At 37.3% G+C, this 72,089-nt stretch overlaps 1 protein-coding gene and 1 long non-coding RNA gene across 5 annotated transcripts; one reads left to right on the forward strand and one right to left on the reverse strand.

Moving 5' to 3' along the window:
- The first annotated feature begins 30,706 nt into the window (after positions 1–30,706).
- Positions 30,707–60,346, forward strand: VSIG4 (V-set and immunoglobulin domain containing 4). 3 transcript variants are annotated; one of them, XM_019439494.2, is made up of 8 exons: positions 30,707–30,887; positions 36,699–37,055; positions 37,811–38,092; positions 51,906–51,968; positions 52,495–52,572; positions 57,029–57,133; positions 59,269–59,290; positions 59,629–60,346. In XM_019439494.2, the coding sequence occupies exons 1-8, from the start codon at positions 30,833–30,835 to the stop codon at positions 59,864–59,866; spliced, it is 1,200 nt and encodes a 399-aa protein (XP_019295039.1). In that variant the 5' UTR covers positions 30,707–30,832; the 3' UTR covers positions 59,867–60,346. The 3 variants fall into 3 exon arrangements, with proteins under 3 accessions (XP_019295039.1, XP_053747515.1, XP_019295042.1); XM_053891540.1 differs by lacking the exon at positions 59,269–59,290; XM_019439497.2 differs by having other exon boundaries at positions 58,033–59,746.
- A 2,108-nt stretch (positions 60,347–62,454) lies between these two features.
- Positions 62,455–67,217, reverse strand: LOC109260994 (uncharacterized). 2 transcript variants are annotated; one of them, XR_008418253.1, is made up of 3 exons: positions 66,799–67,217; positions 63,885–63,943; positions 62,455–63,705 (listed from the first exon to the last, which is right to left on the reverse strand). It is a non-coding gene; the product is annotated as an uncharacterized LOC109260994 (long non-coding RNA). The 2 variants fall into 2 exon arrangements; XR_008418252.1 differs by lacking the exon at positions 66,799–67,217 and adding an exon at positions 65,328–66,012.
- Positions 67,218–72,089: the final 4,872 nt, after the last annotated feature.

Consider the following 72,089-nt stretch of genomic DNA (forward strand, 5'->3'; position numbering starts at 1 on the left):
TAATAAGTCAATCAGAGAAAGACAAATACCATATGATTTCACTCACATGGAATTTAAGAAAGAAAACAGATTAACATAGGGGAAGGGAAAAAAGAGAGGGAAGCAAACCATAAGAGACTCTTAAATATAAAGAAAAAACTGAGGATTGATGGGTATTAAGGAGGGCACTTGTGATGAGCGCTGTTATATGTAAGTGATGTCGCCTTATATGTTAACTAATTGGAATCTAAATAAAAACTTGATTCAAAAAGAAGAGAGTTTATTGCAAATACTTGTGTTATGCAACAAAGAAAATGATACATGAAAACAGATACTGAGGATAAAAGGCCTGGTATTGAAGAATATTTGAATTCCTACCTTAGTTTTTTCACCACTTTAATGTATATGATATTTATTGTTGGTGTTCTGAACTGGAAAATGAAGAGGTTATTATAGCCTATATTCCTCATAGTAATACCACATTCATTTTTGCTATTATGTGTTTTGTTTTGTTTTGTTTTGTTTTTTCACTTGCTCCAATAATGTACAGTCAATATGAAAGTAGCCATAGAGGAGTGCCTGGGTGGCTCAGTCGGCTTAACTTTTCAGTTAAGTCTCTTGATTTTGGCTCAGGCCATGATTCATGGTTCATGGGTTTGAGCCCCACATCAGGCTCCACACTGACAGTGCAGAGCCTGCTTGGGATTCTCTCTCTCTCTCTCTCTCTCTCTCTCTCTCTCTCTCTCTCTCTGTCTCTCCCTCACTCACGTTCTCTCTCTCTCTCAAAATAAATTAATTAATTAAAAAAAGAAAATAGCCATTTAGTAGAATTGTGATGCTTTAATAATAGTTTTTCATGTATTCAAAGTTCCTTTTCTTGTCACATTATCCTTCATCACTGTGTAAAATCTTTTTATTTCCCTATGATAACTGAAGTCCTAGAATTTAAGTTATTGTATTTAAAGGACTTTATTCATAATTATTTCTTTTTTTTCTTTTTTTTTGTAACTGAGTTTTTATTTGTTGTTCTGAAGATCAGTTACAGACACTTCAATTTGTTCACATTCTTATATACTGAAAATATAAAGAATCATGTAGTTGTGATTCTTTTGTAAAAGTTATCCCAGTGAGTTTCCAGCTTAAAATCTGGAGGCAAATTGTCCCTTAACAGTATATCAAGTACCAGTGTCTTCAAATGTTGATACACTGTTACATTGTTAAGTCCCATTAATTCACAATTTAATATCATATACACTACATACTCAAATTTTTAATCTTGCACGGCACATTAACAAAGTTACTAGAAAAACTGGACTACCACACAATCAATATTTTACAAAGTGCACAAAATTCTGACAGGGAGAGCCAAGATCAAGGAGTTGTTTCTGTTAGGAAATAATTCTACCAAAAACAACATGAGAATAGAAGTAATTTAAAATTTTCATGACATATTAAATGCACGAGGGACTCCAAACTGCCATTTCTTATACTTGGTATTATAGGATATAAAAACTATCCTTTCCATGGAATTTTAAACTAAGAGAATCAAACCCTCCCATATTCAATACCCCCCTATTTTCTGGTTGTACCAAAAGTAAACAACCAGCAAATAATTTCACCTGCTTGAAAAAAGCATTTACATTTTAAAAATGGGATAAGGTGGAATTCCCTCCTTGTAGTTTATTAACTATAAAATAATTAATAAAAACATTCCTCTGGATCATACAAGAAGGGATACAGGGACCACTTATAAGACATGGTATATGATACTAATCAGACTTGGCTTCTTTCTCTCCTGCTTCATCAGAAGATGGACTTTCCTCATTTTATGCAAATTAGTACAGCCATTGGGAAAACAGTATGGAGGTAATTTCATTATTGGTTATTTATTGAAAGAAAATGAAAACACTAATTCAAAAAGATGTATGCATCCCTGTGTTTATTGCAATCTTTTTTTTTTCTTTTTAACAAAACAGTTCTAAACTTCCTACTTTGATAACAAGTAAAACTGAAACTTTACTCAATATGGACATTATGGCAGAAATAAATGTGAGATTTATTTCTCTACTCTTCTATATTGCTGTTATATACTACCCAGCTGTAAGGAGCTGTATTGTACCTACACTAAGGAAGATCACATTATAGTTATTTTAAGCAGGAAAACTTTTCAGTTAAGTGAATAAAGCAGGGGGGCTTAAGGTATGCCATCTATATCCTTCCACTGTCTTGTACATGCTTTTTCTCCTCTGCCTTAATATTGACTAATTATAGAAAATTCCAGTCTAAATTAGTAATTTTTCAATAATGTATTACTTTGGTGTACATATAAGATACTTCAGAGACCAGCTTAGTAAAATACAAGTTATTTTTTCACACATTTGCAAATGGCTAGTGATGAAAATAATTGACAAGCCCTTCTCTTAAGTAAACTGTCACTTTTCCTGGCAGTTTATTTCTTTATAAATTATACAAACAAATTGTATTCTATACTCGTCTATATGACCACAAACTGAAAATATGTCTATTTTTAGTTGGCTTTTACTCTAGTTACCATGTTAAATAACAGAACTTTTTGGAGTACTTCTCATTTGTTGCCAATGAAACTGTGGAGAGTATTTAAGGGGGAACATTTAAAAAAATACTTCGTCAGTCAGAAAAAAAAATAAACATGGGCAGTTTAAACACTAGCATTACCACATTACCCCTCTGATTTATTTTAACATTACTTTATGCCCTAGGATACCCACTTCATTTTTTACACCATAAGTTTGTGTTCATGGGTGACATTTTAATGAGAATATTTGATAAAGAGATAATCTATACATTTTGGACTGTGATGTGGTTAAATGTACTACTGTGAAAATATTAGGTACGTAACAAAATTTAAGTTATAAAAAGAAACCATACATTTTTACTGGACTGATTCAGGTGGTAAAAGGCCACGATTATAACTGGAAATTGTATGAGGACCAAAAAGACCAGAGCATCTGCTTTCTTAAATTGCCTTCATTAAGCTTTTCCTCAACTTTCTGTGAACAGCAAAGAAACGTAATTCCTGGCAGATAATTGTCTTTAATACTGTTCTTACAGGTGTCTTTCTCTTAGTTAATAAAGTCTTATTATTTTCATTGCTATTTTAAAACCAAAAAATTAAAAATAATTTAGTTTTTCTTCTCTTCCATAATAGTTTTCTCCAGCAAGGGAAGATCTATAGGTGGAACTTTTTTTGTTAATTTGTTTTGTCATTGACCAATAAGTAATGAGGGTAAATCCTGACACAAATCAGTTCTGGCTATATTAGTAAGGATAAATTGAAAGAAGTGTTTTTTCCTGTATGCCAGACAGACTAGGTATGTTTTATTAGTGCCATCTTTCAGGTTAAAATAAAACATTTACTATCGTTGTTCTGTCTTGGCAGATAAATATTGGTCAATATTTGTTCAAGCTACATGACAACTGGACCTACATTGTACAGTTGGTTCTCACAGCACCATCTATTGATTTTCTCTTTCCTGTATAAAGAACAGTTAGTAAAGAAAACTACAGTCTTTAGAAAATTAAGTAAATGAAAATATTTTTCTGTCCATTTTGTTAATCTCTCAAGAGATAGGCTTGCTACCCAAAGTATTTAACGAATCTCTAAAAATGATAGGCTGATAAAATACTAGTGCTTTCTAGACTCTAAATTTAATTTAAAAATGAATAAGGAGAGATAAGTCCACTTGAAGCTGATGGGAAAGAAAAAGTATGAAAGCATATTTGCAACAGGATCAGTAAACTTATGTCTTAGTCTTATCCCTACCTCTCTCTTACTACCTAGATGACTGGGAAAGTCACTTAACCTCTTTGAATCTGAGTTTACTTTTATGTAGACTGAGGATAATAACAATTGTTTTTCTTGCTTTATAAGGTATTGTAAATATCAAATGAGACAAATATATATGAAAGAGTCCTGAAAAATATTATGTAAACTTCAGACAATATATTATGATGTCTCTGATTTTAAGAAAAAATTATGGAAAAAAAAACCCAAAAGTGATATACTATAATAAGTTTGGGTTTGCATATAGCATTCAAATAAGTGCTTTCTTGGAAAGGGCTTCTTTGCTGCTTACTGGGCCTAGTCCTCCACAGTCTGCCTTAGATTTTATGGGAAGCAGAGATCTATGTTCTAGTGTTTAGCACTATTCCAAAATCAATGGATATTGATGTGACTACATGAATGATCTTTTTTTTTTAATTTTGTTTTTCACATGAAAGACCTTTCTTCTGCTGTAGAAGCAATAAATTGAAATAGTGTATATACTAAAGAAGCTTTTAAGACTGGAGATTAAAGTACATTATTCATGGTTGAGATACCCTTCCAATAGCCAATTTGGAGAATGTGCTCAGAAGAGTGAGAGAATAACCCAAATCCTGTGCTATGATGCATTTAGAAGTATAAGATGTGAATTATACTTTCTCTTGGACCCCCTCTTCTTCCACATTATGTATAAAAAGCATAGTCTCTTGGATGTCTGGTTGGCTAAGTTGGTTAAGCATCCAACTATTGATTTTGGCTCAGGTTGTGATCTCACAGCTCATGAGTTCCAGACTCACACTGGGCTCTGTGCTGATAGGTTAAATTGTTACTTCCTGATACCTAAGCAAGATTTAATATCTAGGATGCAATTAAAGACCACACAGAACACATCAAAATTCTATTCTTTGATAGGGAATACATCAAAGCTAGAGGGAATTAAAAAGTTTTATTAAAAAAAAACCTCTAAGCATTCTTCTAATACCTTTTTGATATTTTAGAAAAGGAATTTGTGTTAAACAGCACAAAGTTTGGCATTTAGCTAAATAATTTGCAAATCCATGTAGCTTGATTCTACTTACAAAAAATGACTTATATCATTCCAGGTTTTTCTGAAACATATCTGATTTTAAAAATCAGGATTTTCTGTTAATATTGAAAATATGGGACTAAAGTTTTTCCTAGATTTTTCAGGCATATTTATTTTACAATTTTTAATAATTAATCTATAATTAAAGCTAGTTTTATTATTTATACAATTTGTAATTCTTGTGAAATTTAATTTTCAACATAAAATGTTCTTTTTATAGGGGCACCTGATCATCTGAATTTGGCTCAGGTCATGATCTCACAGTTCATGAGTTCAAGTCCCATGTCAGGCTTTTTGCTGACAGTGCGGATCCTGCTTCAGATTCTCTATATCCCTCTCTCTCTGACGCTCCTCCATTCACACACACTCACTCTCTCGCAAAAATAAACATTAAAAATGTCATTTTTATATACCAGTGGCCAGTCAAAGTTTTCTCTTTACTCAATGCCTTAAATCCAACCTAAAGCCTTGTGCAAAATCATCAAGAGTCATAATCTAGGTAAATTCTTCCCTAAAACATTAGGAAATCCCATAACAAGTGGATTATTAGAAAGAGAAATGACACATACACAGTCAATCATTTCTCATATCTCCCTTCTCCAAGATCTTTCTGGTTGCTTCAAGTACACTCTGACATACATGCAATTCTTTTCAAATTAATTATGTTTCAGAAACATTATGATGTTTATCAACCTGAAAAAGTTTTTATATAAACTTTTTTTGCAACAACATTCATATTTGTCCATTAAATGGGCACTACCACTCTTAGAATTTAGATCATCTATTTGGTAAATGGAGCATCTAAAACATTTTACGTTTACAACATGAATATGAAAACTTCAAGCTAAAATTTTAAAAAGATATGTTAGTACCAATTTTTTACTATTTTACTCCCATCATTTATATTCCCCTTCTATAGCTACTTATTTTGTGCTTCTTCAATTTTATAGTTCTATGTGTGCTTTCGTAGCCTCTCAAATGAAGTCAATTAAAAAAAAACAATTTTGTCACTTTTTTTCAGTCAGTATATCTTAGAGCATTTTCATTTAATTTAAATATAATGGTTTGTACAATCTTTAATTTTTTTTAACATTTATTTATTTTTGAGAAAGAGAGAGCAAAGGAGAAAGAGAGCAGGAGAGGACCAGAAAGTGGGGTGGAACAGAAGAGCCAAAGCAGGATCCACATAGTGAGCACAGAGCCCTACATGGGGATTGAACTCATGAACCATTGAGATCATGACCTGAGCCGAAATCAAGAGTCAGACACCTAACCAACTGAGTTACTGACTGACCCCTTCAGGCGCCACTGCACAATCTTTAAAATTTGTAATGGAACTTAGCATGTATTTCCCACTATCCTCTTCTTTAAGGTAGACTGGGCCCTATAATAAGAAGCAATAAAACTTCTAGACATGTGTGCATGTAGATGTAAAATATTGTGTAAAATATGTATATATATGAATTTGTGTTTGAAGCATTTTTTATGATACCAAAAAAATCCAGACTGAGTGCCTTCTCATTATGTGGCTCTATGCAAGGTAAGAACATCACAGAATCATATGTATCACAAAGCAGCATGAACAAAAATAAGTTAGATTTATAGGTACTTCTATGTTTACCAGATAAGTAGACTTCAAGCTACTGTTAAAGATTGCTGAAAACAGTTAAAGACTGTTAAAAAAATAAAAAATGGAGTATTAGAGGTGCAGATGACATAGTTGGAGCAGGGACTACAAATAAGAACAACGAAATGAGTAAGAAAGGCAAAGTAAGGCAGTATTTCCAAGTCCATAGTTCAAGAGTTTATATATATATATATATATATATATATATATATATATATATATTTAAGTTTATTTATTTTGAGAGACACAAAGACAGAGTGGGGAAGGGGCATAGAAGGAGAGAAGGAATCCCAAGCAGTCTCCAGGCTGCCAGCTCAGAGCCTAATGCAGGGCTTGAACTCATGAAACCACTAGATCATGACCTGAGCTGAAACCAAGAGTTAGACACTTAATAGACTGAGCCACCCAGGTTCCCCAAAAGTTTATATTTTAAAGTGATAAGCAATAAGAAGCAACTGAGAATATCTGAGGTGTGTGATGAGATTAAATTGGTGTGCTGTATAAATAATCTGGCTGTAGTTCTGCTAGTTTTAAGAATCAAACATTTATAAGTCTAGCAAATATTTTCCCAAAGTCCACAGATCACCCTAAATAGGTAATAAAATAGTCAATATACTTAGCTATTAGCCTCAAACAAAAGACCAAATGAATCAAGAGGTCTTAATGTTTACCAAGTGAATATTGAACTTGGGCTTTTCTGTTTTGGTAAGATTTTTTTTTTCTAATCCTATCATTGCATTGCTTTGCACAGCCTATAGAAGAAAGGAAATGACTGTGCTGAGTGGTATGACCACCTCAAAGTAATCTGTAAAAAATTTCCTCATATCATATCACTAAGTAAATTCTAAGAATGTGGGATTTGCTTTTCTTCTTCCCTTTCAGGGAAGTCATGGTCTCTTTACCAGGCCAGGCAAGTGTCGAACTGCTTTTATGGACACTCCTTCAAGGGAAAATGCCTGAAAAAGCTTAAAATCCTTTATTATAACAAATGTTTACTATGCAGAGGGTGGCAACTTTCCCTCAAAGTAGAAACATCGTGTATTATGAAATGTATAATGAAATATATTTTGGTATTAACTTGCTTGCTTCATGAAGACTTAGAAGCTACTAACAGTTGACCCAGCAATTTGAAAATATGAAAATCTTCAGGTCATACAATGAAAAGTTTTCAGTAAAATGTCCTAGCTCATTTTATTTTGCCTGTGCTCAGGGCATTATCCTTCAGCAATCAGAACTAGTAGATCTGAGTTTAGAACAATGGAGGAAAATCTCAGTTCCCATTTCTCAAGTGCCTTTTCAAGACACAAGGTCTTTAGGCAAAGATAAATCTTTGCTATTTAACTATTGTGCTTTGACAAAGATAGAGTGGAATAAAAGTAGTGAAACCCATCAATTGAAAAGGTGATAAACAACACCCTGATTTTCTATTGCTATGAGTCCTTTCATTTAACAAATATTTATTGACTGCTTACTCTTTGCCAAGAACTGGAAGTTAGAGGTCAAGAAAGGGTCCCTGCCCTCCCCTTAGTCTATTAGGGGAGTCATATTAATCACAAAACTATGTAATTGTGTTAAATGCAAAGAGTAAAAGTGGAAAAGAGACTTTGTTTATGTATTTTTGTTCATTCCTCCTAACTAGTCTATAAATTTCAAGAGCAGGGATTTTATCTTTTATTTCTCCCTATATTCCCAGAACCTGGAAAATAATAGCCTCTCAGTATGTGTTTGTTGAGTGACTAAATATATAAAGAATTGAACAAGCTCTCTGTTGATTAGAGGGAGTGGTTTCATGGTGCTTGAACAAAACCACAAGATCTTAGGACAATGAACTGTCTCTACACCCAGTGAAATTCCTAAAGAGGATACTCAATCTGGATCATTTCACTTACAGCAGTGAAATATACCTGGGAGAGCACTTGAAATAAAGCTAAAGGATATTCCACCTTTTATGGAGAGCCTGAACCTATCCTGTTTCATTGTGGAACCCATCCATAGACTGGAAAAAAAGTCTACTTTTTTTTTTTTCTGATTGAAATGCTAGTAACTATTTCCTTTTGTCTGCCTCCCAGTATTCATTTATTTCTTTTTAAAAATCTATTTAAATTTTAGTTAGTTAACATACAATGCAATATTGGTTTCAGAGTAGAATTTAGTGATTCATCACTTACATACAACCCCCAATGCTCATCACAAGTGTCCTCCCATCATCCATGTAGCCCATCTCCCATCCACTTCCCTCCATCAGTCCTCAGTTTGTTCTCTATCTTTAAGAGTCTCTTGTGGTTTGTTTCCTTCTCTTCTTGTTTTTTTTCTCCCCCTTCCCATGTGTTCATCTGTCATAGACTCTGGATCTGGAGTTCTCTTTTGTCCATCAAGACAGTGGACACAGGCTTGAAATGCAAGAGAGACTAATGTCCTGGAGGAGAAAAGAGTCCTGAGTAAGGGTTCTTGCTCCATTTTTATTAGGATCAGAGGGCTTGCAAGTGTGATGGACATGCACAAAGAGACAATAGTACCACCGTGAACATTAACTCATGTGTGTCAGGGAAAGGGGGCTTTGAAGATATGCGGTGTTAGGGGTTTGGGTCAATACAAAAACAAAGTCCTGGTGCTGGGCAGATGGTTGTTTATGGCAGGCATGAGGCGACATGCCTGTTTATCTTAGCTAGCCTAGGGGACAAGACAGAGCATGCTACCTCAGGGTCAAGAAGGCACCTTTCTTTTGCTAATTAGCTCAGCTTTGGGCAACTTTGCCCTGCTGCAGTCTATAGCCCTGTTTACTTATTTTGGTCCTTCCTTCCTGTGAAAGCAGCTTTCTGCTATTGTACTAAATTGGGAAGCATTTCTGCCCTGAATACCTAATCTTGTTTACCTAATTTTGGATGCTTCCATCCTGAGATTTCCTATTCCTATACTTTTGTCCTATACTGGGGACCTTTGCCCTGTTTACCTAATCTTGTTTAACTAATCATGGATGCATTCATCCTGTTACTTTATATTTCTTTACTGCTTGTTAACCCATTGGTGCAAGCACAGGGAATTACTAAGCTTATTCCCCACCGTCATCCATTTTGTTTCTTAAATTCCACATACTCATTTATTTCTATATATATATATATATATATATATATATATATATATCCCACACTGTGGTGATGATCTGTAAAAGTGAGAGCTTAATCTGAATACAATAGGAGCCCAAAAGATTCCTATTCTAATTTTATCTTGGCATAATGAGCACAGTTATTGCATATATTATGATATAGATATAGATGATATAGATATAGATATAGACATAGATAGATATAGATACCAACAAAGTTGACTAGGAAATGAATTTCTTAAAATAAAATTTTAAGTAGCATTGGTTTCCATTAAAGAAATAAATCACAGAAGGAAATAATAGAGTAGGAAATTTACCAAAGAATTGATTAATGTGGTTGTGTCCCTTTACATACAGGAGAGTGTTAAATAATAGCAATGCTAGAGCCTCATGGGATGGGAGGGTATTTGGCTTCTGTTATCTAATTCCAAGATCTCCCATTCCCTTTAATCTATTTATGCACTTTCTCAAATCATAAGAATTCTTCCCATACCTGGGAGCCACTGACTATACACTTTAATCACATGCCCATTAAGAGTAGCAGTTAGTTTGATTTCCCAGGATAGTATTTCTTATGTATGTTTATACCAAAAAGGAGAAAGAAAGAAGTTGTAATTCCTGGAAATCTTTCTAATTATATCTGTCGTCACAGTAATTTAAATGACACTTGGGTTTACACAATGATTACTCTAATGCAGTGGTTCTCAAACTTGGCTGCATATTGGAATCCACTGGGGAGTTTACAAAGCACTGATGTCTGGGAATACTTCTAAAGACTCCAATTTAATTTGTTTGAAGTACTATCTGGGCATTGAGACTTTAAACATTCCACTAGATGATTCTAAAATTTAAGCAATACTGAGAAATACTGCTTTACATATTTGATTGATTTTACACCATTCATCAGATGTGATAATAGTGACTTTCTAAATCCATAAAGTTGAGAACTTACCCTGAAGTAATTGGAACAAAACCAACTTTTGAAGCACCTTCTAACCAGCAATATGAATATATGTGGCCCAAAATAATATGAGGAGTATACATTTCTTCTGAGTACCAACTATCAGGCCTTTGGAAAAATAAAGCACTTTTGAAAGTGCTTTTTTTATTTGTTTTTTTTACATTTTCATTAATGTATAACTCTCACTTAGAGACCATAAGAATTAAAGGGAGACAGACAAAAAGAAGTAGCATTCACTACAAGACTCTGAGATACTTCCTTGCAATGGCTTCCAAAGTGGAGATGGGCAACAGCTGTGTTTGAGTTGTTATATGGTCTGTGTATGTTGGAAACAAAGCAGCATTTACTGTTTAACACTTTGTATCCCTTCATATGATACAGCACCAGTGCAGTTCCATTAAGCTACTTTTCCCATAGGTAGCTGGGTCTATAGATCTTTGTCTTCCTGACTTATCTTAAATAGTGCCAGCAAGGAGCAGTTTTACAAAGTAACACAGTAATAAATTTAATATCACCACTCTTCATCTAGGTGAAAGTGATCAAAACAATCAAAGAAGTACAAATGGTAGTGACTTCTGAAACTTTAAGAATTCTGGTGACTCCTTTTAATTCTGTTTTGGTTGTTTCTCTTACCTTCTCTCTCATTCCCAAATTTGCCCTATTGCTACATCATCCTAGTTGCTCCATAGTCTAGGGAAGTGGAGAGATGATTATACTATTAGGTCACCAACAGCATTTTTCCATCTCTGTCAGCACACCCTCTGAGAATCCTTTAATTTCCCAACTTCCCAGTCATGGGGTTGATTATCATGGCTTACTAGAATAGCCACTAGGAAGAAAACTTAATAAAGGCTCTCAGAAACTGCTCAAGGTAATGAGATCATGACCTGTGAATCAGGGTTAATGGAACTGGAATTATATATTATATAAATATATATATATATATTTATATTATATTATATTATATTATATATATTATAGAAATATATATATATATATATATATATATATATATATATATAATATATTATAGAAAAGGCTTGGAGAAGGACTATTAAGAGAAGGAGGCATCCTTGCTAAGTGAAGCTATGCTTCACTTTCCCCACCCTTTCCACGTCTGGATTATTTGGTATGTATAACATGACACTTATTGTATGCATCCTAGAAGTCTAATTAGTTTTGTATCTATGCCTCACTCTGGATTTTGGGTTTTCTGAAAGCAAGAATATTTTGTACTCATTTTTGTACTCTGGCACCAGTTCAGGTTAAGACACATAGTAGGCACTCAACAACTTAATGAATGAGTACATGAAGAAAAGAACAAACTCTAGCAGTAAGTAGCTTAAGTAGCTTTACAAATTGGATTTTTTAGAAACATTGTATTCTTATTTAGGATATATGACTTCTAAGCTTTAAGGGCATGTTTAATTTCCTATTTGATCACTAGAAAGGAAGATGATAAAATATCATATCTTAAAGTGTTCATCTATTAATTAATTCATTCCTTCAACAAATATTTATTTAGCCCTCAATAGTTTTCAAGCATTGAAACATATCAGCAAACATAATACATGAAATCCCTCCCTCATGCAGCTCACATTCTAGCAGATAATAAATTAGAAGGAAGTTATATTTGTTTTATCCACTTCTACTTGTCTTCCATAAGACTATCTGGGATATTTAAGTTCAGAGGAGGAGTTGGTGGAGTTTTGAGAACTAAGAAAAGATGGCCAACATGGAGTGTTCGGTGGAAATTTAAAGCTAAATTTAATATAGCTAGGTCCATGAGGAAAAGCTTGTAACAATCCAGCTGTGAGCCACAAAGAAATTTACGGAGATATTTGACTATAAGGATAAAAAGGAGAGCACACAATGAAACACCTAAAAGAAGGGAGAAAAGGGAAGGAAAGAGTACTTAGTACTTCTAAAATTAGGGATACATTAGTAAAATGTATAAGCATAAGGAGCAGAATTAAGTTTAGAACATTTATATTGATTATGTTCATAATGGCATGTTATTGTGTCGATTTCAACATTCCTGCTTCAGCTAGGCCTTGTCAGCTTTTGCCACTTCTGCTTTGCTCCCAAACCAACAAGATAGAAGAATTTAGTTTGCTCAAGGGTTCTCAACCTCTGTGGTCAGTGAAAGCCCATGACCTAGCAGGACACATAGCTACTCTTGAGTCAGTCCGGAAATATCCCAGAACAGAACATGAAGGGTTCCACTTCTGCTTTCTAGTCCCTAAAGCAAAGAAACAGTCTGGGCGTGAAAGGTAATAGCTGTGTAAGGGACAAAGGGGATGTACCAGGGAAAGTCTCACTCTTTACTTGAATTGGTCTTGACAGTGTTGCACAATATGAAAAAGCACAAACTTGGAATCACACAGAACAGGGTAAGATTTCTGGTTCTACTATGTGTGACCCTGAGCAAGTTACTTAATTTCAGAGCCTCTGTTTCATCTATAGAGTGATAACTGACAGAGTTTGGTTAATATGTGTGTGTGTGTGTGTGTGTGTGTGTGTGTATATATATAATTAGTTTTCAATAATCTTTAAGATCAGAGATTTGAGTCTTTTCCCATCCAGAGAGATCTTTTTCAGGTTACAATTTTCTGCTCCCCATAGGAAAGTTTTGGACAATTCCTGCTGACTTTGCTTGCCACTCTGACAGTTGTCAAACCATTATCTAAATGTAGGTTTTTAGGTATCTAAATGTAGGTCGTCAAACCATAAAGAATGCATGAAAATTATTAAAAATTAGAACTCTACAAAGCAGAATAAATGATATTTATTGAGCATTTACACACACACATTCCATTTTATCTTCAAGTCAGTCTTATGAAATATGTACAATTTTTAGGTTTCTGTTACATATGAGAAAACTGAGCTTAGAGAGATGATATAACTTACATAAGTTTCTATGCCTTAGTAAATAGCAGGTCTAAGATTAAAATTCAATCCTCCTCTTTTGTAGAAAGTGAAAGTCCCCTATAAATCCACTCCATAGATTACAGTTTGTCATTTTCTCTGCACATAATTGTCCTATATTATCCTATAATATTGTATACTTTAACCTATTATTTAAATAAATTCATTACATATTCTTTTAAATTTTCTTTCTTCAAGTAAGAATATGTTGTAGACATCTTTTGTATCTGAACATACAGTATATATTTATCCCATTATTTTTATGGAATTCTTTATTATATTGATAAATTTTGCAAGTCATCAAGTTAACCTATTTACAGTGTACAATTCAATGGTTTTTAGTGTATTCACAGAGTAGCACAGCCATTATCATAATTGATTTTAGATTATGTTAATAATATCCAAAAGAAACTTTGTACCTATTAGCAGTCACTCCTCAGTATCCCCTGTCTTCCAGCCCTAGGAAACAGCTAATCATTATTCTATAAATTTGCCTTTTTTAAAAAGAAGTTTTAATGCTGGCTTATTTGTTTCTACCTACCAATATGGACCCAGACACCTTCTTGAAATCTCTCAGATTATATGTGTCAGGTAATGTAACCTTATATTTAATATAGTATAAATTTTATTTCATGGTATGCAATTACACAGCTTTGGGTATGCCCTAGGTCAAATCTTTTCTTGAGGCAAAACAGCTGCTCAAGTCTGGGTGCTGAAGTCTAACATATTAGTCAAGGGTGGAGGTGCTGAAGAGAAAGTCATCCATCCACTCAAAAGTGGTCCTGCTTCACCCTGAACTTCACTTTATTTATTTATTTTCCTCTAAGACCAAGCAAGTCTTCAAAATCCATTTCAAATACCACCTCAAACCCTTTCCCAACTCTTTGGGGGATTTAATCCTTCATTCCTCTATGGTTTTATAATACTTTAAGGTACTAGTTATACCATCTTTCACATTCAGTTTGGTTAAACGTAACAGACACTAAGCACCTGGTATATACCAGGCCCTTCGCTGGGCCCAGAATTACAGAGATGAAACTCATACTGTAAGACACAATATTGGATAATGGTAGCCAAAACATGAATTCTGGCTACAAAGTGTATAAGTTGTAAGGGTTAAATAAGGGACACAATCCCTGTAAGAAACCTAACACAAGCCTGACAAAAAGTTAGTGGTGAAATAGATTGGAATTAAAATGAAAGTCCATTCAGAAGTGGTCTAGGGGAAAGACTGGCAGGCACAGCCCGTCAGTGATCTTCCTAGGCATTGGGATATCAGTGTCGCTTGCTTAACTCTCCAAGTCAGTGGGTAGAGTGGGTGAGAGTGGGAAATTCATGAAATGTGGGCAGTGTGTATATATCACATCCATGCACTCACATTCACCACAACTGTTTTGCTTCCTTTTTTTCTGTCACCTTAAGAAGCAGAGCTCAAAAAATTTTAGGTTCTAATGTTCAGTCAAAAAGGAGCTGGTGGCATACGCTTGTTTCATTTTTTTTGTTTGTTTCCCATTATGTGTACATGCATGTAACCAATGGATCCAGTCTTAATTTTTAAGTGCATTCTTGGTTGTTCCAGGAGATTGATCAATCCTATTAGCTTTATACTTTAGAGAGAGAAACTGGAACACAATAAGGACAAAGTAACTCTGCTCTGAACAGTATAGAAGAGACCTCTCCCAAATACATTACTGGGAGTTATTTAGCAAAACCTTCAGAATTAGGGGATGTAGCAGCCAGAGTGGCAGTGTGAGGTAGTTAAAAGCAGTCTGAGTTCTAATCCAACCTCTGACACTGATTTTTACCGTGTAGCGTTGAACAAATTCCATTTGCTTTCTAGGCTTCAATTTTTCCCATCTGTGCAGTTGAGGCAAAATAGGACCCATGGTGATCTCACAGGGTCTCTAGGCTCTGACTTTCTGTGATTCTAAGTATGGGTCTGGAATTGGTGGCAAACGAGGGAGTTGGATGTACTTGAACTGGTTTACCATTCATGGGTCTCTGCTCCTTTTTCTACTCTCCTCTTCTCAAGGGTATGACAAACTCCTGTGGCTTCACCATCTCTAAAGGATTGTCAAAGATCTCCCTCTAGCCATGACTTCTCTTCTGAGCTCCAGTCCTGCCATATTTCTTTAGGAAGACATCTCAGTGCAAGAGTTGCATCACTCTATTTTCACGTGACTAGTCTCAAACTATCTTCTGTTAAAAATAACAGAATTCCGTTGTTGCCTAGGTCATCCAGATCTACCACATAAGCAGTGTCTGTGTTTTCCATTTAACCATGATTCACTCTGACACAGCCAAATCCTAGCCACTCTTCTTTCTCCAGTCTCTGGCATCTACTTCTATTCTGATTTCTCTGCCACCATCCTACATTTACTCATTTTCTGTATAATCATCCAGACCGGTGTCACTGTTTTTACCTTTGCCTCTCTAGAATCTACCATAGAGAAGCCAGGGAACTCCTTTTAAAACACAAATCAGGCCATGTCATTCCCATGTTCAGATCCCTCCAATCATTCCTTATCCCAGAACAGAAACAAAGGTCCTTTAAAAGACCTAAAAGACCCTGCATGATATGTTCCTCCTCAATCATCCCCTTTCTCACACATTCTCTACAAATTTTCCCCTTCACTCACTCTGCTCTAACCACACCTACTTGCACAAACCAGGCTTGTTTTCTCCTTAGGATCTTTCCATTTACAGTCTTCCAAACTTGGAATTATTTTTCCCCAGATATCTGCCAAGCCTGTTCCCTCACTGTATCAAATCTTTGTTCAAATGTCACTTTCTCATACATGCCACCTTATTAATCTATTAGTTTTATATTACTGCCATAACAAATTACCAAAAACTCAGTCACAGAAAACAACACAAATTTACTATCTCACAGTTCTAGAGGACAGAATTCTGCCACGGATATTATTGAGCTAAAATCAAGATGTCAACAGGGCACCATTTTTTCCTGGAGACTCTAGGGGGTAACCTATTTCCTTCTCAGGTTTTAGAGGCCACCCACATTCTTTGGCAAATGCTTTCCTTCCTCTATCTTCAAAGTCAGCACTGTTATACCTTTTATGATTTTTTTCCATAATAACATTTTCCTCTAACTCTGACTCTTCTGCCTCCCTCTTCCACTTTCAAAGACCCTAGTGATTGCATTGACACTACCTGGATAATCCAAAATAATCTTGATGTTGAAGGAAGCCGATTAACAACCTTAACTCTACCTATAAATATAAGTCTCTCTTGCCAAGTATTCTAGCATATATGTACAGATTCTTGGAATTAATGGACATTTGGGGGGGGCGGTCCAGTATTCTGCCTACCACACTCTCTGCCCCATGACACTTAATTTTAACAGCATGGTACTCATCACCACTTCTCACATTATATCTAGTACTCTTATTTTCTAGTTAAACATGCATGTAATCAAAATTATCAAATAGTTTTATGATGGCTGTTAAAGCATTTCCCCTTCTTCAGAGACAATTATTTTCAAACATTTTAACTGATTTTGGGGGAGATTTTCACTTCATAATTCTAAATAACATCCTTATATTGCTACCCCTCCTTTCATCTTTTATAAAAGATGAGATTCTAGCTCCCATTTTGCTCCCTTTATTCCATTCACCCCAATCCTGCACATACACACTCATGCATATTTCTTGTTTTCCCATTCTTCTAATAAATTCATAAATAATTTTGGTGGTGAAAGCAAGATTTGGCATTTATTTTGCTGAGACTTCATAGCTAAGCTATATTATATATTTTACTTTTATTTTCCATATTTTTAGTTGTTTGTTTAATATCTATCTCTTCCCATTAGAGACTAAGCTCTATGTCTGTTTGGTTTTATATTCCCGGGACCTGGTACAGTATCAGAAATATTGAAGGTACATAATAAGCATTTGTTCAGTACCTACTCTGTGTCTAGTCTCATATGTGGGCTTTTGTACCCAAACCTTGTAAAGCCAGACCTAGCAGGGCTTTTAATGACAAACCATGTCTGTGGTTTTCAAACTATTTAAGTTATAGACCCCTTTCAGACAAAAGACATGTTAAAACCCCAATAGATCTAGCAGATAAAATCAGAATTGTAGTGGTTAATGTGGGTTTAGAGAATTGAAACTGGTAGTATATGGGTAAATGTTTAAAAACAAGCTCTCTGAAGAAAAAAGAAAAAGAAGCCCTTGCTTATGGCATTTGCTGATTTTTGTGATGTAAATTTTCTACCATGGCTGATTTCAAACTATCAACATGATGTTACTGAGCATTGATTTGGGATGAAATATGCACAATTAGTTCTTCAGATTTGATTTGCCTCCAGTACACATTGGTTGAAATAGTCACATAAACCCCCCAATTCTCCCTATAGTGACACTTTTACAGGACTTCTGGGGGTCCCCAGAATGTAGCTTCAAAATCCATAGGTGAATATGACATTGTTAGGATACATATTGGAACACTGAGGCCCAGAGAAGGTGATAAATACAGGCCTCCCCATTCCCATTCCGATGTTTTTTACATTATTATGCTGTCAATAGCCTAATAGTCTCCCATCACCCCACCTCCCATTTTTCCACCTTATTCCATTGGTTTTCTGCCAACAGATTTGGCCCTGAAATACCTCCTTGAACAGCAATGGCAGCAAGTGCCGGCCACACTCTAAAACCTTCTATAGCTACCATAGAAGCTTATAAGGTTAAGTTGAGGCATCTTGGCTTAGTTTTCAAGACCCGTCACAATCTTCTCAAGGTTTTCCTGTCCTTACCTATATATATATATATATATATATATATATATATATATATATATATATACAGCAAGCTAAAGTCTAATTTTCTCCCTCTTTACCAGCATTCTTCTTACCTTTGTTGACTCCAGGCTTTTGTTCTCTTTCTCTCCTTACTTCTTACCTGGAATTCCTTTCCCCTTCTCTTTGCCTAGCAAATGCTAATTAAATCTCACATCCCAGCCCATGATCCAGCTTCTCTGGGGAGCCTTCTTAGATCACTGAAGTTCATGGGATTTGTTAACACGTCACTATTTCCATTATGCAAATTAGATTCTGTTTTTCCCCTGTTCCTTAGTATGTGAGATATTGCTAGTTTGCTTTTAACCAAATCTGCCTACCTTTTAATGTATCTTTTATTAATATTTATATATTCATATATGTGTGTTTACATGAATGTTCATATGTTTATATGTATGTGTTGTCTGATGTTCTAATTGGTTGGAGGTGTCTGTTTCAATGTTTTTTGTGTGTATGTGTGTGGTTGTGTATATTTATGTGTCTATGTGACTATTTTGTGTGTCTGTATGCTATATACTTCTGCATGTATATTTTGTGTCTTTTGTGTAAATATGCTAATATTTTATGTCTATGGCCATTTCATATATGTGGGTACATCTGTGTGTTTCTGTGCATCTCTGTTTATATGTGGTATTTATGGGTTAATGTGTTTGAGTGTACTTGTGTTCTCAGGCAGGACTTGTGTCGACTTCTTGTTTGCACCACTGCTTCCCTCCAGTTCAGTCAAGCCCAAGGTGCACATGCATAGAGAAGGGTCTTAACTAATGTTTGTACACTAATGAATTATTCCATCTGTCTTTTCAACTGTTTTTTTCTACGATGGTAGGCTTTGGAAGTATAAGTAGGCACAGAGTCACAACTTCTGAATACTGGGCTTCAAAAGTTATAGGTTGTTTTCTCTGCTTATCACCATAGTCTGTGAGCTCTTACCATATGTATATTATCATCTCAGGAAGCACTGGGTTTAAAGATAAGGAAAAGGTCAACTCTCTAGATTAACATAACTGCATTTATCCCTCCTTTTCTTTTCAACCACCTCATCATTCTTGGCTCAGTTCAAGTGTAGCCCTAGGGAGTGGAGAAGAAGAACACAGACTTTGGAAATAGACCAACATGAATTGAAAATCTCCTTTCTTACACTTAATAGCTGTGTTATGAGGGAAAGTCCCTTGGTGTCTCTAGACTTTAGTTACCTCAACTAAAAAAAGAAATTCATAATGTTTTCCTTGCAGGGTACAGCCTAAAGATTCGGAGCAGAGTTCTATAAATGGTTTTCATATTATTTCCTCTGGGAAGTCTTTCCATATTGTTCAGTAGATGCTGTCTAAACCATAAGGCTTAAAGCTAAATTAATAATCCACCTTGTATGTACATATGTATGTATGTATGTATGTGTGTCCACTGGTGTGTCCATACATGGTGTTCTGACACTATCTATACTAAAATTTAAATAAGCCAAGGGTCATGCCTAAAATTTTTCTCTATGTTCACAACATTCAGAGAAGGTCTGGAAATACTTCATAAGTGGTCATCAAAGGAATGAAAAAAAAAAGAAAAGTGTGATGCTTAACAGTATCATTTTTGGAGACATACAGAGATGGATTTGGATCTTGTCTAGAGCAGCAATTGATTTCTTGTCTAACAAGGCAATTGATTTCGTTATTCTAGGCTTCAATGTCATTTGTGAAATGTTGATTTATTTAATTAATTCATTAAAGTGCTCGCTTCGGCAGCACATATACTAATCTAATTCATTAAAAATACTGTCTATGACTCTTTATGGCACTGTTCTAGGCACCGGGGAATATAGCAGTGAACATGCAAAACAAAATTTCTTCCTTTTGTGAGACTTATATCCCAGAGTGGGAAACAGAAAACAAACAAGTAAACCAGGAAATATCATGATACGCCAAGTAGTGGTAAATTTTATAAAGAAAAAAGAAAAGCAATATAAGAGAGTAAAGAGTGACAAAAGAAGACCATGACCAGCCACTGTGCAGCCCCCAGTCACATGGCCCCAGCTACCATTGTGAGTAGACCCCAAGATATGCCCCACCATCACTGTGCACCACATCCAGTCTTGCACTTTTGGCCACCCCAGCGAACAGACCTAGCCATTGCATCACTTTTGGGAGCCAGCATAGGACTAGTGGCCCAGCACAAATATTGAAGCACCTGCTGCCTCACTCCCCATGTTCTCCAACAAGCACACCCCCTCAGAGTTGGCCAGCCTGGGTCCCACTAAACACCACAGAGAACAAGCACAGACCACAAAAGGCAGAGTCAATGCAGACATCTGCAATGAAAGTAAAAGTGACTCAGACACAACTGCAGGGGGTGAGCAACAAATAGAATACTGAAATGCCAAGTTCTGTGAACAGAGACCTGCAAAAAATATTAAAGGGGATTTTTTTAGTGCAAAGGAGACCAAAAGTAACAAAGACAACAAAAGATCAGAAAAAAATTTCCACAAAGAATGACACAACAAAAAATACAATGACAATAACATTACATATCTCTGAATAATTACTTTGAATGTAAATGAACTAACCACTTTAATCAAAACATAGGGTGTCATAAATAATAATAATAATAATAATAACAATAAAACAAGACCTATCTATAAGCTGCCTACAAGAGACTTACTTTAGTCCTAAAGGCACCTACAGAATGAAAATGAGGGGATGAAGAAACATTTATCATGCAAATGAATGTCAAAAGAAAGCTGAACTAGGAATACTTAAATAAGACAAACTAGACTTTAAAACAATGATTGGGTGTGCCTGGGTGGCTCAGTCATTTAAGTGTCTGACTCTTGATTTTTGCTCAGGTCATGATCTCTCAGGTTCATGAAACTGAGTCTTGCATCAGGGCTCAGCACTGAGAGTACATAGTCTGTTAGGGATTCTTTTACCCTCTATCTCTGCCCTCCTCCCACTAATGAGCTCTCTGTCTCTCAAAATAAAGAACTAAACTTAAAAATATACATAATTTAAAAATAACAATAAATAAAAAATAAAGCAAATACTAAAACAAGAGAAAAAGGACAGTATATGATAAAGGGGACAATACAAAAAGAAATCTAACAATTATAGATATTTGTGCACCCAACGTGGTACTACTCAAATATATAAAACAATACCAAACATAAAGGAACTCATTAATAATAATAATAATAACAGCAGAGGATTTTAACACACCACTGACATCAATCAACAGATCATCTATAGAATAGATCAACAAGGAAACACTGGCTTTAAATAACACCCTAAACTAGATGGACTTAACAGTTATATTCAGATAATTCCATCTTAAAGCAGCAGAATGCACATTCTTTTCAAGTGCACATGGAAAATTCTCCAGAATACATCACACATTAAGTCACAAATCAGGCTTCAACACAAATAAAAAAAAAGATTAAAGTCATGCCATGCACCTTTTCTGACCACAAAGTTATGAAACTAGAAGTCAATCACAAGAAAACATCTGAAAACAATACAAATACATCATGTTTAAACAACATCTTAGTAAACAATGAAAGGGTTAACCATGAAATTAAAAAAATAAATTTTCCATGTATTTAAAAAAAATACATGGAAAAATGTAAATGAAAACACAACAGTCCAAACCCTTTGGAATGCAGCAAAAGTGGTCCTAAGACGGAAGTATATAACAATATAGGCTTACCTCAATAAGCACAAGAAATCTCAAATAAACAACCTAAGTTTTCCCCCCAAAGGAGCTAGAAAAAGAACAACAAATGAAGTCTAAAGTCAGCAGAAGGAAGAAAATACCAAATATTAGAGCAGAAATAAATGATACAGAAACTAAAAAATAATAATAAAACTGATAAATGAAATAAGGAGCTGATTTCTTTGAAAAAAAAATTGATAAACCTCTAGCCAGACATATCAAAAGAGAGAAAGAGAGAGAGAGAGAGAGAACACAAATAAATGAAATCACAGATGAGAGAGGAGAAATACCTGACAAACATGGAAATACAATCATAAAAGAATACTAAGAAAAACTGTGTGTCACGTTTAAAGCAGAGATAATACCTATCCTTCTCAAGCTATTCCAAAAAATAGAAAGGGAAGGAAAACTTCCCGACTCATTCTATGAAGCCAGTATTACTTTGATTCCTAAACCAGACAGAGACCCAGTAAAAAAAAGAGAACTACAGGCCAATATCCCTGATGAATATGGATGCAAAAATTCTCAATAAAATACTAGCAAATCTAATTCAAAAGCATATAAAGAATTATTCACCATGATCAAGTGGGATTCATTCCTGGGATGGAGGGCTGGTTCAACATTCGCAAATCAATCAACATGATAAATCACATTAATAAAAGAAAAGATAAGAACCATATGATCCTGTCAATCGATCCAGAAAAAGCATTTGACAAAATCCAGCACCCTTTCTTAATAAAAACCCTCGAGAAAGTCGGGATAGAAGGAACATACTTAAACATCACAAAAGCCATTTATGAAAAGCCCACAGCTAACATCATCCTCAATGAGGAAAATTTGAGAGCTTTTTCCCTGAGATCAGGAACACGACAGGGATGTCCGCTCTCACCGCTGTTGTTTAACATAGTGCTGGAAGTGCTAGCATCAGCAATCAGACAACAAAAGGAAATCAAAGGCATCCAAATTGGCAAAGATGAAGTTAAGCTTTCGCTTTTTGCAGATGACATGATATTATACATGGAAAATCCGATAGACTCCACCAGAAGTCTGCTAGAACTGATACATGAATTCAGCAAAGTCGCAGGATACAAAACCAATGTACAGAAATCAGTTGAATTCTTATACACAAATAATGAAGCAACAGAAAGACAAATAAAGAAACTGATCCCATTCACAATTGCACCAAGAAGCATAAAATACCTAGAAATAAATCTAACCAAAGATGTAAAAGATCTGTATGCTGAAGACTATAGAAAGCTTATGAAGGAAATTGAAGAAGATATAAAGAAATGGAAAAAAAATTCCCTGCTCATGGATTGGAAGAATAAATACTGTTAAAATGTCAATACTACCCAAAGCTATCTACACATTCAATGCAATCGCAATCAAAATTGCACCAGCATTCTTCTTGAAGCTAGAACAAGCAATCCTAAAATTCGTATGGAAACACAAAAGGCCCCGAATACCCAAAGTAATTTTGAAGACGACCAAAGCAGGAGGCATCACAATCCCAGACTTTAGCCTCTACTACAAAGCTGTCATCATCAAGACAGCATGGTATTGGCACAAAAACAGACACATAGACCAATGGAATAGAATAGAAACCCCAGAACTAGACCCACAAACGTATGGCCCACTAAAATTTGACACAGCAGGATAGAACATCCAATGGAAAAAAAGACAGTCTCTTTAACAAATGGTGCTGGGAGAACTGGACAACAACATGCAGAAGGATGAAACTAGACCACTTTCTTACACCATTCACAAAAATAAACTCAAAATGGATAAAGGACCTGAATGTGAGACAGGAAACCATCAAAACCTTAGAGGAGACAGCAGGAAAAGAACTCTCTGACCTCAGCTACAGCAATTTCTTACTTGACACATCCCCAAAGGCAAGGAAATTAAAAGCAAAAGTGAACTATTGGGACCTCATGAAGATAAAAAGCTTCTGCACAGCAAAGGAAACAACCAACAAAACTAAAAGGCAACCAACGGAATGGGAAAAGATATTTGCAAATGACATATCGGACAAAGGGCTAGTATCCAAAATCTATAAAGAGCTCACCAAACTCCACACCTGAAAAACAAATCATCCAGTGAAGAAATGGGCAGAAAACATGAATAGACACTTCTCTAAAGAAGACATCCAGATGGACAACAGGCACATGAAAAGATGTTCAACGTCGCTCCTCATCAGGGAAATACAAATCAAAACCACACTCAGATATCACCTCACGCCAGTCAGAGTGGCCAAAATGAACAAATCAGGAGACTATAGATGCTGGCGAGGATGTGGAGAAACGGGAACCCTCTTGCACTGTTGGTGGGAATGCAAATTGGTGCAGCCACTCTGGAAAGCAGTGTGGAGGTTCCTCAGAAAATTAAAAATAGACCTACCCTATGACCCAGCAATAGCACTGCTAGGAATTTACCCAAGGGATACAGGAGTACTGATGCATAGGGGCACTTGTACCCCAATGTTTATAGCAGCACTCTCAACAATAGCCAAATTATGGAAAGAGCCTAAATGTCCATCAACTGATTAATGGATAAAGAAATTGTGGTATATATACACAATGGAGTACTACGTGGCAATGAGAAAGAATGAAATATGGCCTTTTGTAGCAACTGGATGGAACTGGAGAGTGTGATGCTAAGTGAAATAAGCCATACAGAGAAAGACAGATACCATATAGTTTCACTCTTATGTGGATCCTGAGAAACTTAACAGAAACCCATGGGGGAGGGGAAGGAAAAAAAAAAAAGAGGTTAGAGTGGGAGAGAGCCAAAGCATAAGAGACTCTTAAAAACTGAGAACAAACTGAGGGTTGATAGGGGGTGGGAGGGAGGGAAGGGTGGTTGAGAGTATTGAAAGGGTATCTTTTGGGATGAGCACTGGGTGTTGTATGGAAACCATTTTGACAATAAATCTCATATATTATAAAAAAATTAAAAAAAGAAAAACTGTGTGCCAACAAATTAGACAACCTAAAAGAAATGAATAAAGTCCTAGAAACATAAACTACCAAAAACGAAACAGGAGGAAATAGACAACCCGAACAGACCAATAACCAGAAAAGACAATGAGTCAGTCATCCAAAAAATTCCAAAAAACAGAGGTCCAGGCAACATGCCTTCACAGGAGATTTCTAACAAACATTTAAAGTTTATACCTTACCTTCCCAAACTATCCCAAAAGTAGAAAAGAAAGGAAAACTTACAACTTCATTATTTGAAGCCGGCAGTACTCTGATACCAGAACCAGATAAAGACTCCACTAAAAAGAGAACTACAGGCCAATATCCCTTATGAACACAGATGCAAAAATTCTCAATAAAATACTAGCAAACCAAATCCACCAATACGTTAAAAAAATAATTCACCACAATCAAATGGGATTTATTCCTGAGTTGCAATTGTTGTTCAATATGTGCAAATCACAATAAGAGAAAAGATAAAAATTTTATGATCATTTCAGTAGATGCAGAAAATATTTGCTAAAGTACAACATTAATTCATGATAAAAACACTAAACAAGGTAGGTTCAGAGTGAACATACTACAACATAATAAAGGCCATATATGAAAAACATGCAGTAAAAATCATCCTCAATGAGGAAAAACTGAGAGTTTTTTTTTTCTCTACAGCTATGGATAAAACAGGGATATCCACTCTTACCACTGTTATTTAACAAAGTACTTGAAGTCCTAGAGATAGTAATCAGACAACAAAAAGAAATAAAAGACATCCAAAATCAGTAAGGGAGAAATAAAACTTCCATTATTTGCAGATGACATGGTATTCTACATAGAAAACCTGAAAGACTCCACCCAAAAACTGCTAGAATTGATACATGAACTCAGTAAAGTTTCAGGATACAAAATCAAAGTACAGGAATCTGTTGCATTTCTGTACACCGATACTGAAGCAGCAGAAATTGAAATTTAAAAATAAATCCCATTTACAACCACACCAAAAATAACAAGATATCTAGGAATAAACCTGACCAAAAAAGTGAAAGATCTGTGCTATGAAAAGTATAAAGTGCTAATGAAAGAAACTGAGGATCAAACAAGGAAATGGAAAGACATTCCACGCTCATGGAAGAACAAATACTGCCAAAATATCTACACACTATCCAAAGAAATCTACACATTTAATGCAATCCCTATTAAATAACACCAGCATTTTTCACACAGATAGAAAACTCCTAAAATTTGTATGGAACCACCCACTCACATCAAATACCTTAAATAGACAAAGCAATCTTGAAAAGAGAAAAACAAATCTGCAGGCATCAAAATTCCAGACTTCAAGTTATATTGCAAAGCTTTAGTGATCAGCACGGTACGGTACTGACACAAAAAAATAGACACATACATCAATGGAACAGAATGAAAATCCCAGGAATGAACCCACAATTATATGGGCAGTTAACCTTCAAAAGGCAGGAAATAATATTCAATGGGAAAAAGACAATCTATTCAACAAATGATGTTGGGGAACCTGGATAGCCACATGCAGAAAAATGAAACTGGAACACCGTTTTTTCAAAATGGATAAAAGGCCATTTCATTGTCTTTCAAAAAATGTGAAACAGGAAACCTTCAAAATGCTAGAGGATAACACAGGCAGTAACCTCTTTGACATCAGCTATAGCAACTTTTTTTGGATATGTCTACTGAGGCTAGGAAAACAAAAGAAAAAATAAACTATTGAGATTTCATCAAAGTGAAAACCTTCTCCATAGTGAAGGAAGCATTTAATAAAACTAAAAGGCAAATGGAATGGGGGAAGATATTTGCAAATGACATATCTGATAAAGGGTTGGTATCCCAAATATTTAAAGAACTTATAAAACTTAACACTCCCACAAAAATCTCAACACTGAAAAAATCCAATTTAAAAATGTGCAGAAGACATGAACAGATATTTTTCCAAAGAAGACATCAAGATGGGCAACAGACACATGAAAAGATGTTCAACATCACTGATCATTAGGAAAATGCATTTCAAAACTACAATGGACTATCACTTTACATCTGTGAGAATGGTAAAATCAACAACACAGGAAACAACAGGTGTTGGTGAGGATGTAGAAGAAGTGGAACCCTCTTGCAATGTTGGTGGAATGCAAACTGGTGCAGCTCCTCTGGGAAACAGTATGGAGGTTCCTCAAAAAGTAAAAATACAACTATCCTATGATCCAGCAATTGCACTGGTAGGTATTTACCCAAAGAATTACCAAAATATTAATTCAAAGGGACACATGCACTCTTATTTTTTTTTCTAGAGCATTATTTACAATAACCAAGATATGTAAGCAGCCCATGTGTCCATCCCAGATGAATGACTAAAGAAGATGTGGTATTTATATACCATGCAATACTATTAAGCCATTAAAAATAATGAAATCTTGCCATTTGCAGCAACGTGGATGGAGCTAGAGAGTATTATGCTAAGTGAAATAAGTCAGGCAGAGAAACACAAATACCATATGATTTCACTCATATATGGAATTTAAGGAACAAAACAAATGAGCAAAGGAGAAAAAGAGAGAGAGAGATAGGCACACTACGAAACAGACTCTTAACTATAGAGAAAAACTGATGGTTCCTAGAGGGGGGGTGGGTGAGAGGATGGGTTAAAAAAAATAGGTGATGGGGATTAAGGAGTGCACTTGTCTTGATGAGCACAGGGTGATGTTTGGAGCTTTTGAATTACTACATTGTACACCTGAAACTAATATAGTGCTGTATGTTGACTGAATGGAATTAAAATTAAAACTTTAAAAAGTAATATAATTGTAATATATATAGTATATATAAATAGTATATAATTTTATTTAAATATATGATATATATAAATAAAAATATACAATATTTTTATAATATAAAAATGTTAAAAATAGAACTACCCTAGGATCCAGAAATTGCACTACTGGGTATTTACCCAAACAATATAAAAACATCAATTTGAAGGGACATATGCACCCCTATATTTATAACAGTATTATTTACAATAGTCAAGATATGGAAGCAACCTAAGTATTCATTGATTGAGGAATGGATAAAGAAGATGTGATATATACCCATATATCCACAATGGAATATTATTCATCCATAAGGAAGAATGAAATGTCCCTTGTCACGTGCAATGACATGGATAGAGCTAGAGAGTATAATGCTAAGTGAAATAAGTCAGATAAAGACAAATACAATATGATTTTGCTCATATGTGGAATTAAAGAAACAAAAAGTAAAACAAGCAAAGGGAAAGAGAAAGAAATCTAGAAGCAGACTCAATTATAGAGGAGAAACTGATGGTTACTAAAGGGGAGTTGGGTGAGGCAGCATTAAATAGGTGATGAGGATTAAGGAGTGCACTTGCTGTGATGAGCACCAGATGTCTTATGGAAGTGTTGAATCACACTATTATCCACATGAAACTAATATAACACCATATATTAACTAAATGGAATTAAAACAAAAATTGGAAAAAAAGGAAAGAAAACAATATTTTTTATTAAATATGCCTCTGTGCTTGAGGGGGAAAAAATAAAAGAGCAACAGAAGAGACATAAGAGTAAGTGAAATACCCACCATGAAAGTACCAAATGATATAATCCAAAAAAGTGCTTAGTACAGTTCATGGAAGAGTAAATGATCAAGAAGTATTAGCTATCATTGTTATAGTCGTTATTGTATGTATGGTGCAGTTTGATTTTTAAAAATCAGAAACTACGTAAACATCAAGTCTAATAGCGCTCATGTTACAATTGGGGAAGCTGAAGTTCAGATTTAACTTGCTCAAATGCTCAGAATGAAGTAGATGCAGAACTAGGCTTCTTGACTTCCCCTTCAGTGTTCTTCTCAGGGTTACTGATCTCAACTGTAGGACAGGAATTCTTCCCCAGAGAAAGGCTGTGCATGTTTCCCAGGAAATTTCTTTATCTTCACATCTATAAACTCCTGAGAAGAGGCAAGAGGCAGTTCAAAAATACACTTACCAGGGACCCTGCGTGGCTCAGTTGGTTAAGTATCCAAACCTTGATTTCAGTTCAGGTCATGATCCCATGGTCGTGGGATTGAGCCTCATATCAGGCTCTGTGGTGACAGCCCGCTTGGGATTCTCTCTCTCCCTCTATCTCTCTGCCCCTCCCCAGTTCTCTCTCTCTGTCTCTGTCTCTCTCTCTCTAAAATAAATAAATAAACATAAAATAAAAACAGTCACCAGGCCAGACAAATTAACACCATTTCAATGGGACATGGATTTTTGGTAGGCTCTTCATCAGGAAAGACTGTAAAGGAGAAGTGTGTGTGTGTGTGTGTGTGTGTGTGTGTGTGTGTGTGTGTGTGTTGGTAGTGGTGGTAGGGTATTAGTTCTAAAATACAAAAGGAGGGATCTCCAAAATTCAGGGTTCGTTGTGTGAGGACCCAATGGAAATCAATGACTGGAAGTTCAAATGAGGTGGACTGAACCAAAAATCAAAGGACAACCATACAAAAGGAATTGAATCTGGGAGGCAGAGGTGCTTGACAGAATTCCATGAAATAATAATATTAGACTCAAGAAATGCTGGAGTCTCCTCTTAGCCTTTGTCAAGTCCCAAATCACCTGTATATAACTACCCCTTGGCAATCATGTATAGGAGATAATGTCTGTCCTTGGGGTCTTACCATTTCTACGAAGTTCACCCCTTCTCTGATCAAGGCCTCTCTTATTCTTCCAATCAAAAACAAAAACAAAAACCATAAAAGCAAAGGCCGAGGTTAGACTTTACTTATATTTTGGTATGAATTTATTGGATATGTTTCTCCTTTTGAAGGTGTTTATATTTTCAAAGCTTGGTAGACTATGAGCAGTGCCAAACCTAAGGGTAGACTGCTGGTGAACTTACAGCTGCTCTGGGGTCTATGAAGAGAAGCAGTTAAGCTTGGAAGCTTAATTCCTCTCTCTCTCTTGCTAGTCATAGACATATAGCAATTGAAAATTATTGAAAAGTTCAACCTAATAGAGCATACCACTACAGGTCAATGGACAAGTACACTGGATGTTAAACTTAACTTTCCCTTAAATAAATAAATAAATAAATAAACAAAGAAGCAAACAAACAAACCCTAATGAGCACTTATGGGAATATTTACCACCAAAGAAGTGGAGCTATTGGAGGAAGTGATTCAAAAAGCTTCCCAAATGTGAGACATAGGGATATATATCCCCATAACGACTTTATCCATGGGCTTGCCAATTACTTACGTTTTGATTTACAGAAATCTCTTTCATACATTTAATCTCTTGTACTCTGAAGCCCACAGGCACCCACTGCCAAAACTCTGTTCGTTTGCACAGGCGTATCAGGCAGGAGTTAAAGGTATGACTGCTAAATATTGCATAGGCCAGTAATGTTGATCTCTCCTCCCTGGGCCTACCAGAAAGGAAAATATCTCTATAGTAGAGGGAGAAAACTCATACCCAAAGGTCATCCCCAGCCTCAGAGTCTTGTGGAAGAAACACAAAATAAATACATCCTGGGAGATCAAAGACCAGAAAGCCTTATTGGCTCCAGGGAAAGTCAAATCAATACCCTAACAGGGGGAGGAATTGCTTCACTCACCCTGAACCTCCAATACCAGGCAGGGGAGGGAGGGAGTACTCACATGACTTGTGCTGAAATAGGGAAGGAAGGAGAATGTGAGATGAGACTGGGAGTCCAAGTGAGAGATATAGAGAAGGAAGGGAAGTAAGCAGGCACAGAAGCTGACAGCCATCATAAGTTCAAGCCTTTGACAGCAGGAGGCTGGAATAAAGGAAAAAACTGTCTAAAGCTGTGATGAGGCTCTTACTGGACCTCCTGCTCCTGGGCCACCTAACAATGGTCACCTATGGTAAGGAAGGAAATTGCTATCTGGCCGCTACTTCTGTCACAGGCAAAAGGCTGGGGTGTGGGGATTGAATGGCTACTGAGGAAAGCCTATTCCTGCTGAATAGGTGAGTATTCTCAAACAGTGCTACAGACTCTCTCAGTTTGGGGCAGCTGAAGACTACTGAAGAAGCTAGAAGGTAAGTTTGGGTAGAAATTAAAAAGGATCCTCTCGAAAATATCCACATGATTTTCTAGTACTTGTCATATCTCAGGGACATTAAGAAGGTGCCCAATGCCACCCAAATCCTTCCTCCATCTTCTTTCACCTGAAATTCTGCCATTATACCTTAACTCCTCTATTTCTAGGTCTTGATCCCTGTTAAGATATATAAGCTTCAAGGAAGGAATGTTGCCCAAGAGTTATATAGGATCTTAAAAGTAATCTAGACCCATTTTTCATAGTTATGAACAAGTGCTCAAAATATCTGTTTACATAATTCCAGACATTGAGAGTTTACCACTTCCCCAGACTATCTAGTCTGTGCAAGAGTAGTTCCAAATGTTAGAAGTTCTTCCTTGTGTTGAACTAAATCCACTTCCTTGTGACTTCCATCCTAAAGCCCCAGCTCTATTTCTTGGAGACACAAAGAACATATCTACTCCCTTGATGTTGTGACAGCCCTTTAGAGTTCTGAGGACAGACACCATGTCCCTTTGATTTATCTCTTCTCCAAAATAAACAAGCCCTAGCTTCTTCAATTGCTATTCATAGGACTTGGTGGTTTCTTACCACCTCTTGCGGTAGCTCCTTTCCCTGTGAATATGGCCCAGTTTGTCCAGGCTACTTGGGGGAAATTAATGCTGGGTATATATCCTAAAAGAAGTCTGGCTATCCCATAGAAGCATTATTTCCTTGGGTATTCCCCCATTCTCATTTATATCCCTGAGAATTGAGACAGACTTTTAGGTAACTAAGCATGAGTAATAGATAAGTGAAACCCAAGATAGGGCAAATCGGTTCTTGCTGCATCTCTGCTTGTTCCATATCTTTAGAGGGAGAGGATGGATGGATGTTAGGTTGGTGTCCCTTTGTGGTCAGGAAGAACTCAGTTTTTCATAACAGACTCAAATTATGCTAATCTATCCTGGGCCTTTGTGACCCATCGGAATCTAGAGCCTCAAAGCTAAAAGAGATACTAAATCGAGTTACCTGAGAGGACAAGAATGTGCTCCAGGCCACAGAGCATTAGTGGCAGAGTTAATTTTCCTAAATAATAGTGCTTTTTAAAAATGGCAATATTTCATCATCTGCCAGGTTTTAGAGTACACCTTTCTACCTTCTCCAAATCTGTTGTTTTTAGCAGAGACTTACAGAAGCAGGACTCGGGCTCAGGGTAACATTCTGTACATGTTAAAGTTAAGTTGTGTCTGTTCACGTGAGTACTCTCATGTATATTGTTCCTTCTTCTGCCTGTGAGGTCCTCTAGACATGGAAGCAGAACTTTCTTTTGTGTGGAGTGTTTAACACTATAGATCTAGATCTCAGGACATACTGAATGGCCAATAACACCTTCCCTCTCCCTGGATCTCAGTGTCTCCAGCCTACTGTACAGTGATTATATCAGTTTGGCTGGCCTTATAGGGCCTCTAGGGGCCAGAATCAGCTGCTGGGTCAAAGACACATGTTGAAATAATAATAATAATGATAATAATAATAATAATAATAATAAATATTTTCACTTTATAAACATTATAAACATTTTATTAACAGCTATTATCTAAGCCAAGAGACAACCCAAGAGAGGGAGAGAGGCCACACATGGGGGTGTGGGGTTATGGGAAGATCCCACTCTCTGTGTGATGGTGAGAGGAGGAAGATTTAAAAAAGGACCTAACATTGGCCCTATAAAGGAACTCTTGCCCAGAAAACTAAGCTTTTCCTTTATTTAGGACTATTATACAGGCCCTGCATTTTGCTTTTCTAAGTCCAGTTCCTAGAACAAGTATTGTCCCCTGTTTCTCAAATTAAACTCTTTTCAACAAAGCCCCTTGAGTCAATGCCTAGCCCAGGTCTTTCTCCTGTAGAGGGATAATATTTAGAGAAAATTCAGTTTTTCCCTGAGAAAACAGAGTAAGACTCTGAAGGCCTGGGAAACACTTTTCAGAAAATAGCCAGCAGATGGAATTTTTTTTTCAGCAAGTCAAATCAAGCAACTTTAAACCATGTCAAGTAAGGGTTACTAATTTCAGTTGTGGCTAGTGGTTTAATAAGGTAAGAAGGCAGTGTAGCATCCGAAAACCTTTCTTCTTAAATCCCTAGGCCCAGTTCAGCCCCTGCTTTCTGTGTAACTTTTAGATAAGCATCTTTCTTTCTCTTGGCTTTCCTACATGTACCATGAGGAAATGCAACCAAAAGCTCTTGCAGCTATGCCATTCTAAAAGTCTCAAATTCTATACTTCCTGGTACCTCAATCCCTGTCAAAGCAAGTGCTTTGCCATTTGGTGGTTTTCACGGATCCATAAAAGGCAGAGCATTCCCCCAGGAGGTGGGAGTTTCCTGAAATAGATTTTCCCTACCCAGTCTTCCAGGAAAGTCATCTACATTGCTTAATTTGATCAACATTTCACATTGGCTTCCAAACAAGTCCTGTTGATATTTATACAGACTACTTTATCCTTTCTGGCTCCTTACAATCCATAGATGGCCTATTTCCTGCTCATAACTTGGTAGGCTCCCCCAGGTTGGTGAGGGCAGCCGCTTACCTTCTCATGTGCTAACTCCTCCTTCAGGTCATCATTAAAACTGAAAATGATATAATCTAATTAATCTTTCCTCTGGAGAAGACATATAGAGGACTTCTGCAAGATAAGAGGAATCAAAACAAATATGAAAAGTTTCTCTTGAGGCATGAGACAGGACTGGCAATTATCTACCACCTACTGAATGCCATCCATTATGTTAGGTGCTTTCACACCTAAAAGCTCATTTGATCTTCAAATAGCCCTGAATGGAAGGTTTATTGTTGTCTCCATTTTATTGATAATGACCTGAATCTCAGACAGGTTTAGAAATTTACTCCAGGTCACACAGAGACATGGTGACACAGGTCACATGTTATGATAGACCTTGGACTTCGATTGGTGTTGTTCTTCTTACTACATCATGCTGTTATTCATTATTCTCCTGATCTCATTAGGTGCTTCTATTCAGTGTTTCTCTAGGCTCTCTGAGAATCACAAGGAAAGCTGGCAGGTGAAAGTCAATTCTATTGAGGTTACCTTCACTTTGGAGATCAGAATACATAATGTACGATGTATTTTTTGTGTGTGTGATGCTCTATGCCTACCATACACTCTGTCTCTGTGCTACTAATGAAGCAGGAGGAAGAGGGGAAAACAAGAAAAAGAAGGAAGAAGAATAGAAACCAGATGGAAGGATGGGTTGAAGGTAGTAAAGAAGAAAGGAGAGGGGAAGAAAAAAGTAAAAGGGGAAAAAATATGTAATTCTTAGAACTATTGTTTCTAACTCTGTCCCATGCCCTTATTCTGGAATGTGGAAGTAAAGCCCAACCAATTCTTTTTTTTTCTTTTTCTTTTCTTTTCTTTTCCTCCTTTGTCTTCTTTTTTTCAAGTAGGCTTCATGCCCAGCGTGGAGCCCAACACACGACTTGAACTCACAACCCTGAGATCAAAACCTGAGCTGAGATCAAGAGTCAGACGCTTAACTGACTGAGCCTCCCAGGTGCCCCAAGCCCAATCTACTTTTAGAAGTGACTTTCAAGATTGAGAAATTGAGATTGGCTATTCATATTCTTGATAGACCACAGTGGGCTCTGTGAGATTCCCCAGGAAGTTCCCAGAAATGGTAATGTAAGCCAGGCCTTGCAGTTCCCTAAAGTCCCCCAAGAGGGAAGGCATACATACATATAGACAAAGGCATGTTCAGCTGTTCCAAATGTCCTCACAGCAGAATGCTGCTTTGTTGTCCAGGAGAAAAGTGTGAGAATGCTTTTCAGAAGAGGGGAGACAGATTTGGGAGAGCTGGAAGATTATTGGGAAAGAGCACATTAAACTGAGAGGCTCAGATGGTTTTCATGGGACTTAAGGCCCCATATGTGTGTTTGCAAGTGACACGTGTGTGTTCATGATGATGATAAGCTGTATTTGCATGCATATGGAGGCCTACGCTAACAATAGCACAGTGAAACTCACCACCGCCTGGTGATAGTTCACCACCAGCTAGAAAATGTAATTATTTAACTTCCATTTCCATTACAATTAGTATTGAACCATCTAGGATTGGAAGGTACCTTAAAGAGTAATACTGTCCAAGACATAAACAAAGCTCAGAATTTCCCCCTGACAACTTAGTCCATCAATAAACAGATATGGATAATTATAAAGTTCATTTTTAGGGCAAACCAAAATCCACCCCTATTATGCTCCCATTCATGGGTTTGAGTTCTGCTTCCTGCACAATCTGAAACCCTCCAGAGAATATGTGGTGGATTTAACAACATGGACTCATGTTTGTTTATTCTTTTCTACTCAAGGCTTTTATCTTGTCCAAAATATGCTAGTTATGCTCTAAGAATTTCTGCTGAAGGCACAGACTAGAGACTTGACTTTAGTCTCCCCACTGATAGAAGCCCTGGTACTTGGCAATAAATTCTGGGAGGATGCCCCCATCCTGTATTCCATCTCTGACTGAAGCCTGGGAATCTGAGCTACATAAAAGGCTTTTATTCAGTTACATCTCACAGTTTCAAGCTCATTCTTCTAGTACAGACATAAATAAATTGTCTAAATTCAATCCCTCACTCTTGGTCAGATTTAAGTAAAACACAAAGTCTTCAAAATACAACTTTATGAATGGAAATTTCTAAAGGGAAGTGATGGGTCTCTCAATACCCCCAACTCACCTTCCCCATGTTTCCTTCCCCAGCATTCCAAGGATCAATCTCCTTTTGTTCCTACTACCATCCTTACCATAGCCAGCTCTAGGATCTTATTCATATCCTTTTCTTCTCCAGACATTTTCCTCTCCATTACCCCTTGGGATGGGATTTTCCAATGTACCTTTGGTGAAACCTAAGAGAAAGCAAAAATAAAGAAAAAGAAATCAGGAAAAAAGTCAGGCTTTTAACAGCAAGTTTCAAAGTTAACAATAACTAATGAATTTATTAAACAGGAGTACAGTTCACACATGTTTCCACCCTCAGAGTTGCCCTTTTCAGAAACCTTCCTCCCTTCTAGAGAAGAGCTTAGGGATGGGGACCCAAAAACTGAGCCCTTCTGTGGAGCAATGGGGAGTAAGCAGGGAATATGGCCCTTTCTTTCTTAGCCCTGAAGCCCCCATATTTCTCCAGGTACATAATTACATAATAAAATATCCCAAACACAGCTATTTAGCATTTGCTCCTACACTTCTTTTGGAAAATGTTGAAAGAAGCTTTTTTTAATAGACTTACAGAATTTCACAGTTTGAAGAATCCTTAGAGATCATTCCATTCAAACTCTCTACATTATAGATAAGAAAACGGGTCCTCATGGTGAAAATTGACTTACCCAGAGTCATCTCACAGCAAGGTAGTGACAAGAAAAGGACTTGAAACTGAAAAAAGCTAACGTGTTAAGAGCTTTCCTTCTGAGAACAGGTTCTGATTGATAGGAAGGCTGGCAGGGAACAAAATGACACATCAATCTGAAAGTATTATGGAAGGAAATTTGAGAGGTGTTTCTCAGAAGCCTCTTGAGATCTGCCACTTCTATCCTAGCTTCCAGATGGGTGGGCTATCTATGTCTGCTTTCTTCCTCTGTTTCTCCTCTTCAGGCCATCCCATCCTGGAAGCACCTGAGAGTGTGACAGGGCCTTGGAAAGGGGATGTAAATATTCCATGCACCTATGGTCCTCTGCAAGGTTACACTCAAGTCTTGGTAAAGTGGCTGGTACAACGTGACTTGGACCCAGTCACCATATTTCTACATGATTCCTCTGGAGACCATATCCAGCAAGCAAAGTACCGAGGCCGCCTACAAGTGAGCCACAAGGTTCCAGGAGATGTGTCCCTCCAACTGAATACCCTGGAGATGGATGACCGGAGCCACTACACATGTGAAGTCACTTGGCAGACCCCTAATGGTAACCAAGTGGTGAAAGATAAGATCATTGAGCTCCGCGTCCAGAAAGGTGAGTCACTGTGGGGGTAGGAAAGCACTAATAGATGAAGGCCAAATAAAGGGCTATAATCTTAGAAAACCTTGATAAACCCAGGGAATTTTGTCTACTTGTATACAGACTCTTTTCAGTTATATGTGCTAATCAAGAGAAGTGGACAGGCATAAGATCATCAGGGTCACCACTCTTATAGTATAATTTAAGAAGTGTTGAAAAGGGCTCCTCGTCTTCAAATATTTACCCCTTGAAGTTTCCCAGAAGTTCCAGCATCCACACTCTGGTTGCCCTCCTTGGGTTATGGGTCTTAAAACTCATGAAAATGAGTATATCTTTCTAATCATAATATTGGAGAGTAACTAGAGGTTGACAGAAAAGCTCTGGGGAAAGGAATGCTGGGGTCAGCCAAGATAAATATTGCTGACTTGACAATTTATGAAAGCCTGCCCTGGTAATCCAAAATTGCAGATAATCCAAAAACTCAATCTACTGATGCCTAAAAAAAATCTCTATACATTTTAAAAAAATCAGTTGATTTTTAATTCCAGATAATCCCCAACCCCAGATAACACAAAACAGTACCAGATAACACAAAACAGTACCTAATCGTCCAAAGAAAGATTTTTTTTCTTCTCTCCCAAGTCAAGAGCCCCTTTTAGTTCCCTTTGCAGATATATACTTGTTCCTATACACAGGAAGCATGACTCAGCCTTATCTTCACGTATCCTTGTAACTTCTCAGAGCCTCCCCTCTTGTCTTCCCTTTTGCAGTCTCTGTTTCCAAGCCCACAGTGACGACTGGCAGTGGCTATGGCTTCACAGTACCCCAGGGAATGAGGATTAGTCTTCAATGCCAGGCTTGGGGTTCTCCTCCCATCAGTTATGTTTGGTATAAGGAACAGACTGTCACTCAAGAACCCATCAAAGTAGTAGGCTCGAGTACCTTACTCTTCAAGCATGCTGTGGTGGCTGACTCCGGCTCCTATTTCTGTACTGCCAAGGGCCGGGTAGGATCTGAGCAGCGCAGTGACATTGTGAAGTTTGTGGTCAAAGGTGAGCAATCCTTTCTTTTGGAGATCCTTTCAATTACAGTCCTTGTAATGGAGATATCTTTATTCCATAGAAGACAGGTTGTGTGTATGGAGGGGGGTGGTGTCCTGGGTTGTGCAATCACAGAGAAAGAAAAATTCTGAACTGATAATCACAAGGCTGGAGACAATGCCTGTCATGTTGTGGGTTAAGAAGACAAAGAGGGTAATGGGGAAAGTGACATTCACTAGGTAATTCATATTTTGCAGACACAATTCACAAGAACTCAACAGACATTTTATAATTGATTCCCACATCTATCTCATGAGATAGCTATCATCAGCCTAATTTTATGGAAGAAATGGAAAATCAGAAAGGGAAATATATTTGCCCAGGAGCTCACAGATAGAAAGTTCAAGTTGGAACTTGCATGAAGATGGCATACTCTTTCCATTACATCTAATTGTCTCTTATGTTTGAATCTTTATTAGCTCCCGGACACCCTTTGGAATCTATTTTTGTTGTTGTTATTTTCTTTCTTTCTTTCTTTCTTTTTTTTTTTTGTATAGTTGACACACAGTGTTACATTATTTCAGGTGCACAACATAGTGAATTGACATGTTTATACATTATGCTATGTTCACTACAAGTGCAGCTACTATTACATCACTATTACAATATCATTAACTACATTCCTTTTACTGTGCTTTTATCCTCTTTTATTTCCTAACTGGAAGCCTGTATCTCCCATTCCTCTTCACACATTTTTCCCATCTTCCCACACTCCTACCCTCTGGCAACCATCAGTTTGTTCTCTGTGTCTATACATTTAATTCTGCTTTTTAAAATTCATTTTTAGATACCATATGAGTGAAATCATATGGTATTTGTCTTTCTCAGTCTGACTTATTTCACTTACCATAATATCCTCTATGTCCATCCATGTTGTCTCAAATGGCTTGATTGTATCCTCTTTTATGGCTATTTAACATTCCATTGTACATATATACACCACTTTTTCCGTATCCATTTGTCTATCCATGGACACTTATGTTGCTTCCATATCTTGGCTAGTGTAAATAATGCTGCAATAAGCATAGAGGTGCATATATATCTTTTCAAATTAGTGTTTTCATATTCTTTGGGTAGATTCCCAATAGCAGAATTAATGGATCATATAGTATTTCTACTTTTATTTATTTATTTATTTTTGAAAAGACTCCATGCTGTTTTTAACAGTGCCTGTACCAGTTAACATTCTCACCAGCAGTGTATGAGAGTACCTTTTTCTCCACATCTTCACCAACACTTGTTATTTCTTGTCTTTTTGATTTTAGCCATTATAACATTTTTCTTTTTCTTTGTTTTGTTTAGTGAGGATTTTTTTGTTATTTTGTTGTTTGTGTTTGGTTTTGCTTCATGAAATAAAGCCCAGATATCTACATACTGTTTTTTTTTTTTTATACCACCACCCCCCTTCCATCTTCTTCTAAAGTCAAATGAAAGTTCTGGTTGATGTCTCTGATTGACTCTGGTAAATCAAGGTCTGGCTGTTTCTTACAGAATTATCCTGGGAGCACAACAAATTATGTACATAAAGGCTGCAGGTTGGGGTTTAAACGGCCATCCCAGCAGTGGTATGTCTAAATGCATCTTGTTGCCTTCCAAGACATCTCCTTGGAAGGGAGGATGTTTATTCCAACAAGGCTGCCATTGCCCAAAACATGTTGGGAACTAACTAACTTTTAGGGACTTATCCTCTGAGCCACCTAAAAATTATTATCCTCAGAAGATAGCTCTGTATAAGGAAAATGAGCAAGCTGGCTCTCACTCACTATTTGGATTAGGAGATTAATGTTGGTTTGAGACTCCTTTGTTTTCTTGAAAGAATTTATTTCCCAAAGTTGAGTTGTAATGAGTATGTGTGTGTATGTTTTGGTCTGTTAGTTGTTGGGGGAACAAGGGCAGTCTGACTCTTAGAGAATTACATGGCCCAGTTCTCTGAGAGTTGACAAATGGTCAGGCAGAGAGGGCAGAACATGACCAGAAAGTCCAAGAAAGTATACTTCATAAAGCGATAGTTGAAAATTCTCACTTTTCTGTGAGTTAGTTCCTAGCCCATCTGGGAAGGACCTTGCTTACAACCAATCAACCTGTCCATTCCTTATCAAAGTTTATGCTTACAGGCAACAAAAATTGTTAGGCACTATTTATCATTGTCCTTTACTGATGAGAAAGGAAAATGAGACTCAGAGAAGTTACTCTCAGTCTTGCACCCTTCTCTGCTCTGTGAGCCTTCACCTTCTTTCTGCACCTCAACCTGGTTCCATGATTCTGGTTGCATTTTATCTCTGACCTACATAGCTCTAAATCCTCATTCCTCTGCATTACACTCTATGCCATTCCTCACTTATGATATAGCTCTGGATGCCATGCCTTTCTTCACATTCAGACAGCTAAGCTTTGATTTTAAAAAAATGCAGAGACGGGCGCCTGGGTGGCTCAGTCAGTTGAGCATGCGACTTTGGCTCAGGTCATGATCTCACAGTCTGTGAGCTTGAGCCCCGCGTCGGGCTCTGTGCTGACAGCTCAGAGCCTGGAGCCTGCTTCAGATTCTGTGTCTCCCCCTCCTTCTGCCCCTCCCCCACTCATGCTCTCTCTCTCTCTCTCTCTCTCTCTCTCTCTCTGTCAAAAATAAATAAACATTAATTACATTTTTACTGTAGAGATGCTTTGGTCTCAGTTATCAGTTTACTTTCATGTTCTGTGACATCCACTGCCTATCCCCATACTGTTTACCAACTTGTGAATTTTTGTCCCATTCCTGATAGCAGCTGTTGAGAACACTTTTACTCTATTTTAAGCCTCCAGTTCGGCTCTCATAACATGAGAGAATACCCAGATCCCTCTCAGATGTGAATTCTCTCAACTACCCTCTCTGTCTTGACATTTCCCTACCAATTCCTTCTTGGATCAGAGTAAAATATGCCTTTCTCTCCACAGCAAACCCTCCATCTGTGCTTTTAACCTCAGCTAATCTAACTTTCTGACCCGCCTATTGAGTCATCACTAACCTCCAAATTATGAAAATTTTAGACCTTTTCATTCACACTCATCCTCTTCAACATCAGTGTAACAGTTAACATTCCTTCCTTCTCAAAGGTCTTTCAAATTCTATCAGCACCACCATTCTCTCTTGGTTCTCCTAAGAGCTATCTGACTGATCCTTCTAAGACCCCTCTGCTGGCTTTTCCTTAATTTATCTCTTGGATCATAAATGTTGTCAAAGACCTAGTTTGAAGCTTCAGCAACATCTTTAACTTTCTTCTCCCCTTCCATTTCAAATAATCATCAATATCACCAAGTGCTGTGAATTCAACTACTGAATCAGCTCTCTTATTAAGCTCCTCTTTTCTTTTCCAATACCCTCATTAGTTTCATCATATTTTTTCTTGAACAATTTCTGGGGAATGGAAATAAGGAGAGTGTCAGTTTTTTTTTTTTCCAATCGCCTTTTAAATGACTTCTCTATGTCCATCCATTCACACCAAACCATCAACTAAATCATCATTTATTGAGTATCTATTCTATGTCATGAGATATAAAATCCATGAGGGTCCAGCAAAGTACTTGGCATATAGGAAGCACTTAATGGATATTTGTAAATGAATAGACAAAATATACCACTCCTTCACCTTCAAAAACCTCACCACACTGTTGTCAGAATTATTTTTGCAAAATTTAGATTGGGCAATGTTTATTCCTTCCTCAGAAACTTTCCGTTGCTCCACATGGACACTTCTACAAAAAACAAAGCCTAAACTCCCTTAGTCTGTTCCCAGACAACCTATCCAGACTTATCTTTCCACATCTGTAACATAAAGTGCTGTTCTTCCTACCTGCAATTTTCTTCCTTCTTCTTAGTCTAAAGAAATTCTATCCACCTCCATTGACATCTTTTTGTCAATGAGATATACTTTGCATACTATAAAATTCAACATTTAAATGAATATGATTCAGTGGTTCAGATAGTTGCACAGTCATCACCATTATCCAATTCAAGAGCATTTTAAACACTCCAAAAGGAACCACGATGTTCTTTAAGCAATCACTCTCATCCTCCATTCCTCCAACCCCTAGAAATCACTAATCTACTTTCTGCTTACTTACCTTAGAATACTTATCTATTCTGAGTATTTCATATTAATTGAACCATGCAATATGTGACATTTTGTGTCTGGTTTCTTTTACTTAGTATGATATTTTCAAAGTTCATCCATGGTGTAGCATGTATTAGATTTTCATTCTTTTTATTGCCAAATATTATTCCATTGCATGGATATAACACACGTTATCATTCACTCGTCAATTGATGGGAACTGGGGTTGTTTCTACTTTTTTGTTATTATGAATAATGCTACTAGTAACAATCATGTACATGTCTTCATTTGAATTTCATTTCAATTCGCTTAAGTATAAGAGTAAGAATGGAATTTCTGGGTCATATAGTCACTCTACACATATCTTTTTTAGTAACTCCTGAACTCTTTTCCAAAGTGGCTGTACTATTTTACATTCTCATCAGCAGTGTATGAGGGTTGCAATTTCTCCTCATTTTTCAACTTATTTTGCATTTTATTTATTAAATTATAACAAATTAAGTGGGTATGAAGTAGTATCACCTTGTTACACTTTGCATGTCCCTAGTGACTAATGATGTTGACTATCTTTTCATGTGCTTATTGGCCCTTTGTATGCCTTCTTTGGAGGATAGATTATTCAAATATTTTGCACATTATTTTTTATTGAAGTGTAGTTTATTGAAGTATACAATAGTATATTAGTTTCAGGTGTACAATGTGGTGATTCAACATTAATAAACATGAAGTGATCACCATGTATAGTCTAGCTACCATCATTTACCATACAAAGTTGTTATATATTATTACATATTATTGACTGTATTTCCCATGTTGTGCATTGTATCCCCATGTCTAATTTTATAAATGTAATTGTGCACATTTCAAAATTTGATTGTTTGCCTTTGTAATTGTTGAGTTGTAATATTGTGTCATATATTCTTAATGCTAGATTATTTTCAGATATATTGTTTGCAAATATTTTATGTCATTCTATAGGTTGAATTTCACTTTCTTGATAGAGTCCTTTGATACACAAAAGTTTTTAATTTTGATGAAGTCTAACCTATTATTTTTTTTCTTTTGATGCTTATGCTTTTGGTGTCATACCTAAGGATCCGCTACCAATGCAAGGACACAGATATTTACTCCTATGCTTTCTTTTAAGAGTTTTAAAGTTATATCTCATATGTTTAGATCTCTGATCTATTTAGAAGTAATTTTTATATATAGCAGGAGACAGAGGGACCAATCTCATTATTGTATTCTCTGGTTGTCCCAGCATTATTAGTTGAAGAAACTATGCTTGCACAATGAATGGTCTTAGCAGTATTTTCAAGGTTGAATTTCGAGTTCACTGGTTTCTACAACTATAGTAAGGGTCAGGTGTGAAGGAGGATCTGGCCCTGGGCAATGTTAATGGCTCTAGGGTTCCTTACAAGCTGCAGCCACATTCAGCTGTGTAAACATGTCCTAAGGCCTTGTAACTTCTCCAGCCCTTCCCTTTTGAAGTCTTTTCCTTTATTGCTTCTCTCCTGCAACTCCCAAAGATCCCACTAAAAAGAAGAACTATACACCAATTTCCCTGTTGAATATGGATGCAAAAATCCTCAACAAGATATTAGCCAACTGGATCCAACAATACATTAAAAAAAATATTAGCCCTAAGTAAGTACAAAAAGATCAAGATCATACCGTGCATATTTTCAGACCATAATGTTATGAAACTTGAAATCAACTACAAGAAAAAATTTGGAAAGGTAACAAATACTTGGAGACTGAAGAACATCCTACTAAAGAATGAATGGGCTAAACAAGCAGTTAAAGAGGAAATTAAAAAGTACATGGAAGTCAATGAAAATGATAACACCACAACCCAAAACCTTTGGGATGCAGCAAAGGCGTTCATAAGAAGAAACTATATAGCAGTCCAGGCCTTCCTAAAGAGGAAAGAAAGATCTCAGATACACCAACTAATGTTGTGCCTTAAGGAGCTAGGAAAAGAACAGCAAACAAAACCCAAAACCAGCAGATGACAGGAAATAATAAAGATTAGAGCAGAACTTAATGCCATTGAAACCAAAATAACAGTAGAACAGTTCAATGAAACCAGAAGCTGGTTCTTTCAAAGAATTAACAAAACTGATAAGCTACTAGCCAGTTTGATCAAAAAGAAAAAAAAAAAAAAGGAAAAGACCCAAACAAATAAAATCAAGAATGTAAGAGGAGAGGTCACAACCAACACAACAGAAATAAAAACAATAATAAGGGAAAATTATGAGCAAGAATATGCCAATAAAAACGGGTAATCTGGAAGAAATGGAAAAATTCCTAGAAATGTGTACACTATCAAAACTGAAACAGGAAGAAATATAAAAATTGAACAGACCCATAACCAGTAAGGAAATCGAATTAGTAATCAAAAATCTGCCAAAAAACAAGAGCCCAGGGCAAGATGGCTTTCCAGGGGAATTTTACCAAACATTTCAGGAAGAGTTCACACCTATTCTCTTGAAGCTGTTCCAAAAAATAGAAATGGAAGGAAAACTTCCAAACTCTTTCTATGAAGCCAGCATTACCTTGATTCCAAAACCAGACAGAGACCACTCTAAAAAGGAGAACTTTAGACCAATTTTCCTGATGAACATGGATGCAAAAATCTTCAACAAGATATTAGCCAACAGGATCAAACAATACATTAAAAAAATTATTCACCACGACCAAGTGGGATTTGTACCTGGGATGCAGGGCTGGTTCAATATCCACAAAAGAATTAACGTGATTCATCACATCAATAAAAGAAAGGACAAGAACCATATGATCCTCTCAATAGATGCAGAGAAAGCATTTGACACAATACAGCATCCTTTCTTGATAAAAACCCTCGAGAAAGTAGGGATAGAAGGAGCATACCTGCAGATCATAAAAGCCATATATGAACGACCCAACACTAATATTATCCTCAATGGGGAAAAACTGACAGCTTTCCCCCTAAGGTCAAGAACAAGACAGGGATGTCCATTCTCACCACTGTTATTCAACATAGTATTGGAAGACTTAGCCTCTGTTATCAGAAAACACAAAGAAATAAAAGGAATCCAAATCAGCCTGGAGGAGGTCAAACTTTCACTCTTCACAGATGACATGATACTCTACATGGAAAACCCAAAAGATTCCACCAAAAAACTGCTAGAACTGATTCATGAATTCAGTAAAATGGCAGGGTATATAAAATCAATGCACAGAAATCTGTTGAATTTCTATAACAATGAACCAATAGAAAGAGAAATCAAGGAATCAATCCCATGTACAATTGCACCAAAAACCATAAAATACCTAGGAATAAATCTTACCAAAGAGGTGAAAAACCATACACTGAAAATGATAGAAAGCTTATGAAAGAAATTGAAGAAGACACACACCAAAAGGGGAAAATATTCCATGCTCCTGGATAGGAAGAACAAATATCGTTAAAATGTCAATACTACCCAAAGCAATCTACATATTCAATGCAATCCCTATCAAAATAACACAAGCATTCTTCACAGACCTAGAACAAATAATCTTAAAATTTGTATGGAGCCAGAAAAGTCCCAGAATAGCCAAAGCAATCTTGAAAAAGAAAACCAAAGCAGGAGGCATCACAATCCCAGACTTTAAGTTGTACTTCAAAGCTACAGTCGTCAAGACAGTATGGTACTGGCACAGGAACAGACACTCAGATCAATGGAACAGAATAGAGAACCCAGAAATGGACACAAAAACGTATGGCCAACTAATATTTGACAAAGCAAGAAAGAATATCCAATGGAATAAAAACAGTCTTTTCAGCAAGTGGTGCTGGGAAAACTGGACAGGGACATGCAGAAGAATGAACCTGGACCACTTTCTTACACCATACACAAAAATGAACTCAAACTGGATGAAAGACCTCAATGTAAGACAGGAAGCCATCAAAATCCTCAAGGAGAAAGCAGGCAAATACCTCTTTGATCATGGCCGCAACAAGTTCTTACTCAACACGTCTCCAGAAGCAAGGGAAACAAAAACAAAAATGAACTACTGGGACCTCATCAAAATAAAAACTTCTGCACAGCGAAGGAAGCAATCAGCAAAACTAAAAGGCAATTGACAGAATGGGGGAAGACATTTGCAAATGACATGTAGTCTTCCTTTCCAATATTGATGTGTTTTATTTTTTTATTGCACAATTTCCTTGGTTAATACCTCAGTACAATGGTAAATAAGCATGGTGAGAGTGGACATAATTGTCTTGTTTTTGATCTTATAAGAAAAGCATTCAGTCTTTTACCATTAAGTACAATGTTTGCTGTATGTGTTTTTTTTTAATGTTTTCTTATTTTTCAGAAAGAGTGTGAGCAGGGGAAGGACAGGGAGAGGGGGAGAGAGGTTCTGAAGCAGGCTTTTCTTTGACAGCAGCAAAACCCATGTGCGGCTCAAACTTGAACTGTGAGATCATAACCTGAGTTTAAGTCAGATGCTCAACTGATTGAGACACCCAGGTGCCCCATGTGCGTTTTATATAAAACTTTTATCAGGCTGAGAAAATTGCCTCTATTCCTAGTTTGCTTAATGTTTTTTTTTTTTTTTAATAATTAAAGAGTGTTGGATTACGTCAAGTGCATTTTCTGTGTCTTTTTTATTAATAGAGTGTATTTCATTGACACATTTCTCCTATGTTGAATCAATCCTGCATTCCTGGGATAAACCCTAATGGTCATGGTACATAATCTTTTTAATATGCTTCTGGATTTTATATGCTTGTATTTTATTAAGTAGTTTTACATTTATATTCATAACGCATGGTGGGTTTTTTTTTTTTGTTTTCTTTTCTTTTGATGTCTTTATCTGCTTTTGTATCAGGGTATACTGGTCTCATATACGAAGTTGGGAAGAGTTACCTTCATAGTTTTTGAAAGAATTGGTGAAGAATAGGCATTAATTTTTCTTTAAACCTTTTGTAGAATTCATCATTGAAGCCATCTGGGCCTAACCTTTACTTTGTGGGAAGGTATTGGATTAGAGATCCAATCTTTTTACTTGTTAAATTTCAACCTATTCGAGTTTTCTATCTCTTCTTTTGTCAGTTTTAATAGTTTGCAAATTTCTAGGAATTTCTCTTACATCTTAACTAGTTCATTGTCTTACAGTTATTCATAGTATTCCCTTAGAATTAGTTTTATTTCTACAAAGTTAGTAGTAAGGTCCTCTTTTTATTAAATATATTAGATATTTTAACAATTTGAGTTTTCTTTCTTTTTCCCAGGTTGGTCTAGCCAAAGGCTTGTCAATTTTGTTGATTTTCTTTAATAACCAAATTTTGGGTTTGTTGATTTTCTCTATTAATTTCCACTTACTATTTCATTTATTTCTGCTAAGTATTTTCTTCCTTCTCTTTGTTCTCTGTTTAATTTGCTTTTCTCTTTCTAGTTTTCATTTTAAGGTGGAAGATTAGATTATTGGCTTGAGAGCTTCCTTATTTTCTGAAGTAGGTATTTATAGTTATTAATTTTTCTTTGAGTACTACTTTCACTGCCTCCAATAAGTTTCAGTATGTTGTGTTTTAATTTTTGATCATCTCAAAGTATTTTCTTATTTCCTGATAAGTTTCTTTTGACCCACTGGTTAATTGGGAATGTGTCATTTAATTTCCACATATTTGTGAATTTCTCTAATTTTCTTCTGTTAATTATTTCTAATTTCATTTCATTGTGGTTGGAGAAAATATTTTGCATTGTTTTAGTTGTTTCAAATTTACTGAGCCTGAATTTGTGGCCTAACATATGGTCTGTTCTGGATAATGTTCCATATGCACTTCAGAAGCGCATATATTCTGCTGTTGTGTGGAGTGCTCTGTATATGTCAGTTAGAGCCATTTAGTTAACAGTCTTGTTCAAGAAATTTTGTTCAAGTCTTAAATTTTCTTCTGATCTTTCATCTAGTTTTTCTATCCATAATTGAAACTACAGTATTGAAGCCTCAAACTATTATTGTTTAATTGTTTATTTCTCTCGAAAATTCTGTCAGGTTTTGCTTCGTGTATTTTGGGGCTGTTTTATTAGAAGTAGTTATGTTTATAATTGTAATGTTTTCTTGATGGATTGACTCTTAAAATTATTAAATGTCTTTCTTTATCTCTAATAAAAGTTTTTGTCTTTAAGTCTATTTTCTTGAATACTTGTATAGCTACCCCAGCTGTATTTTAGTTACTGTTTGCATGGTATATCTTTTTCCATACTTTCAAAACATTTATGTGTATGAATCCTACATATACATACAATGCAGTTAGATTGTTTTCTTTTTTAATGTAAGTTGTCTTTTTAAATTTTGTTGTGGTTTGAGTACAGTTGACAAACCATGTTACATTAGTTTCAGATGTACAACATAGTGATGCAACATCTCTATATGTTATGCTATGCTAACAAGTGTAGCTACTACTTGTCACCATACAATGCTATTACAATATCATTGACTATATTCCCTATGTTGTGCCTTTTATTCCCATGACTTATTCACTCCATAATTGGAAGCCTGTATCTCTTACTCCCCTTCATGCATTTTCCCTTTCCCCTAACCCCCATTCCCTCTGGTAAGCATCAGTTTGTTTTCTGTATGTATAGGTATGATTATGCTTTTTGTTTATTTGTTTATGTGTCTTGTTTTTTTAGATTCCACATAATTCCACACTACCAATCTTTGCCTTTAAATGTGATAATTTAATCTATTCATAATTAATATAATTGTTTACAAAACAATGTGTCTGCCCTTTTGTTATTTGTTTTATATATATCCTGTTTTTATTTCATTTTTCAATTTCCCCTCCTTTATGCTATTACTGTAAAAGATTACATCTTTATACATTATAATCACATTAACATTATTGCTTTATGTAGTTGTCTTTTAAATCAGAAAAAAATGAGTTACAAATAAAAATTCATTTATACTTTCTTTATATTTACTTATGTAGTTATATTTTTGATGTTTTATTTCTTCATGTTGATCCAAGTTACTATCTAGCGTCCTTTTATTTCCAATTGAAGACTACCCATAGGATTCTTCATACGACAAATCTGCTGGTGACAAACTCTCCCAGTTATTGTTAATCTTGTAATACTTTAATTTCTTCTTTGTTGTTAAATTGCAGTTTTGCTAAATATATAATTCTTGATTGAAATTCATTTTTTTAGTACTTTGAATATTATCTCACTGTCTTATGGCTTCCATTGTTTCTACTGAGAAATCAGCCATAAATCTTTTTTTTTACATGAATGCACGTTATTTTTTTTAATTTATTTCTTTAAATTCAAATTAGTTGACATACAGTGTAGTACTGGTTTCAGGAGTAGAACCCTGTGATTCATCACTTACACATAACACCCAGTGATCACCACAACTAGTGCCCTCCTTAATACCCATCACACATTTAGCCCATCTTCCCACCCACCACCCCTCCATCAATCCTTAGTTTGTTCTCTGTATTTAAGAGTTTCTTATGGTTTGCCTCCCTCGCTGCTTTTATCTTATGTTTCCCTCCCTTCCTCTATGGTCATTTCTTTCATTTCTTAAACTTTATGAATGAGTGAAAATTGAGAATCTCATATATGATAACGTGCCTCTCTCTTGTTTAATTGGCTTTGGCTTTTGATTATGTGTCTAATTGTAGATGTTTTTGTTTTTTCAAAATTTTTTTTTTCCTACTGGGGTTCATTGAGCTTCTTATATTTGAAGAATAATGTTTTTCATCAAATTGAGATTTTTAAAGTTATTTAAAAATAATATTCCATCTGTAATTTTCCATCCTCTCTTTTTAGGACTTTCATTATGTGTACATTGGTACACTTGATGGTGTCCCACATGTCTCTGAGGGACTGCTCACTTTTCCTCATTCATTCTATTTTCTGTTTTTGTGGCTAATTTCAATTGTCATCTTTTCAAGTTTAATGATTTTTTTGCCACGTTAATTAGCTCTAGTAAAATTTTCTCCCAATGATGTTTTCTTTTGGTTATTGTACATTTCAACTGAAGAAGCATTTGTAGATGGCTCCTGTTTTATAATTTATGTCTCTTTTGATATTGTCTATTTGGTTTGAATCAGTTTCATTCTTTTAGGTCTTCAGACATGAAATTTTTAATTTTTGAACAGATTTAAAATAATTTATTTAAAATCTTGGTTTAGTAAGTCTAATACCTGTACTATGTCAGAAACAGTTTCTATTCATTGAGTTTTTACCTGTTTATGAACTGTACTTTCTAATTTTTTTGAATATCTCATATTTTTGTTGAAAACTGTTTTTTAAACAGTTTTTTTTTATATTTTTATATTTTAAACAATATAATGTAGCAATTCTGGAAGCCTGATTCTCTCTCTCTTTCTCCAGGGCTTATTGTTGGCATTGCTTGTTGTCTTAGATACTGTTTATTTGTTTAGTTACTTTACTGAACTAATTCAGTACAGTCTTGTATTCTTTATCATGGATGGCCAACAAAGTCTCTGCTAGTTTAGCTTGATAGTTAGCAAATGATTAGATAGAGAATTCCTTAAATACCTAAGACAAACAAATGTCCCACTCTTTTCTAAAGAGCTCTGTTGGCTGTAGAAATATGTCCTTAACACTAACCCAGGAAGCTTATAACTGCCATAACCTTCACTCCCTGCTTATGCAGAGCCCCAAGGCTAGCCAGAGGTAAGGACTTATGACCTTCTCATGTCTTTCCTGAACATGAACACAGCACTATGCTTGGCAAGTGCATTCCTTCTAGATTCTTAGGAATGTGTCAAAGATTTCCATAGCCCCTATTGACATTTAATTCTTCAGTTTTTCCTTTTAAACTTTTTGTCAGCCTCTTGTTTCCCTCAACTGTTATCCATTGCTTCAAGCAGATGTATGACACATATATCCTTTTCCCAAGGGAGAATTTTAGCACGGAGTAATCAATATAGACAAGCGTTTTGAGTCAGAGAACCGACACACATGTCAAATAATGACAGTTTTTGGAAACTAAACTGTTCTGCTAACTCAAGGCTACTAATGGCCTGGGAGGAGTAATGGATTTAGAAAAAGTTAAAATGCCACAAAATTGCTGTTATTAACAACATTTAGCTGTTTTTATCCTAAAAATGCTCCCTGGATTGATGCAAAACCTCTAGCTATTTTTTTTTTATTTTGGAAAAAAGCTGATTTTTGTTTGTTTGTTTGTAGAAAAAGTTGATTTTTAAAAACTTTGCCAGTTATTTTATTGCTTTTGTACAGAAGTAAATACCCAGAAGTCATAACTCTACCATTTCCACTGACATCACCCATAGCCACCTTCTTTGTAATACTTCCTAAATCTCTCTCAAGAAAATTAATAGCTAAATTTCATAAGTTATTAAAAGCAAAATATGTCTTTTTAATCCATGTTGAAAGATGCTCAGGACTATAGCTACACATTTATTAGAGGCCTATGAATCCTGGCTTAATCTTGCCTTAGAAAGATGTGAAGGATGACCAGGTAACACCCAACTTTTCAGCATCATAAGAAAAGTGTTGAGACAGGTCCAGGTATGGAGCTGACTGACCCTTACTTACTTTCTCCTACTTAGCTTTCTTTATTACTTACTTAATAATTTCTCCAGACCATTCAACTGTTCACTCAAGGGTACCAGGGCCCTTGACTGGGCTCCCTTTTCCTTGCAGACTCTTCCAAGTCACTCAAGACTAATACTGAGACACCTACAACCATGCAATCTCCCTTGAAAGGTGAGTTTTACTATGGTTCTGTGGGTGCAATAGAGGTCTGAAATGATGTCATGGAAACCAAAGAAGGTTCAATGCCATTATATTTGTAATAAGAGGTTACTGGGTTCCTCAGAGAAAACATAGCAATAACAGAATGGAAATAAAAGAAAGGGAGAAATGATTAAAATGTTGTGAAGAAGTAGAATAATGAATATGTATATTCTTCTTTGTGAGAACATCTGAGGCAAAAGTAAGAAAAGAGAGTACTCATGTTGGAAAAGAGAAAACTCTGACTTATGTTTTGCTCCTAATCTGACTTTCTGTGGAACTTTGGATATGTTGCCCACCCTCCATGGGCCTCTTCCCACCACCAACAGTAAGAAACTAAGATACATCATCCCATAGTACCAGTGGTCAATTCCTTTCCAGGAATTCTGGAAAGCTCAAAATAAATTCCCAGTGAAGGTACCCAAACTTTTCAGCCACCTTTGCCTCATAGTTTTTGGATGGAAGAGAGGCCTCTGATCCTAATACCTTGTTCTTATAGCAACATCTACAGTGACCTCATTTTGGAAGTGGACCACTGAAGTGGATGGCTACTCTGGGGACACCAGTGCTGAAACAGGTAAGGAAAAGGACAGGACTTCTATCTTTCCTTCTAGGCTCTGAACTTTGCAACTGAAACTTTTCACAATACACACTATTCTGTGGCATTCAACTCTTCAAATGAATGCTGCACAATTGTCAAAGGCCCTGGAGATGAGCTTAATGGGTGGGATGGGGAGGGACAGATGCAGATTCAGTAATGAGTCAGAGTGTGGTTAAGCGGTAGTTGTGTTTTTAGCTGGTTTACTGTTGTCATAGTAATACACCTCCCAAACACTCTAAGCAAGAATAGGAATTGGACTATGACCTCAGCCAGCTCTCTTAGGGATGTAGGTATTGGATCATATAAGGATAATGTGAGGGCCTCGTTACTTGAGCTCTTAACCAGGGCTCACCAAGAAGCTTGCAGCTGATTTCTGAGTTCTCGAGAGTTTCAAGGATCCCTAAGTCATGGTATCAAAGATCCAAACCCTGAAGAGAAGCTTGTTTTCCCTGGAACTTAGCTTTTTTGCACTGGTATGCCTACATTGATTGTTAAAATAATGAAATATAGGGGCGCCTGGGTGGCTCAGTCAGTTAAGCGTCCGACTTCACCTCAGATCATGATCTCATGGTCCGTGGTTTCATGCCCCACATCCGGCTTTGTGCTGACAACTCGGAGCCTGGAGCTTGCTTCAGAATCTGTGTATCTGTATCTCTCTGTCCTTCCCCTGCTTTCTCTTTCTCTCTCTCTCAAAAATAAAACAGTGATTTTTTTTCAAAAAATAACGAAATGCGTTCATACTACTTGATAATTAACTATTTCCCTTAATAATCAAGATCCCCATTATCAGCAGAGCTGCCCTCACTTATCCCTTAGAACTCTCCAGATCACACATTGTCCTGCAACAAAAGTGTGTAGTAGAGACCCCAAGTTTATAGTAAACATCTATTTCGATTAGCTGATGCTAAATAGTGATGACTGTCACTATTGGTCTCATTCTCTGATTGTATACCGTTAATGGTGGACTTCTTAATGCCCATGTACTTCTCCCCTTTTGGCTGCACAACATTTTATCTTTAGGCATAGCCCAAAGCTGTTTTGTGGGCTACTTTTGAACTGCCACCTTTGGTTTGAAGGTTTCCATATTGCATGGCTTTTGCAGGGCAACATCCAATAAGACAAGGGAGATGAGAAGATAATTTTTGGAGAGTTATTTTGATAAAATGAGAAGATAACCCCAAGGGAATGGAAATTTTCAGATATTGGGTGTGTGCATTGCATCCTCTATCAAGTTTTGTTCTTGTTGTTGTTTTGTTTGTTTTTGTTTTTGTTTTTACTACTTGATTCCCTCCAAGGGAGATTCTTCCTTAAATCTCTAATGGTTTATAGCTTGGGTTCTCTTATTCCATCCTAAAGCATCAGAATACACATTCTTCTCAAGTGCACATGGAACATTCTCCAAAGTAGATCACATACTAGGTCACAAACCAGGCCTCAACAAGGACAAAAAGACTGAGATCATACCATGCATATTTTCTGACCACAGCACTATGAAACTTGAAGTTAGCCACAAGAAAATTGGAAAGACTGCAAATACATGGAGATTAAACAACATGCTACTATAGAATGGATAGGTTAAGAAAGAAATCAAGGAAGAAATTTTTTAAATACATGGAAACAAATGAAAATGAAAACACAATGGTCTAAAACTTTTGGGATGCAGCAAAGGTGATGATAAGAGGGAAGTATATAGAAATACAGGCCTACCTCAAGAAGCAAGAAAAATATCAAACAACCTAACCTTACACCTAAAGGAGCTAGAAAAATAACAACAATGAAGCCTAAAACCAGAAGGAGTAGGGAAATAATAAAAGTTAGAGCAGAAATAGATGATATAGAAACTAAAACAACCAAACAAAAACAGTAGAACAGATGAATGAAACCAGGAGCTGGTTCCTTGAAAGAATCAATAAAATTGATAAACCCCTAGCCATACTTATTAAAAAGAAGAAAGAAAGGACCCAAATAAATAAAATCACAAATGAAAGAGGAGAGATAACAACCAACACCACAAAAATAAAATTATAGGAGAATATTATGAAAAATTGCATGTTAACAAATTGGACAATCTGGAAGAAATGGAGAATCAAAAAATCAAAGAAATACAGCTTGGATTCTCTCAGCTTCAATCACAGTTCTGGGGACCACAAATACTAGTTGTTTTTATTTTTTTTTAATTCAAGTATAATTAACACACAGTGTTATATTAGTTTCAAGTATACAATGTAATGATTCAACAATTCTATACACTGCTGAGCACTCATCACAATAAGTGTACTCCTAATCCCCTTCACTTATTTTACCCATCCCTCCACCCACCTCCCCTATCACAATCACCAGTTTGTTCTCTATATTTGAGTGTTTTTTGTTGTTTCTTATTCTATTTGTTTCATTTCTTACTTAAATTCCACGTATGAGTAAAGTTATATGTTATTTGTCTGTCTCTGACTTACTTATTTCACTTAGCATTATATCTTCTAGATCTATTTTATTCAAATGACAAGATAGTACTTTTTATAGGTGAGTAATATTCCAGAGAGAGAGCACAAGTGGGGGAAGGACAGAGAGAGAGGGTGAGAAATAATCCCAAGCAGACTCCATGCTGTCAGCACAGAGCATAATACGTGCTTCATCATATGAACCATGAGCTCATGACCTGAGCTGACATCAAGAGTCAGATGCTTAACCAACTCAGCCATCCAACGCCTGATATTCCAGATTTATAAGACAAAGTATTTTAGGGTCTGGCAAAAATAAAGCCAGTTGTAGCAACAAATCCTAAGGATAATTGAGTTTCTTTCTCTACCCCTCTCTATCCACTGATCTCACCCCTTAGATTCAGAATATTGTAGCTATAAGTGCATTAGACATTATACAATCTTTTCACTAAACTTACGGGGAAACTAATACATACTCAATAATTTGACTAAAGTCACTAAAATTTATTTTTTTAAGATGGCTATAAAAATAAGTGCCTCAAACTTAGTGCCTTAAAATAACACAAATCTATTATCACACACTTCTGGAGATCAGAGGTTTGACACTTTGAGCTAAGATCAAGGTATCAGCAGGGCTGTGTTTTTTCTGGAGGCTTTGGGGAAAAATTAGTTTCTTTTTTTTTTTTTCTAGCTTCTAGAAGCTGCTCATATTCCTTGGATCTTGGTCTCCTTCCACCATTTTCAAAACTAGCAATGCAGCATCCTCAAGTCTCTCTCTAATTCTGACCTCTTTTGTTTTCCTCAACTTTTTAAAAATTTATTTATTTATTTTGAGAGAGAGAGAGAGAACATGAGCAGAGTAGAGGCAGAGAGAGGGGAAAGGAAGAGAATCCCAGGTTGTCTCTGCAGTATCAGCGCAGAGCCTGATGTGGGGCTTGAACTCACTAACTGTAAGATCACGACTTGAGCTAAAATCAAGAGCTGGTTGCATAGCTGACTGAGCCACCCAGGTGCCCCACCCCTCTTTAACTTTTAAAAGACTGATTACATTGAGCCCACCAAGGTAATTCAAAATAATCTCCCCATCTCATGGTCAGCTAATTAGCAACTTTAAATATATCTGCAACTTTAATTCTTCCTTACAATTTAAACTAAAATTCTCACATGTTCTGGGGATTTGGATGTGGACATTTTTGGAGAACTATTATTCTGCCTACCACAGTCATACAGCAAGGAAATAACAGATCCAAGACTAAAAGCCCAGTCCAGTGGTTTCCTTCAGCTTATAGGCATAATTGGGATAAACTCAGGAGACTCTAGAAATACGTTTTGAGAAAAAAGAAATCTGAATACTTGCCCAGAAAGTGTGAAGAAAATAATTCTTTTGGCTAGACATAATTGACCAGAGTATCAATTAGGTAGCATTTTGTGAAGTGGGGAAGTCAAGGTACTATTTTCCTTTAAGAGAAGGTGAAAATATCTTGTCTTGGCCCCCTGGAAAGCCTGGATGACTAGTTCAAATGCCCAAGCCAATCAGCCATCAGTTAGTGGGCTTGGAAGATTGTATTTATACATGGAGTCTCTTGCCTCTCTCAACTCTTTCTCATAGGTTTCGGGTCTTGCTTGTCTCTCTGGATAGAAAATAAAGCCAGGAGAAAATTAAAAATGGAAAAGAAAATGTTATCTCGGGCTCCCTGGTTGGCTAGTTGGTTAACTGGCCGACTCTTGATTTCAGCTCAGGTCGTGATCTCACGGTTTGTGCTTTTCAGCCCCACATCAGGCTCTGTGCTCACAGTGCAGAGCCTCCTTCAGATCCTCTGTTTCCCTCTCTCTTTCCCTCACCCACTACTGCTCTCTCTCTCTCAAAAATAAATGAATGTTTAAAAAAATAAAAAATTTAAAAAAAGTTATGGGCTGGTTGGGCTGTTCCTTGGAGTTTCTGTTTTTAAGCTCATTTTCAACCATATACCTCTTGGCCTTGTTTTGCCTCCTAGGAAAGGGCCTACCTACCTTTTCCATCATTCTCATCATTTCCCTGTGCTGTATGATGGTCTCCATCCTGGCTTATGTCATGCTCTGCTGGAAGACATCCCAACAAGGTCAGTTATGAGTATAACTGAGTGGCTTTTGCTCATTAATTCATTCTGACAGTATAGTTAAGCATAAATTCTGTACCAGCCACTGTGATAGGCACTTCAAAGAGCTCCCAGCTTAGAGTGGGAGTGAGAAAAGAAGTGTATGGAGATAGATATGCAAGCCAACAATGACAAGATGATGTATGGAAGTTAATTCAGAAATCTTTGTTAACTAGCTTAATGAAAGCCATCACTGTAATGGTTTGTCTCATGAGGATGCAAGAGAAATGGAAGTCACAATCCTTGGCTTCAAGTTTATTACAATTTATTTAGAAGATTCAAAGTAGAAATATGAAGTTTATCAATAATCATACATAACAAAAAAGGCTATAGACTCAAAGCCTGGAGAATATAATCAATGATAAGGTTTCCAGAAGAAAGGAGAGTCAGTTAAGGCTGAAGAGATTAGCAAGAACTTTTAGGAGGAGGTGGGACTTAGACCAGGCCTTGGAGGATGAAAAAAAAAATTAGAAGGCAGTGTTCCAGGAAGAAGGAATTACATGAGGAAAGGTGCAAAAGCTCAAAAGATGACGGTGAGTGGGGCCATCAATGTAGAAAATTCAGAGGAGAAATTCAAGAGAAAAGGAAATTTTATTATTGATAACAAAGTATCTTAAATAACAGGCTAAGGAATTTGGAAATTTTTTCTCTAGGCCTTGCAAAGGAACTAAAAGTCAGCAATTAAAAAAAAATAAATTGATGACATCATGGAGGTGCAGTTGTCAGGGCCATTTAATAACTGTGAGCCAACAGAGGAGTTAAAAGAGAATTTGGATGTTGATTTCTAAGTAAAATCTAAATACACCTCAAAGCCTGCTGCACTGGCCATTTTGCCTAACATTAGTGTGTCTTTTCCTCCATAGAAGCTTCTATTCCCAAGTAGCCTAGTTTCCACCATGAGTCTCTGAAGGTCTTGGCTAGTCAGGGTGGCTATGACTCATGAGGCTGAACTTGGAAGTAGAGATAACTCAAGTAGCCACAAATCCCAGCAAAAACAACATTCATCATAGCCTCAATGAGATTAGGTGTAAACTGTAACCATATTAGATTGTTTCCCACACAAAAACCTTATAGGGCTGTTCATAGCCCAGGGAATAGAAGTCAAAATTTGAATTCCATTCAAGGCCCTCTCTGATGTGGCTTTAGCCTATTTTCTTGACCCCCATCACTCCTTAATTTCATTTCCAATCACTGGGCTCAAATAGGCAAATATGCCACATATACCTAATGCCTCTATGCTTTTCCCCTTTTGGATTGCCTTCTCATGATTGCCTTCCCAGAATTTCTATTTTTATCTCTCTATAATGGAGATAGCCTTAGGCCATTAATTCAATTTAACATGTGACTACTACGTGCCAAAGTGTGGGTATATAAAAAATGAAATAGATAACACCTGTGGTATGGGAGCTATCAGGCCAGTGGGGCTGGTAAGACATGGAAACACAGGGCTGTATCACAAAGCAGAGGGCCTGTGGCATGCTCTGTTTTCTTTCTTGTGTTTGAATGCATGCATCCCCAGTTGCATTCTTGAAAGTTTATAAACTCCTAGAGGGAAGTACCAAGAAACATCCATGTTTGTATCAGGTTATAGAGCCTTTAAGCCTGCACGGACTGCAGATAGTTCTCCTCCACAGACACTAGGGGGAAATGGTGACCTACTTCAGGATTTTTTCTGAGTGCAGAGTGGAGATGAGTGCATTTGGAAATGGCTTAGGCCATGGTCCCTGAGAGGCTAATTTAACCCCTTCTGCCTGGTCCCTGGCCTGGTCAAGTTTTCACAAAAACTCCCTGGGGATCTTTGGCAAGATTTCTGGGTTGAGAGTGCGTCCAGCTCCAGTGTTCCTTCCTCTACCACACCAAGCAACTGTTCCAGCCCGATGTCCTGAACCAGAGTATACCAAAGAGGATAGTAACAACGTGTACTTTTCCTTTCTCTGAGAAATCTGTATCCCTGTGTTTCAGTTTATCTTCCCAATACCTCCCAATAGAGATCTCTCTTTTTGTCTCTCCTTCCCTCATTCTTTGGTAACCAGTGTCCACGTTTGGCCCTTGTCCACTCCCCATGGAGACTTCTGACTTGATTTCTTCTTCTTTTCTAGAACATGTCTGTGAAGTGGCCAGGTAAGATTACCTCTGCTTTTCCATCTTCTTACCCCTTCCCTGCCCTCATTCTGTTTGTCACTGGCATGGAAGAAAGAGAGGTTGGCATAAACCCAATTCTAAGCCCCGAGGCCTTCAGGGTCAGGGAATAGCTTTCTTCCCCCTCTGAAGCACCTCCAGAGGATCTTTCTTGACCCACTGATGACATGGAATAATCCAGGCCCACTAGCCTCCTGTTCCCAGAAACCCTTAGTAACAAGAGCCTAAGGGTCAGTTGGCAAGAATTGGGGCAGAAGTGTGGGAAACTAGAGTCCCAGCTTCAAGCCCCTCTTTATGTGTGGTGGGATCTTGGGCCACAGGGCACATTCCAGGGAGGACAGCAATTCTGGTGAAACCTGGAGAGTGGCTATTTTCACAAGTGACTGCTCCAGTGAAGAGTCATCTTCCCAGACTCCGGGCATTGACTACTCTGACGATCCCTGCTTGGGCCAGGAGCACCAGATCATCGCCCAGATCAATGGTGACTATTCTCACCTGCTGCACACAGTTCCTCCAGATTATGAGCTTTTGACTACCAAAGACAAAAGCACCTGGTAGGCCATGGTCTGCTGACATAATTGCCTATTCAGCCCCTGAATTCTGCACAGCCATCTTCCCTGCTACTTCCATTCCTGGATAGCCCAACGGGTCTTTCATCACTGAAGTTCTAAGAGTGACTGGCTTTGCCCAAGAAGTTATATGCACTTCAAGCAAGCCTGCTGCTGGGTCATGTCTTAGACCCTTCTATTATCCCTTCTGCTTCTTCTCTTCAAACACCAGAGGGAAGTTCCGATAGCACTGAGATGTGGTCATCATGCTTCCAGACACCACACAGCTTTGGTCTCTTGCCACCAGAAGACCAGAGGGAAATGCAGCTTTGCCTGCTCAGGGGACCAGTTGTGTCCAGGATCACTTCCCTTTCTTCAGGGCCAGATACCTTTTTGTGTAACAAGCTAGGGTTAAGTTTTGCTCCTGAGCTGTGAGTCTAGTGCTCTGGTATTCTTTTGGTGCTCAATAAAAATCAAATCATGATAGCAACCTTGGTTATATTGGTCTTCTCTCAAGTACCCATCAAGTGATTAAAATGAGACTGGTTGAGATGTTTGGGGACTTGGAATTATGAATAGTACCTTTTCTTTTTTTGTCTTTCTCTTTCCCACACATACCATCTTTACTTTACTTCAGATGTGGGCCCATCTGGGACACAATGAATATTTAGCAAATTCGTATTCAACTGTCTTCCATTCCCTTCCCTGTTATCCTGCCAACTCCATTTGGATGACTCTCTTAAGTCAATTGGAAACCTGAAAATGAGGGACCCCCTCTTCTGTTTCAGGGGACTGTGGAAGTAGAGATGAAAGGCTCCATTTATTTCCAAAGTATGAATACACCACCCTCAAAGATTTCTACCTCCTGGAATCCTGAAATCTTTGCAGTAGTTGTCTTCACCATAAGTCATCTCTATACTCTGGCCTTCTTACAATGTGGGGGTCCAAGCAAAGAAATATTTTTCCTCAAGCACAAATGAAAACTAGGAGTGTGTGTGTGTGTGTGTGTGTGTGTGTGTGTGTGCGCACGCGCTCGCGCATGCATACATGCATGCATGTGTTTGACAATTTGCATGTGTGAACGCATGCATACACCTTTATTTCAATCTCCTCTATGAAGACCTGTTCTAGGTTGACTCAACACTTCTTCCTTTTCCTCATGTAATTCATGTCAAATAAACTTCTTTGCTCTTCATGGAAGCTGTTTTTGACACGTTGGGTTCTAATGCAGCCCAAGGTCAGCTCAGGTTTCACCAGGAGATTCTCTCCTTTGGGATGATTACAGAAGTCAAAATAGTACACAGAAGTGAACAAGAATTATTCCTTTGCTTCACCACCATCAACCTGCCAAGTCCATGGTCAAAACAACAGCATTTTCTTCATCCTCATATGCCAGCTTCACATAGCTGATGAAAGGAGCAACTTATTCTTCCCCATCATGCTTACAAGCTTCTGAAACAGGGACCCACCCAGTGGAAACCTCAGCTTCCTTCATGAAACAGCTGTTTCCAGACCCTCAGGCTCAGAAAAAAAAGCCATTATTCTCTTCCTACTACCCTTAGAGAAATAAATTATTGGAGTTAGGAAGACAATCCTAATTGCATGCCAATTAATAAAAAGATCCTCAGTGGTGCCTGGGTGGCTCAGTCAGTTGAGCACCCAACTCTTGATTTCAGCTCAGGTCATGGTCTCAGAATTGTGGGATTGAGCCCCAAGCCAGTTTCCTTGCTGAACATGGAACCTGTTTGAGTCTCTCTCTCTCTCTCTCTCTCTCTCTCTCTCTCTTTACCTCTTCCCCTCTCCCCCACTTGTGAATGTTATTTCTCTCTCTAAAATAAAAATAAATGTAATGGGGTGCCTGGGTGGCTCAGTCAGTTGAGTGTCCAACTTTGGCTCAGCACGAAATTACAGTTTTGTGGGCTTGAACCCCATGTCAGGCTTTGTGCTGACAGCACGGAGTCTGCTTCAGATTTTGTCTCCCTCTCTCTCTGCTCTTCCCCAGCTTGCTCTCACTCTCTATCAAAAATAAACATTGAAAAAAGTTTAAAAAAAATAAAAACACAAGCAAAAGTAAATAAAAGGATTCCCAAACCCAGGAACACTCCCCTGCTACTCCCATAGAAGCTATGAATTCCCAAGGACATCTCAAAGTCTCTTATCTTAGAAATCTTGGAGATTATTAATTTTAATTCTCCCATATTACATATGAGGAAATACATCCTAGAGAGGGACATGACAGTATAAAATCACATACATCAAGTCAGTGATAGAGCAGAGACAAGAAAACAGGCCTGTGAACTGTTAGGATCATATATTCATTGCAGTAGGAATCATCTTTGCCCCAAAACTAATATTTTTTTTTCCATACAAGTCAGTAAGAGAGTCATAGGTACAAGGTTATCTCAAAACTGTAGGATAGGCTAAACAAGCATGGGATGATAACAGAATTTGTCTTAGGCAAATAGCCATTCAGGGAAAGCTGGAAGAGGAAAAAAAAAAAAGCAGATCTCCAAAAGAGAGACAGAAGATATGGAGTCCCTCTAGGGCATTTTCCCAGATTCTGACCAAGAGATGGCCCTGGGGGGGGGGGATCCACAATTAGATAGGAATAAAAAGTGCTTCATTCTGTAAATCTTTCTATTTGAGATTTCCAATGCAACATTAGAAAATTAAAGACACTGAAAATTCTGCAATAAAACACCTGTATAACTTTGAGTTACCAAATAATTTCAAAACATATTTGTCCTCTGAGCATATGTTTTTGCTCTTCCATTCTAGTCCTTGACCCTATTTCTCAGGAGGAAAATCCTTCAATGTTGATTATTACCTCAAATACCCTATAGCATTATGGTGACCACAGTTTAATTTTTTTCACAAATTTCTGAATAGCATCTTGACCCAAATCCAAGGATAATAGTCTAGTAGAAAGTCAATCAGTAAAGATGTATTATTTTCTGTAACCAGAGCTACTGGGTGCAGGGATAGAAAGGGGAGACAGCAATTCAAGAAAACAGTATTTTCCTCACAATTTCATGGGGGGAGTTAAAAATATCCACTGGAAAAGTTTATTAATAATTCAAGAGGTGCCATTGGACAATAGAAGTGGGTACATACAAGGGCTAAGGCAAGGTGTGTTCTTCAAATGAAGAAGAAAAAAAGTGTAGGTTGACTTTCAAAAGTCCTTGGAGAGACTGAAATTTTTCTGAGCCAGAAGTATGAGAAATAATTGAGTAAGCAGAAAAAAATAGATAAAGTATTACCAGAAGGAGAAAAGACATGAAGAAGAAAAGAAAGATAAGGTCAAAGTGTGTCTAGAAGCCAAGGCTGAGTGTCAGGAAAGTGGGTTTCTAAGCCCTATCATGAAGCTTGTGTGAGAAGTCTGGTGTCCTTTCTAGGAGACTCTGTAAGAGGAATGTGAAGAAAAAATACAAATCAAAGAGCACTTCCATCCCTGGATTCCATATACCTTTTTAAGACCATTATGTCCTGCTTGGGATCTGACAATGTGTGTAGAAACATTCCAGATCTGTGGCTTCAAGAGTTGCCTCATTTTTCCCCTGGCACCCTCAGATACAATGCTTCAGTTCCCTCAAGTCACTGAAAATAACCTGTGAAAGTTTAGTTTGTGTTTGGAGAGTGATCTTGTATTCAGCTGACAATTTATTTGTTGTATCCCAACTGCTCTGGCTTGGAGCTGTTAGGCATATGCCGCACTTGGGGTATTTGACAAACTGACACTCTACCACATGGAGTGTCCAACTCAGCTTGTCAAATACACGGAGTGTGGCACTGCAGGAGCCAGGCCAGGAGCTTCAGTGAGGAGGCAAGATCTTCCTGGGAGATATGGCCCTGGAGGGAATGAAAGAAAAAGGAGTCACACCCTGAGCCCCAGAGAAACTTCAAAGGCTAAGGACTAGCAGAAACATCAGAATAAGGAAGTGAGCAAAAACAGGCATAAGTCTCCCAACCAGAAGATGGATCCTTAAGGAAAGCCCAGCTGAGACTGCAGATGAGGCCCCAGTGCTCACCCAGAGGTCCTCGGGCTATAGCTTTAGCATTCCTTGGAGTTCCAAGCTTCAGTTGGCTCCTATATGCATAAGGGAGAGAATTTGGTCATTGCCCTGCTTCTCTGACCTCAGGAAAAGACTAGGCCCCAGATTAGTATCCACGAGCCCCCCCACCCACTTTCCAATGTCCCACAGTCTTGTGGTTATGAACATAGACTTTGAGGTTAAACATGAGCTTAAATTTTAACTGTCATTAAGTAGCTGGGAAACCTCAGATAAATTATCTCATCTCTCTGAGCTACAGTTTTCCACATCCACAAAATGGGTTTGAGTACCTACATAATAAGTTATTGTGAGAATGGCATGAGTTAATGTATGCAAAGCCTTTAGTTCAGTATTTGATATTCAAAAAATGGTGGTTGTGCTATTGAGAAGGAAAGCAAGGGCCAGTGACAGTTGAATTAACAGGATCAGGACAGATGAAACAGGACTGTTGTATGGCTTTAGCCTTGCCTAACATGGGCCCCCTTGTCCCATCAAGACTCAAGAATGGAAGCTATAAAAGAAACATCATCTAGTCTTACCCACTCATATTATAAATGAGGAAATGAAGGTTAATATTGAAGAAGAAAGTAGCTGCAGGTTATACAAGTTGTTCATAGTTTAGGGTTAGGCCTTATATCACCTCATTGTGCCTTTCAGCTTTCCTCATTGTTTCTTTTAGCTCTCTGCTCTGTATTTATCTCTTTCTCTCCAGGAAAAGGGAGACACGTCCACAATGATGGCAAAAGACAAGCAGTAGATGTGGCAGTGAGGCATTGGGATCTTTCAATCCACAACCATTAGGGAACTAAGGAAGCTGCTAGGAACATGGTCATGTCTGGAATTTACAGAGTAATTCCCTTGGCAACACCCAGATCTTGTTGATAAAAAAAAATCCAGGTTGTCTGTGTCAAATGCTTCACCTTTCCAGCTGTGGCAGTTGATCTGTGAGAAAGTAGCTGGCTCATATTAAATACTGGTATGACAAGTGGCAAACATTACACGATTGTCAGGAATAGAAAAGTACCCCATGAGGCCAGAAGGCCTTATTTGAGCTAAGACAAGGCAGAGGGACTTGTCTTTTAGGAACAACAATATTTTTTTAATATTATCTCCTTTAGTTTAATAGATGTTGATGAGGGGATGACATGCTTCTCCAATTTGAAATATAGGAGTGACTTTAAATACAAGTCTATAAACAATTTTCTCCATCCCCTCATTTCCCATACCACTCAATTCATCCCAAGCCACCCAGAGCAGCAAAAGCAACAATCTTGGTCACCATATACAGTATAGTGGGAAAAATCAGACAAATTTGGATTCTAATGCTGCATTGAGTACCAACTAGCCAATCATGGCATTGGGAAAATCTTTCTTTGAGCTTCAGTTGTCTTCTTTGGAAATGGGAATAAGAAGATTTACCTGGCAGAATTGTTAGGAAAGTTTTCTCAGCTTTTCAGAGCTTCCCATATAGGAGCTAATAGGCACTGTGGTTCAGTCCCTGCAGTTGTGGGTGGAGGCCAGCCAAGAAAGTTGATTAATAGAGCTTGTATTCAAGGTGGCAAGACAGAACTGGACTCATGTCCAGAAAGCTCTATCATTACCCTCATTGGCTACCGGCTTCCGTGAGAAGACCTGGATAAACTGGAGGTGCCTGTAGCCTCGTGAAACCTCTTTCGGATTTCATGAGAGAGAGAGAGAGAGAGAGAGAGAGAGAGAGAGAGAGAGAGAGAAATATGAAATGGCTAAATATTCCTTCTTAGTATACTCGAAATTGAAGAGCCTTATAGACCATATCACCTCAATATTAATGGAAGGAGTCAGTGGCTGAGCTGAAACCAGATAGGTTTTATTCCCACTCTTGATGTTCTAGTGCATGCCTCTCCAAATGAGTGTATATAAGAAAAACAGGTTCGGGGCGCCTGGGTAGCTCAGTCGGTTAAGCGGCCGACTTCGGCTCAGGTCATGATCTCGCGGTCCGTGAGTTCGAGCCCTGCGTCAGGCTCTGTGCTGACAGCTCAGAGCCTGGAGCCTGTTTCAGATTCTGTGTCTCCCTCTCTCTGACCCTCCCCCGTTCATGCTCTGTCTCTCTCTGTCTCAAAAATAAATAAACGTTAAAAAAAAGTTAAAAATAAATAAATAAATAAATAAAAGAAAAACAGGTTCAATTGAAAAAGGCTTGCCAAACCCATGGGAAGAAAATGTGAATATCGACATAGAGGTATTAAGGAACTCTGAAAGTTTTTCTCTTAGTGTGTCATACTACACAAAATAAAATCATTTGCCCCTAATCTACCCTAGCAGGGCTAACACAACAAGCAGCAGGATGTATCCTGCTTCTGAACCAGTTGGACCTCCTCATACTGGAAGCAGTCTGGATTTTTTTAGGCATGGTTCAATCCCATTCAGCCCCACCCAGATATATTTATTCAGCATCTCTCTTATGTCTTTCTCAACAGAGGGTCGACAACCATAAAAATAAGGGATATAAAAACTAAATAAGCCTCTAGACACTATTCGTCTAATATTTCCCTTCCTTTTCTTTGCATAAGAGGCCAAAAATGTGTTCTCGAAAGGTGAGAGGACTTATCAAAGATACATAGTGCGTAAATGGCAAATTCAAGACGGCTATTCAAATGTCCTGACCCATGATTCCAAAGAACACTCCATTTCCAAGTGGCTAGCTCCTAACAATGTTTTTGAGGAAGAAATGTTATCTTTCCTTCTCACCATTAGAATTTTCAAGATAGAAAACCAATGGGAACCTTCTCACCCACCCTTCACTCAGAATCCCTGAGGAGAGTCCAAAGAGAATAGGGTAGGTAGGTTCAAGCCACCCTTGGACCTCCCCCAGCTTGGGAATCCAAGCAGAGAGGGAAAATGGATATTATACCTGTTACTGGAGTGGTGCCTTGGTCTTGGAGGAGACAAAGGTTCCCTGGTGATGAGCCAAACTGCAGTGGCCAGAGGTAACTGGGCTTTTTGCCTGGGGCAGGAATGTCGTGTGTTTTGAAGGGTCCTTGATGTCTTCAAGAGGAAACATAAATGAGGAAGTTAAGGCTGAGGTTAACCAACGGAAATCTGGGTGAAAAATGACAAAACAGTGCTATTGTGAAAGGGCCCATTACTGCAGCAACAGTTCCCACTGCCATGCACCCCCCAGCCCATTTGTAGCTGACCTCCTACAGACAATGGTTCTCCAAGCTGCAGAGAGTTGAAGCAGAAAGCCTCTGGCTGCCTTAGGCTCTACCTATGGGTCAGAGTTTTCCCTAGAGTTAATGAGGAATGGGTTAATGAGTTAATGAGGAATGTCAGAGCTGAGACATTATCAAATGAAAATCTACATTGTCAAAATTGAGAAACAGATCTGAGGGATGAAAGAAAATGATATCAAAAAGCAAATTAGTGGTATATGTGGAATTTAAATCCACTTCTATCAACTTCAAAGCATTTGTTCTCTCACTCTGTCAGAATGTCTTCAGGTCCTGAAACACCCTTTTTACTTCCCCTGGCACAGCTTCTCACCTGGTACAGCTACATAATTTGCAGGGCCTAGTGTAAAATGAAAATGGGGGGGGGGGGCTCCTGTAAAAAAAAAAAAAGAAGATTTCAAAATGGTGACAGCAGAATAGTAAGCCAGAACACCTGGGTGGCTCAGTCAATTAAGCATCTGACTTAGGCTCAGGTCATGATCTCGTGGTTAGTGAGTTCGAGCCCAGCATCGGGCTCCTCACTGAAAGGGCAGCTTGGAATTCTCTCTCTTTCTGCCCCTTCCCCATTCTCTCTCTCCCAAAACAAACAAACTTTTCCAAAAATAATGAAGAAGAAGAAGAAGAAGAAGAAGAAGAAGAAGAAGAAGAAGAATATTAAGCCAAGTGTGAGGTATTTCTAAGTATGGGGACCTGGGAAACTTTACAGGTCACATGCCTATAAAGCTGGCCCTGCTGGCACAGCTCTGACCACAGATCACATTTTGGCATGAAGGGCCTTACAGAAGGAAGGGAAGAAAGAAATTCACTTCTATTAATAATAAAATTATGTGCTTTACATGCATTATCTTATTTAATCATCAACTCTTTGGTATGGTATGTATTATCATTATCCTTATTTATATGTGAGGAAAGTGAGGCACATAAAAGTAAAGTGACTTACCTAAAGTGAACAAAAAACTAAGAAATAATGGAGAAGATATAATTTCCACTCAGGTCTTTCTGGCTCCAAAAGTTAGGCTTTTTCTACTCTCACACACTGGCTACAAGGAGAGAAAAAAGTAGTTGACCTTGAGAAGAAAAATATGGTGCCAGATCCTTAAGTTCAATTGTGACTTTCAGGCTTCATGAAGGATGTGAAAAGTGTGAGAAGAAATTGAGTGACCTCTTGGTGCCACATGTTTGCAATCTTTGGGCAGTCCCCATTCATAGTTTGGAAGACACTGGATTCCCATTATGCAGTATTCTACATCATGAATCCTGATGGTATTGAAGAAGAGAGAGGCAATTTTTTTTTCAATTCTTTTAGGGTATACTTGTGATTGCCTTCAATGATTGCAGTGCTCAAGTCCCAGTCCTTAGTCTACATAGCAGAAGTAGTACCCTGGACCATGCTCAAGCTCTGTTGAATAATCTATCCAAGCTACATCCAGTCTTATAAATTCAAGTTCAAGAGAAAAGACCATATGCTTGGAGCCAGGGCTCTTGTGCCCCAGTCCTAGATTTGTCAGCTGTGTTTCCCCCCCTAGCTTGGGTTTTCCATTTAAACAACAAAAGCTGGATTAGATGATCTTAGTGGCTCAATACTCAAATACTCCCTGGTTTCTTTATAAGCTTCTCTATCCCTACCCCTCCCTCACTATGTACTTGTGGTTGCAAGGCTTAGAGGCTGTAGGCACAGCTTGGGATAGAGATTCACTTGCAGTTACACTATTATGCAGAAACTCCTTTCTACCAGAAAAATTTATTGACTAGTCCTTGAGACCAATTTCCCTAGATATGGCTTCTAGAAAGATTCAGTTCCTTTTTATTTTTGATTTCTGACTAAAGTTTGGGGTGGAGTCAAGGTTGTCCTGTGGTCACTTTCCCAGGGAGGGACTCCTTCATTTCTATTCACTCTACAGAGATTAAGTTCAGCTGCCCACTCTTTTTTTCCTCACCTATCAGTTAAAGTATTCTACTGTTTTGTTTTGTTTTTTTGTTTGTTTGTTTGTTTTTTTAACACGGACCTTCTGGAAACAATGTCTTTACATAAAGTAGTAATTAATGGTGGCCCCTTGGAGCCATGCAGTACGTCCATGGAAGAGAGCATTAGAAGCCAGGAAGACCTGAAAATCATGCCATCTATGCAGAAGACCTGAATTAGAGCAAAGGCATTAGGATTTTTGGAGTTCCTCTTTACCACACAAGCACAAAGCATGCTGGGAAGGGCCAACTTTGCAGCAACAGCACAAAGGGAGCTTTACTTTAAGTCTGTTGTGCAACCAAAAGATACACAGTTCTCTCATTTTGGATGCTTTTTGACTTGGCTAAGTCTATGAAGGAGGATGAGAGAAGAGCGTTGGGTGGGGAAAGCTGTTTGTGCTGGAGTCCCACACTGGACTCAGTGCTGGAATGGAAAGAAAAACTGAATTTTAGGTCAGAGTCTTTTGTTTTGGACTGTAGGTTTTAGCCCTTGAGTTATAGACCCACCTCTATAACTCATTGACTATATGTACAAAGGTACAAGTGCTATCAGAAGAGTGGGTAAGAAAGGTGTAATTGTTCCAGGGCAGGGGCAAGAAGGTGGCTCTTAGAAAAGTAGTATTTTAGCTAGATGTCAAAAGATGGAGAGAGAAAATAATGATGCTCATTGTCTCTGAAAAGACTTCTCTGACTAGTCTTCTCCCAGTGAAAATAATTAATCCCTGCTTTGCTTGGCTCTGGTGTCCAAAACCTTTTCATACTACCTCATGTGTCTGTCTCTTCCAGGAGGCCAAGAACAGCCCAAAGTAGGAACCATGTTTGGTCCATTATTTTCTTCACAGGGTCAGACATGAAATAGTTTCCCAGGAACTTCAAATTGAATAAATGAATTTATCAGTGAATTAGCAAAAGAAGGAATCCCCATAGCCCAAGTTGCCCACACTCTTTAGCTTGCCTCACCTCCATGAAGAAACTGAGAAGGCCTCCCTTTAACTTCCAGTTTCTCTCTCTGTTCACTTACCCCCAACTTCCTGTTGGAAACCTGTCAAGAAAAGTCCCCAAGAACAATTGCAAAGCTGAGGCCACTTCCTGTGCAAGAGGCCAGTGTCTACACAATCCACCTTAACCCTGGTGATTTCTGTGCACATGATTGCAATGGGGCTTCCTCTGAAAAGGAACTAAAGGCTGATGATATTTATAAGGCACCTCCAAGCCAGGACCGAAAAACTTCATGTACACCTGGGCCTGGGGACAAAAGATTTACTGTGATGTTCCACACAAGCCCAGTGACATTGGCAAGAGAGGTGGCAGCAATTAACCTACCAACTACAGTTCAACTTTATTCAACAAGGGTGTGTTGAGCACTTACTGACTACAAAGCTCTATACTTGGTACCAAGGAGAAAAAATAAATATATAACAGACCAGTAATATATATCTAATATAATGTAATGTGAGCTACAATTTTTTTTCTAATAGCTACATTAAAATTTGAAAAATAAATAAGTGAAAATACTTTTGATAATATATTTTATTTAACCCAATGCATCTAAAATGTTATCTTAACCTGTAAGCAATGTAAAAATTTATTAATGAGATATTTTACATTCTTTGAAATGTAGTGTGCATTTTACACAATTAGACAATTTGGACTAGCCATGTTTCCCAGTGTTCAACTGGCACATATAGCAAGTAGCTAATTGGACAGCACATGTAGAAGATGTGGTCCCTGCCCTCAAGGAATTCACAGCCTAGTCTATGAGCCAGACTGATACATAAGCATGTATAAGTAACAAGTACTATAGTAGAGTGCATGGATGTCAAAGAGCACTTCACCAGAGTTTAGGAGTCCTGGCCTATGGTTTCTTCTCTGTCACTGATTTTCTGTGTGACCTTGAGTAAATCCCTCTCCCTCTATGGGCCTCCATATTTCCATCTCTACAATGAGGTTTAAATAGATTATTTTTATTCAACAAATATATGTTCAATGATTTCTAAGTATCAGGCATGGTGCAAGGCACTCAGGATACATAGATGAACAAGACACATACAATTCTTGCCTTCTTGACACTTGCAGTGTAGTGGAAAGTAGCTATTAAACAAACAGTTGTGGGTAAATATGACAAGAAAGAGGAAATCACAGAAGGTTGGGAGAACATATAACATAATGTACCAGGCTCGGATAGATGAAGGAAGCCTCTCACAAGAAGTAACCTTTGAAGGCTGTCTGAAAAATGAGAAGTGAACTAAGTAAATAATTGGTGAAATGTCATTCCAAGCAAAAGAAACAGCAGGTGTAAAGGTTCTGATATGCAAAAGAATGTGTTCTATTCCAGGAAAATAAGGAGGCTCATGTGGCCTCGAATTGAGTGAGCAAAGGAAAGAATAGCTCAAAGAATGGTAGTAGGAGAGGTAAGCAGGGTGCCAAAGTGGGAAAGGTCTTGTATATTATGTGGAGGGTTTGAAATTTATCCAATGAGTCATGAATAGCCAGGGAAAGTACAGATGCAGTGCCCTTTAATCACCAAGACAAGGAATTTTTAAGTTCATATCATGGAAAGAAAAGTTAATTCCAACTAGTTGGACAAGAAACTTCACAGAAGAGGCAGTTTTAAAAGGTCATTAAAGAATAATAAGGTCACTAGTCAGAGAAGTCTTTCAGGCAGAGGAGAAGACATGAATAAAAGTGTAGAGATAAGGAAGAACATGGTGACCTTGTGTAAATTGAGGAACCACTTATGCAACAAGGTAAATATTAATCTAAGAAAATCTATGAATATCTACTGATGTACTAGAATAATTGAAGCCCAAAGTCCTATCCAACACACTAAATGTGTTCTGGGAGAAACCAGGCAAAGACATTGGAGCTACAAAGAGATTAAATTTGAATAATAATAATAATAACAATAACAATAACAATAATAATTAGGGGTGCCTGGGTGGCTCAGTTGGTTGAACGTCTGACTCTTGATTTCAGCTGAGGTCATGATCCCAGGGTCATGAGATCAAGC

Source organism: Panthera pardus, unplaced genomic scaffold (assembly GCF_024362965.1).
Source record: "Panthera pardus isolate Hobbes unplaced genomic scaffold, ASM2436296v1 HiC_scaffold_27, whole genome shotgun sequence".
Classification (NCBI taxonomy): domain Eukaryota; kingdom Metazoa; phylum Chordata; class Mammalia; order Carnivora; family Felidae; genus Panthera; species Panthera pardus.

Excerpts from the sequence above, each read along its gene's own strand:
- VSIG4 (XM_019439494.2), top strand. The coding sequence starts at position 30,833 with ATGAGGCTCTTACTGGACCTCCTGCTCCTGGGCCACCTAACAATGGTC. Across the intron at positions 38,093-51,905 it reads TGTGAAGTTTGTGGTCAAAG|ACTCTTCCAAGTCACTCAAG; the intron begins GTGAGCAATCCT and ends TTTTCCTTGCAG. Across the intron at positions 59,291-59,628 it reads CATGTCTGTGAAGTGGCCAG|GGCACATTCCAGGGAGGACA; the intron begins GTAAGATTACCT and ends CTTGGGCCACAG.